Raw genomic sequence first — 72,089 nt, 5'->3', positions numbered from 1 at the left:
TTTATTCCTCTTGGTAACTTGTGGGCAGGAATTTTCCGGATGGCAAATACTATCTTTGCTGTTCTTTTTAATGCCTGGCTCCTTGGCCCTCTTGAGTTGGGAATATCAGTCGGTCACGCCTTGTCTCTGTAATTGTAATTCCACATACTTCACAGAACCTTTTTATAAAGGCATATTCCTGTTCATTTGGACCCAAACAGAATTAGTAAATGTTACATTACAGTTATAAATTATAAAATGTTCTGTAAAGCAAGGTTTTAAAAATAAGTGTACCAGGCATATGTTGTCATGAGGATTAAATTGAGATAGAGCTGATTCTAACCATTTTGCTGTTTTTCTCTTTGTCCTAAATATAGGCTATGCTAGGTAATTTTCATACCATTGGCCCTGCCTATTCCGGTTCATTCTTTGCTGTTACTTGTTGTTCATGTGTTAAATACCACATTAACACCTCCCTGTTACTTCCACAAGAGACAGCATAACTTAGCTGATTTTCAATGTACTTCACCTCTTGGGACTTTATGGACATCAGACTCCTCTGTTTAGCATTATTTTGCTTCTGAATTATCCTTTTAAGTGTCTCTGCTCAAGTGTCTCTTAAATTAGAGGCAAGTTGAGATAGTACATGCCCCAGTTATTCTTGTTTTACTCAGAGTTGCTCATTCTCGCATTCATCTAAGAATCATGCCCCTTTGTTTTATGTTTGTTTTGTGCCAACCATTGTGTTGGGTGCTCAGAATACAAAGATGAATAAAACATTATTCCCTGACCTGGAAGAACTTTTAAAGATGGAAAGAGGCATGCAAGCATATCATTATGACATGATTTAAGTGCTCTAGCAGGGCTAGGAGCCCTGAATCAGCCCGGAAGGGTCAGAGAAGGCGACATGTCATTTGGGTCCTGATGGATGGATAAGGATTCAGCTGATGTGTAGGTATGAGGGGGTGGCGGCTGCAGAAATGATTTCTAGACTGAGGAAATGACATGAACAACAGTGTGGAGGCAAGAAAGGACATGGTTGGCTTGGAGAATAGTGAGAAGTAGGGTGTGACTGCAGTGTAGGGTGTGTGTGTGTGTGAGTGTGAGTGATGGGCTCTGGAAGATGAGCTGGGGTGGGGGAAGTTTGGAAAGAGAGGGAGATGTTGTAGGCTGGGTGTGGAATTTCTAACTTGATTTTGTAGCAGTGGGGGACAGTGGAGGTCTTAAATAGAATAGTTAAGTTACATGATAGGGAGACAGTGCACACAGAGATGTATAGATTAGACTTGAGATGGCAGAGATAGGTCAGAGGGAGGCCCTAAAAAAGTTAGCTAATGCAGCAGCCATGGAATCTTCTAGTAGTAAAATCTGACTATGAGGCTCTTGCAGTTAGACTGAGAATTAAGTCAAGGGAAAAGCAATGCAGAGGAGGGGCTGCAGCTGAAAAACATTTCAGAGGTAGAATTGTCACAATGTGACTGATGGGGTGAGAATGAGGAAGGGAAAGTGAGGGTAAAATTAATATCAAATATATGTAATCAAGTAAATGGCTAAGTGTTAATAATTAAGTAAAGCGTAATTCCAGATTATGGACTTTATGAAGGCAGAATAATGCTTGTTTTGATCCTGTGTTACTTGGTACAGCATTTGGCAAATAGTTAATGTTCCACAAATAGTTACTGAATGTTGTAAATAGATATGAAAATGGCTAATAAGGAAAAATGCCTGCTATCCTGAAGGCATATGAAAAATGGACCAAGCTGGTTTGGGGGACAGGGAAAGCTCCTGAGGAAATGCTATTTAGGCTGATCTATAAAGCAGTTGTCATGGTGACTAAAGGCAAAGGAACAGCATGTTAAGAGACCCACAGGCAAGAGGGAAGCTGGTATGGTTCTATAATTGAGAGAAGTCTAACAAGGATCAGTAGGCACTGATGGGACCAGAGTGTTATATTATCTATTGTGCTGCGTAATAGATGACTCTAGAACTTAGTGACTTAAAACAACAGACACCTATTATCTTATAGTTTCTGTGGGTCAGGTATCCAGGAGTGGTTTAGGTGGTGATTCTGACTCAGGGTCTCTCATGTGGTTGCAATAAAAATATTGGCTTGGATGGCAGTCATCTGAAGGGTTGACTGAGGTTGGAGCATTTGCTTGCAAGAAAGCTCTTGCCTATGGCTGTTGGTTGAAATCTTGAGTTCTTCACTGGCTATAAACCAGGGACCTTGATTCTTTACCACGTTGAGTCCACAGGGTTGCTTATAAGATGGCAGTTAATTTTTTCCAGGTAAGTGATTTAAAAGAGAGAGAAAGCCAAAAGATACAATGACTTTTAAGATCTAGCCTCAAAAGTGATATGTCATCACTTCTGTGTGCTGTTGGTCTACACACACCAATACTGATACAATGTGGGTGGACTACATAAGGATGTGAATACCAGGCAGCTAAGGTCATTGGGACCACCTTATAGGCTGGCTACCACAAGTGGTAATGAAACAAAGGCTAGATGGAGTAGGGTTTTTAGGCCATATTATGGATCTTAGACTTTATTTTAAAAACAATGAGAAGACTTAAAGGGATTTCCAGCAGGGTCCAGAAATAGGACTGGAGATTTAGGGGCAAGACTACTCTCTGAAGGGTGTAGCAGAGTGGCAAGGTAGAAGCATGGCCTTATTTCTAAGGCCTGAGTGTGTATTTGTTCATTCAACCAATACTTATTGTAGAGGTTGGATGTGCCAGGATATTTGTCAGGTATGAAAATGCAGAGGTGACAAGACCTACTCATGCCCTGACCTCCTGGGCCTTACAGTCCAAGGGCAAATAGAGGTTAACAAATGGGAGTTGTACTCCAGCACAGTGTATGCTGTAATAAAGCACAGGTTTCTGTGAGAGCATTTAGAAGGGTGCATTACTTATTTGGGAAAGGAAAAGACTCCTGGAGGAGGTGCCATCGAAATAAGGACCTAAAAGATGAGTAGGCAAATGGTCATGTTCATACATGAATGTAGGCCAGGAAATGAGAAAGCAAATGGCTTGTTTGGGGAACCAAACTAGTTCAGTGTGTCTGGAATCTTGATTGAAGGTGGATGTGGGTTTAAGGGTGAGTTGTATGAAGTCAGTGTGGTAACTGGGATCACATCAGAATGAGCTCTTGGTTCTTGTTAAGGAGTTTGGACTTTGGGGGAGAAAGAGGAGTTTTCTAAAGGGCTTTAAGAAGAGAATGGATACTTTAGAATGAATACCTTGGCTGCAACATAGAGAATAGCTTAGAAGCGGCAAATTTGGAAGTTGGGAGAGGAATTTAGAGGTTATGATAATAAAACACATGTGAATTGATGGTGGCTCAGGTTGGGGTGAGTGAGAATTGGACTTAAGAGATATTTAAGAGGAAAGTTGCAAAAATCTCTTGATTATTCGGTTGGAAGGTGAGGAAGAGGAAATCTAGGGTAGTATCCAGGATCATGGCTTAACCTTCTGAGTTCTGGATGGGGACTAAGAGAGCCACAAAAGAAGCCAAAAAGATACGATGATCAGAACTTTAGTAGAAGTTCTGGCCTGGGTCTCTCTGATAATTTACTGAGATTCAACTGTTGGGGGAGAGGGAGATCAGTTAAGGTTGGCTTTGTCAAAATCTTCTGAAAGTGATATCTCGGACCCTGCGAAGAGGGAGCTTACAAATGTAGAGTAGCTTCTTCTTACTAGGGAGTTTGGAGGGCAGGAAATAAATAGTTCTTAAGAGTAATAAGGATTTGGTCCAACTCAAGGGCAAATGAATAATGAACTCTTATATACCCCAGAAGATAATGGAGTAAATTCCATGAGATTTTATATGGTAGGAAAGGGAAAGTCAATTCTTATCTGGGATATTTTGCCAAAAACATTCTGTAACAGCAAATTTTCCACAAAAGGAAACTACATCCTTTTTATTGGTATAAAATGCGTATCATTTCCAGGCACTATGAATACATATCAGTTATTAGTACTTTTCTCTTCAAGGTTCTTAGTTCTGAGAGAGTTGAATTAGTGATGAAACCCATTTTACAATACCAGTTTCCCACATTACACTTCTTGGAAGAGTGAATTATCCCCAGGAAGCCACTGTGTGTGTGTGTGTAGATATACATAATAGCAGCTCTAATTGAGACCTCATTGACATTGGGGGTCAAGAGTTAAAATTATGTCAAACACAGAGAGCCAAATAACTTTCCATTTGACTCCCTCTTCTCCTCACTTTATCCTAGATCATTACTACTCCCACCACTCCTTTTATATACCCAAGCTAGTCTGATTCATCTGCTTCTCCTTCCTTCTTTCCTCCTACAGAGACTGCTAAAATTATTTTCTATTGAGTTATATCAGTATTTCTGTAGAACTCAAAGCTCCACCTTTAGGTTCCATTGAGTATAGGCTCAAAGATGAGCTTTTCTTTGGATGATTTTTCTGACTTTTCTTGTTTTCCTTTCTTGCTTGTGTCAGAGAAGTTCTTTGTGGTCCATTCTGTGATTTTATGAACGACGTTTTTGGAGTTCAGTAGCACTTGCTTTGCACCAAGTGAACTGAAGACCCTTTCCAGGAAGCAAAAGTAGTTTTCTTCAACTGTTTGTTGCCCTGTTTTTTGCCTCTCACTTTCTCCCATCACTGCTCTGTAGACTCCATCTTTCACTAATTATTAATGCTTGATGTCCTGCCCTTTTGGAGGAAGCCCTTTATGCTTCTAGAATTATCTGGACTGGTTTTTTTTTTTTTTCCTTCAAAATGTAACTCTGCAGACAGACCCTGTGCTGTACTCTCTTCCAAAATATTTGCGTTTGAGACATTTCATAGAAAAATTAATCCATGAGCAAAAGCGAGTTTGTACAGGTAGATGCATTTGCTGAGAATTATTGAAAGGAATGTCAGCACTGGTTGAGCCAGTCACTCAAGTCAGAGGTTTGTCCCATGGGGCAGCTGCTATATGATGAGGCTCAAACAGGATGAATTAATGTGAAGTTAGTAACTCATTTCTAAACCCTTAAGCTCACTTGCTCAGCCTGTTACCTATGAAACTGGTTTTTTGAGCTATCTTAAACAAATGCACGGACAAAAATAATTCTTTAAACAGCATTTAGTCATAATCACCACTGACCTTAAATATCTTTTAAGGTGTCTCTGTATGATCAAGTTTTTTTCTCATTTTACTGTTGAAGAAAGTAAAAAATAGGGGGTTAAGTGACCAGATCTAGTTACTATGTTACACTGAGTAAGAGATGAGATAGTTGGAGAAACCAGTTTTTTTTTTTTATGGTTTTTTTTTTGTAAAGATTTTATTTATTTATCCGACAGAGAGAGATCACAGGTAGGCAGAGAGGCAGGCAGAGAGAGAGAGAGGGAAGCAGGCTCCCTGCTGAGCAGAAAGCCCAATGCGGGACTTGATCCCAGGACCCTGAGACCATAACCTGAGCTGAAGGCAGCGGCTTAACCCACTGAGCCACCCAGGCGCCCGGAGAAACCAGTTTTTAAAAATTGTAGCTTAATATTGGATCCCCTTAAAACATCCTAAATTAAAATTTTTCTTTTCCTTCAACAGCAAATGTTTATTGAGTACTTATTTGCAAGGTACTATGCCATTTGTTAAAGACAAAAGACGTAGATTCTATCTGCAAGGATCTTGAAGCTGTGGAGATCCTGGGGATAATGATGTACTCAGAAAGAAATAAAATGAGTCAGTGTATGTTAAAGATGGTTCTAATGTGCAAATACTATGATCAAGCATGTCAGGGTGATTAGGAAAAGGATTCTAAAAAAGGTGGAGATAAGAAATGAGAAAAGATCCTCGTGTACCATCCTCCAGACTGGTAGAGAGAAGTGCATGCTGGTAGGAGGGTTCTGGAGACTAGGTGACCATTTTGGTTGAAGAAGGGATTTACATAGGGTAATCGTGGGAGCTTCTCATCTAGAGGTTAGTAGGCCTGACTGCAGAGTCTTTAGTAACAAACGGAGGCAAACTTTCCTCTGGAAGTTACTAACAAGCTCCTGAAGATTTTGGACAACAGAATGATAGCTTTTCAAAATATATTTATGGAGTGACAATTATATGTCAGACACTATTCTAGTATAGGATGCAATATCAAGTAAGACAGAGTCAGTCGGCAGTGTCACCAAGCTTGCAGTTTAGTGGAAACAGATAAGTAGAGAGGCATCTACAAAATGGTATGATAATTCCGCAATGAGACAAGTATAGGTAGACCTGGAAACACATAGAGGAAGGAGCCCTAACCCAGGATTAAAGGATTAGGAAAGGCTTCCTGGAGGAATGTATTGTTGAACTGAGTTTTTCAAAACACATGTTTTACTTTCTCTGAAAAAATAATATGCTCATATTTTAAATATCAAACTATTGTCAGGACAATGAAGGAGTTGTCCACCTGGCAGTAATGAGCTGGAGATACCTGTCCCTCAGCCCCTTCTGCTGTTGAAGTGATGTCAGAGAAAGCCAGGTAAAAGAGAGTCTTATAGCATCATACCAAATACCAAATTTTAATTAAAAAAAAATCACTCATTAAAAACCAGGAATACCTCCTACTGAATGAGAAAAGACAATCAAAAGATGCCAAAACTGAGATGAAAAAAATACTAGAATCATCTGCCAAAGATTTTAAGGCTGCTGTCATAAAAATCCTTCAGAGTAATTATGAACATGCATGAAATAAATAAAAAAAAACCCTTCTCAACAAAGAAATAGAAGATATAAAGAAGAACGAAATAGAAATAATGCAACTAAAAGATACAGTTACTGAAATGAAAAGCTCAGTTGATGGTCTCAAAAGAAGAATGGTGAAGTCAGAGGAAAGAATCAGTGAACTGGAAAATAGATCAATAGAAATTACCTTATTTAAACAACAGACATTGAACAATGTAAACAGAGCATCAGAGACCTGAGGGACTATAACAAAAGATGTAACACAGTGTCATTAGAGCCCTGGAAGAAAAGGAGAAAAAGAGCAAGATTTTAGAACTATCTGAAGAGATAATGGCTGAAAACTTTCTAAATAATAGCAAAAACCAAACCAAAACAAATTCAGAACTTACAGATTCAAGAAGCTGAGTTAACCCTAAACAGAATATACCAGAAGACACACTAACATACATCACAGTCATACTTGTGAAGGACTAAAGACAGAGAAAAAACTTGAAGGCGGTGAGAGGGAAATGACACCTGACCTGTGGGGGAAGAACAATTTGAATGATAACAGTTATTCATCAGAAACTGTGCAGACAGGGGTGCCTGGGTGGCTCAATGGGTTAAAGCCTCTGCCTTCCGCTCAGGTCATGATCCCAGGATCCTGGGATCGAGCCCCATATCAGGCTCTCTGCTTAGCAGGGAGCCTGCTTTCTGCTCTCTCTCTCTCTGCCTGCCTCTCTGCCTACTTGTGATCTCTGTCTGTCAAATAAATAAATAAATAACTTAAAAAAGAGAAGAAACTGTGCAAACAAAAGAAACAAATACAATATCTATCTTAAGTGCTGTAAGAAAAGAACTGTCAGCCCAGAATCCTATATCCAACAAAAATATCCTCCAGGAATGAAGTGGAAATTAAAACAATTTTGGATGAAGGAAAACTAAGAGAACTTGTTGTCAGTAGACCTAACCTAAAGAATAGCTTAGGAAGTTTTAATTATCCTTTCTTTTTCCTTTCTGCCAGAGAAATTATTTAAAAAAAAAATCTTAAAACATCAGGGAGGAAGGAAGAATATGGTAAGCAAAAATACAGGTAAATACAATGACTTTCCTTCTGTTTTGGAGTTTTGTAATATATTTGATGGTTGAAACAAAAATTATAACACTTCTGACAAGATTCTCAGTGTACATAGAGGAGTTATTTAAGATAATTATAATAAAAAGAAGAGGACAAAAGGCTAAAACAGTGGTAAGTTTTCTACACCTTATTCAAACTGGTAAAAGGACTAGTAGACTATATTGTATATATATTATGTAATATATTGGAGCAACCACTAATAAGGTCTGTACACAGAGATATACTCAAAAATACTGTAAGTCAGAATGGAATTGTAAAATATGTTCAAGCAATTCACAGGAAGGCAGGAAAAAGTAAAAAAAAAGAAAAATAAAACAAAAAAATGACATAATAAATATAAGCCCTAACATATCAATAATTATATTGAAATAAGCTGTCCAAATGCATCAATTAAATGACAGCTATTCATAGAGTGAATTGAACAACTTGATCAAACTACATGCTGCCTATGGGAGACTCACTGAAATTTAACAGTATAGCTATATTAAAAATAAAAGGATGTAACAAGAGATAATATGTTAACATTAATTGAAAGTAAGCAGGAGTGGCTATATTAATATCAGATAAAGTAGATATCAAAGCAAAAAAAGATTGCTAGAGAAAGAGAGGGATATTATGTAATTTAAAAGGGCCAACCACCAAAAAAATCCTGTAATCTTAAATATGTATGCACCAAACAACAGAACTGTAAAATATGTGAAATAAAACCTGCTAGAACTAGAAGGAGAAATAGACAAATCTATAATATAGTTGGAGACTTTAACATCTCTCTCTTTATAATAGAAAAACTAGACAGAAAATCAGCTAAGATATAGAAGAACTCATTAGTACCATCAATCAAATGGACCCAATTGATACTTATATAACACTACTCCCCCAAACAGCGAAATACATATTCTTTTCAAGTGCCCATGGAACATATACTATGATAGATCGTATCCATGGCCATAAAAGAAAACTCAACAAATTTGAGACTGGAAATCATACAAAATGTGTCCTCCAACCTCAATGTAATGAAAGTAGAGATAAATGACAAAAAGATAAGCATGGGAAATAAGCAACATACTTCTGAATAATCTGTAGGTCAAAGAGGAAGTTTCAAGGGAAAAAAATATTTAAAAAAGTAAATTGAAGAAGTGAATGGGGAGGAGGAAATCAGAGGGGGAGACAAACCATGAGAGACTGTGGACTCTGAGAAACAAACTGAGGGTTTTGGAAGGGAGGAGGTTGGGGGGTTGGGCGAGCCCTGTGGTGGGTATTATGGAGGGCATGTATTGCATGGAGTGTGGGCATGGTGCATAAACAATGAATTTTGGAACACTTAAAAAAAATAAAATTTAAAACAAACAAAAAGTAAACTGAATAAAATGAACTGAATAAAAATATTTAACTGAATAAGAATGGAAATGATGGGCGCCTGGATGGCTCAGATGGTTAAGCATCTGCCTTCTGCTCGGGTCGTGAGCCTGGAGCCGTGGGATGGAGTCCCGCATCGGGCTCCCTGCTCTTTGGGGAGCCTGCTTCTCCCTCTGCCTCTCTCTCTCTGTTTCTTGTGAATAAATAAATAAAATCTAAAAAAAAAAAAAAGGAAATGAAACATCAAAGTTTCTGAAAGATAGCTAAAGCAGTAATAAGAGGGGAATTTGTATCATTAAATGCTTATGTTAGAAAAGTAGAATAGGTTCACGGGTGTCTGGCTGGTTTGGTTGGAGGAGCATGAGACTCCTGGTCTCAGGGTCATGAGTTTGAGCCCCATGTGGGGTCTAGAGATTACTTAGATGAATAAAACTTTAAAAACAAAACAAAAAAAAGTAAAGTAGAATAGATTCGATTATCCAAGCTTCCACCTCAAGAATCTCCATGTTCCCCCACAAAAGAGCAAAATAAACTCAAAAGCAAGCAAAAAGAAGGAAAAAAAAAAGAGCAGAAATAATAAATGAAATTGAAAACAAAAAATGGAGAAAACCAATTCAATAGAGAGCTTAGTTCTTTGAAAAGATCCATAAAATTGATAAATCTCTAGAAAAACTGATTAAGAAATAGAGAAGAAACAAATTACCAGTAACAAGGATGAAACAGGATATCACTATAGACCCTGCACAAGAAAGGATAATAAAGGGAAACTATGAACAACTCTACATATAGATTTGACAGCTTATATGAGATTAGCAAGTTCCTCAAAAAACACAAACTGTCATCCAATATTAAAGAGTTATAATGGCCTATAACTATTCAAGAAATTGAATTTGTAATGGGAAATTAAAACGAAAATCAAAACTCTTCAAACAGAAATTTTCAGACCAAAATGGTTTCAATGGAGAATATTACCAGGTGTTTAAATATGAATTAACATCATTTCTGTATCATCTTTTCCAGAAAGTAGGAGAGGAGAAAGTATTTCCTAATTCATTTTATAAAGCTAGAATTACTCTGATTCTAAAACTGGACAAAGGTAGTACCAAAAAAGAAAACTACAGACCAATGTCCCTTATGAATATTGATGCAGAAATCCTTAACAATATATTGGCAAATAGAGTTCAGCACAAATAATTATGCACCATTTCCAAGTAGAGCCTATTTCAGGGATGCAAAGCTGGTTCAATATTAAAAAATCAATCATTGTAATCTGCCATATTAACAAGATAAAGAAGAAAAATCATATAGTCCTATCAATTGATGTAGAAGAAACATCTGACAAAATTCAACATTAATTCAGGGTAAAAATTCTCAGAAGAATAGTAGTAGAGGGTAACTTTCTCCAGTTCTTACAGAACATCTATAAAAAACCTGTAGCTAACATTATACTTAGTGGCGAAAGACTGAATATTTTCTGTCAAAGATCAGAAATAAGACAAGGATAACTGCTTTCACTACTCTTACTCGACATAGTGATAGAAGTTCTAACCAGTGCAATAAGGCAAGAAAAAATAGCATGCAGATCAGAAAAGAAGAAATGAAGCTGTCCTTATTTGCAGGTGACATGATTTTCTATGAAGAAAAGGAATGTATAAAAAAAAAAAAACCCACAAATAACCCCAGAACTTATGGGTTCAGCAGGGTAGCAGATATAAGATCAATATACAAAAACCCATTGTATTTCCATATACTAGCAATGAACATATCAACACTAAAACTAAAAATACTGTACTATTTTAAATCATCTAAAAAATAAAATGCTTAAGGTGCAAATGTAACAAAACACGTAATAGGACTTGTGTGCTAAATAAAACTACAAAATGCTAATGAGTCAAATTAAAGATTAATGGCATGAAGCAACATACTTTCTTTATGGATTAGAAGATTCGACAAAGTAAAGATGTCAGTTCTTCCTAAATTGATGAGCAGGTTTAAAGTACTCGCTATAAAAATCCCACCAAGATGTTTTTGTAGATATAGACAAAATTATTCCAAAATTTATATGGAAAGGCAAAAGAACTGGGGAGATAAGACAATTTTGACAATGACAAAAAGCTGAAGGATTCAGTCTATGTGATTTCAAGACTTATTAATAATAGTAATCAATATTGTGTATTATTAGTGGAGGAATAGACACATAAATCAATGGAACAGAATAGAGAAGCCAGAAATAGATGTACATAAATATGTTGAACTTACTTTTGGCAAAGGGGGAAAATCAATTCAGTGGAGGGAAGATAGCCTTTTCAACAAATAGTGCTGGAGTGATTGGTCATTTGTAGGTAAAAAATAAAACTTAATCTAAGTCTCCTACCTTATGTGAAGATGAACTCAAAATGGATCATGGAATTAAATATGAAATATAAAACCATAAAGCTTTCAGGAAAAAAAAGAAAATCTTTAGGATTTAGGGCTAGGTAAACAGTTCTTAGACTTGGCACTAAAAGCATTACCCATAAAAGGAAAATTTGATAAATTAGAATTAATCAAAATGAGAACATTTTAACATCCTTAAAAGAGCCGATAGATAGAATGAATAGGTAAGCTACAGACTGAGAGAAAATATTTGGAAACCATATATCTGAAAAAAGACTAGTATCTAGAATATATAAAGAACTTCCAAAAATCAGTGGTTAAAAAAAAATCCAATGAGGGAAAAAAAGCCCATGAAGATCCATTTCACTAAAAAAGGACATATAGGTGGAAAATAAACCCATGAAGAAATATTTAACATCAGTGGCCATTAGGGAAATGCAAATTATAACCACAATGAAGTATCACTTATACCCATCAAGAGGGGCTAAAATAAAATGACATCACCAAATGCTGGTGAGGATGTGGGGAAACTGGATCATTCATTTACCGCTAGTGGAAATGTGAAATGTCACACTCAGTCTGAAAAATACTTTGGTGGTTTCTTAAAAACAAAGAAACAAACAAACAAACAATCAAAACCCAAAAACTAAGCATGCAACAACCGTATGATCCAGCAATTGTACTCTTGAATATTTACCTCAAAGAAATGAAAACTTAAGTTCACATAAAAAACATACATGAATGTTTATAGCAGCTGTATTCATAATAGGAAAAAAAGCGTTAAATAACCCATGTGATTTTAATGACTCATGGTTGAAAAATGGGTCAATAGATGAACAGGTACATCCACTCCATGTAATACTATTTAGCAATCAAGGAATGAACTATTGATACCTGCAACAACATCGATGATTCTCCAGAGAATTATGTTGTGTGAAAAAAAACCCAGTTTTTCAAAAGGTAACAAACTATATAATATCTTTTATATAGAATTCTTAAAATGACAAAATTATAAAAAAGGAGAACAGATCAGTGGTTTCCAGGGATTAAGTAGGGGCCAGGGGTGGGAGAGAAGTGAGCATGACTATCATGGGGCAATATGAGAAATCCTTGCGGTGATGGAACTCTTCTGTATCTTGATGGTATCAGTATTAGTGTCTTGGTTCTGATACTATACTATAGTTTTGCATGATGTTACCATTAGGTAACACTGGGTAAAGGGGTTATCTTTACTTGGTTTTCTCTGCATTGGGTTATTTTTGGTAATCTCTGTATTATGTCTTAAACTGTATGTGAATCACAATTACCTTAAAGTTAAAAGTTTAATTTAAAAAATTAAACTGTTTTGAGTTCGCCAAGAGAAGAGAGTAGAGAAGGGCATTCTAGAGGATGGATAAATGGAACTGCAAGTAGGTCAGCAAAACTGGATGGAGTGTAGGACATGTGCTGGGGTGGGGGGTGAAATAAGGCTGGAGTGGTCAGGCCAGGCCAAATTATAAAGTTAGAAAGAATTCTTTGTCTAAAGAATTTGAAATTTTTAAAATATATGAAGAGCCTTTGAAGAATTTTAAGTAGGAGAGTGACACAATCATATTTCTGTTTTCAATGATAATTGGAAGATGATAGGAAGTCAGACAGACTAGGGGAGATGTGGGATTAAAGGCTTGGAGGTATAGATGAAGTATAAGAATAGAGAAAGAGAATAAAGAGTAAAAAAAGATGGAAAGATACAATTTGGAAAAGGATATGAGGCTTTTGGTTTAAAAGGTGGAATAGTTTTGGAAATAGCAAAGAATTGGATTTGGAATAGCAGTAGATTGCTGAAATAGAGTGGAGGTCAAGGAACTGTGATGTCAGGTTGTGTAGGAGGACATCAGATTCACCTAGATCTTTGAATGACAACAGGACCAGAGAAGAAGGGAAGGTAATGAGATGATCCAGGTACTTAAATCAGCAAGAAATACAAGTAGTAACTAGAAAGTCAATAATAACAATGGCAAGGGAAGGAGTGGGAGCTACAGACAGATGATATAACTCTCAATGATATAACCCTCAATGGAAGTGTGTTTTTACAAAGGTGGAGGGGTAATAGTCTGAAGGCAGCAGTGTAGAGCAAGAAAAATGTGATGATTATCCCCATCTGAACAACCCAGGATTGGAAGTGGAAACAAACAGCTAGAGGGAGTGTTTGGGGGAAAGGTGGAAACTAAGGTGGTTGATGAAGAATGAGGATCCTGCAGAGTATCATGAGAAGGGCTGATGGATTTGTCAATAATGGGAGGATGAAAGGTGGATTTGGGGTGAATAGAGAACTGAACTGGGGAAGGAGATCAAACGAAAGGACAAATGACCGGAGGAGTTTACACTTTGGGTCCTGGCAAAGGATGACAGTTAGTGACAGGCATGGCTGAATTAACTGGTCTCCAGATGCTGCCTGGATTTCTGCCATCAAATGGCTTTTTAGACTGGCAGAGGCATTAGGCCCTGGTGATGTCTCAGACAGGATGACATTTGGTGTTTGTGTCCCAGTCAGTGGTTTGTAGCCTTCAGAAAGCAGTTTCTGCTGTAGTAAAGCCTAGTCCAATGATGGGAAGTGCAATTAGGCCAGCATGAGACTGAAAAGAATTACCAGCATTGGTCAAGCTCTGGCTTTAGTAGGAAAGGTTGCTGTGGTTAGGCTTATCCCTAACATTTGAGGGACCTGGAACAAAAGGACAAATGGAGATCCCTGACCTGTGGTTTATCCTGTTGTCTTCTTAGCCCTGGTTTGGTCTGCCCCAGGAGTCATTCTGGGGATTCCCCAGCCCATGCATCCAAGTTTCGTCCACTAAATCCTGACAGCTGTCTTGTGGCTGCCATTCAGGCCCAGAGGCGAGGACACTGTTGGCCTGGTTTTTGCTCAGGAGGTTTGTGCTGGGAAATCATCCAGGCTGTCTGAGTACCCAGAACCTCAGAATTTTGTAGTTAATGGATGGTATAGTCTTCCAAATGTTAGCATATGTTGTACAATAATTGCTTTTTTAAAAAACATGATATGTTTATATCATGGCTATGTTTGTCAGTTGGTAAGCATAGACATACAATGTATTATAAATAGCATAATTTTTGCCAAGTGATGGGGTTACCATTATTTATTTAACTAGTGTTAAGATTATTTCTACTTTTTTCACTATTACAGTGTTGGAATTTACCCATTCATTTCATATATGCTTATTGAACACCTACTGCTTTAAACTATAATGAACTTTGTATCCTTTTAGCAACAGAAATTTTGGCTCTTATCTGTTACAGCAGCTCATACTTCCCTAATTAATGTTTTTTGTTTTTTAGGCAGATAATCATATCATCTGGTAAGAGTATTTTAGTTTTATAAGAAACTGCCAAACTGTCTTCTAAAGTGGCTGTACCATTTTGAATTTCCACCGATTACAAATGAGAGTACCTGTTGCTCCACACCTTTACCAGCATTTGGAGTTGTCAACGTTTTTTGGATTTTGGCCAGTCTAATAGGTATGTGGTGGTATCTCGTTGTTTTCTAGTCCCATTTTGACCCTCTATATTCTAATTGAAAACTGTCTTTGTCTTGAGACTCTAAATACTCTAGAATTATGTATTCCACTTTCCTCCTGTCATATACTGAGATGCAGAATGAGAATAAGGAAACCTTGTAACAGAGGGAAATACAATAAGCAAGTTTAGACTTATGGGGCAGGTGTGTGTGTGTATGTTTGTGTGCATGCTGAATGGGCATTGCACTTCTGTTCATTAATTCAGAAATCCCTCTAACTCTTGGAAGACAATTGGAATAAATAGAGGTTGGTAGAGTAAGAGTCTGTGAGAAAACTTGTCATTAGAGTTGGTGAATTCATAAATTAATGTATCATCTCTTTTATTATTTAATGAATAGGAATTACAAGGGGGGTGAAAGTTAGTTAAATGAGTTTCTTAGGAAGAGTAAAAATAGAGGGACTGAAGAGAAACCAAGGGTATTTGGTAACTCATTATAACATCTTGAAAACTGGGTAGGTAGATTTTGAGACCCTTTTATATGAGAAAATATACATAAAGCAAAAATCAGGTAATATTCAAGAGACTTTAATTTTGGGTTTTTTTTGTGTGTGGTAGCATGATGACCTCCCAAAGATAACCATGCTTTCATCTCTAGAACCTGTGAATATATTATGTTCTACCGCAAGAGACTTCAAAGATGTGATTAAATTAAGGATCTTCAGGTGGGGAGGTTATCCTGGATTGTCTTGTGGGTCTACTGTAATCACAAGAGTCCTTGTAGAAAGAAGGAAAGAGGGATGAGTCAGAAAGAAAATGGGAGGCCAAGAGCAGAGGTCAGAGAGGAGAGATGATATCCTGCTAGCTTTGAAGCTAGAGGAAATCACCATGAGCCAAGGAATGCAGCTCACCTCCACAAGGTGGAAAAGGATATGGATTCTCCCATAAAGCCTCCAGAAGAAATGCAGCCAGGAAAACCCATTGTAGACTTCTGACCTCCAGAGCTATAAGTGAATAAATTGCTGTTATTTTAAACCACTAAGTTTGTGGTAATTTGTTACAGCAGTAATGGGCTGTTTTACCCACAATACTTCTATCACCAAATGCGTGGGTTTTCCATACCAAGCAATTCTCTAATTCTCTGTGGATACCAATTGGGTGTCCTACAATTTAGTTCATTTCTGACACTAAATACCCAGAGTTAGTACAGACCGTACAGGTTTAGGGCTCAGACTCAAATACTGCTCCCCCTTCAGATGCCCTTCTCAAGTCCTAGGTGCATGTACTGCAGACCAACTAGTTATAAATTGGGGGTTTCCATGACCTCCTCCTCAGGTTCAGTCGTTTGATAGAATGGCTCACAGAACTCAGCAGAGTCCTTTACTTACTATTATTATATTTTATAGAGGATATGATAAAGGATACGAATGAACAGCCAGGTGAAGAGGTGCATTGGGCAAAGTCTAGAAGGGTCCGCAGCACAGAGGCTTCTGTCCCATGGAATAAGGCTGCACCACCCTTCCTGCATGTATTTACCAAATCAGAAACTGTCTGAACCCTATTGTTTAGGGGTTTTGAGGAGGCTCCATTACACAGGCATGATTGTTTATATCGGTGCTTCTTGGTGATTAACTCTGTCTTTAGCCGCTCACCCCTGCCTTGAGATGGAAGAATGGGGCTGGAAGCTCCAATGCTCTAATCACCTGGTTGGTTTCTCTGGCAACCAACCTTCATCCTGAAGCTATCTAGTAGCCCACCGGGAGTCACCTCATTAGCATTCATTCAGGTATGGTTACTGGAGGGCTGATTGTGAATAACAAAAGATATTCTTCTTACCTCTATCACTCAGGAAATTCCAAGTGTTTCAGAAACTCCTGTGCCAGGAAGGGAGATGAAGGTATCTATTTCTTATAATCATAGCATCATAAACAGCATAAGGAATCAAGTAAACATCGTCTTAAAGTTTGGTATCTGGCAAAATAAAATAGAAAAATCTATTAGTGTGATCTCTTGGAATCTTGATAAGTATATTTTGTATATTTGCTATTTTTAGTTATTGTATGTTGAAGTAATAGAATGGCTCGTTGTGACTATCAAACTCAAAATAGGGGAGGAGAGGAAAAAATGAAGCAAGATGAAACCAGAGAGAGAGGGAGAGAGAAACCATAAGATTATGACTCTTAATCATAGGAAATAAACTGAGGGTTGATGGAAGGGAGGTAGGTGGGGTGATGGGATAATTGGGTGATAGACATTAAGGCAGGCACGTGATATGATGAGCACTGGGTATTATTTAAAACTGAAGAATCGCTGACCTCTACCTCTGAAACCAATAATGTATTATATGTTAATTGAAAAAAAATAGATTGAATTAATGAATATAGAGAGATACCAAGGCATCATGAATGGGATCAGGTGTCTGAACGGTCCCTAGGTGTTAACAAGTTGGTATTGCTGAGACTAGAGCTCAAGCCTCTTCACTGATGATGACCCTGTGCCTGTTACTGATGTATTGCATTTCAGCTGCAAATCTGTCCTGTGTTGCCGTGCTTGATAGCCCAGATGGATCTTAGAAGCATTTCTTTCTCTGCTTCCTGGCGCCATGTTAAATTTTGTCAGTAGAGGGCAAAAGAGGAACACTGCAGGTAGGGGCTTCTCTTCCAAGGGCAGATGTATTTTTGCTCCTCCTTGTTCCTGTGGTGCTTGGCTGTCCTGCAGGACACCCCATGGAGGTGACCTCCAACAGGTGTCAGTGGTATCAGCTGCAGGCAGCTGCTTTCCCGGTGAGTTTTGTACCACCCTAGTGGGTGCCCTCCAGGTAAGTTTTGTAGGTGCCTCCAGCAGCTTCCCAGGGAATGCCACAGCAGCCTCTGATGGCCGTGTCATTGGCACCCAGTCATGATTCCCTGCCCATCAGCCTTAGCTTAGAGCAGCCCAGCAACTTCTCTGCCACCCAGCAAGCTGCCACCACCACCCTCTAACCAGGTCTGATTTCAAACCTGGGGGATGGGACCCCTTCCAAGTATGTTTCTTCCTTGGGTTCTCTTCACTGAGACCTCAGGTAATCTTTAAAGTTCTCTTTTGGTAGAGGAAGTTAGCTACCATAGTTAATAATTATTTATAATAATTATTTATATTAAGCCATCCCTATTCAGATTTCTGTAGAGTTTCTATCTCCTTTGATATTAGGACACAAAGCCAAGAAAAGAATTTGTGTTCCACATGGGGGCGGGCTAAACTGATGTTTTATCATCTCTTCAGAATCCCTCTCACGATGTTATGTTTCCTTTGGGTATTTTTGTTGTCATTCTAACATGGATTTTGATATTGTTTACAAACATTTCCCCAGTATATACTGTATACTTGCAAACTAGTCAGAATGTCTAAAAGCAGTGCACAGTGAGCCACAACACACACACACACACACACACACACACACGCTATCACTGTGTTAAGAATTGAGACAATAGACCCAACTCTGACTCTACTAGCACAAGAGTACCAGAAAACGTGAAAGAGAAATTGCTCTGAACTTTTTTTCTTAGAGGGTCGATTAGGCAAAGTTAAGATATTTTCAGCTCAGGCCACCTGGGTGGCTCAGTCGGGTGAGCATCTGACTCCTGGTTTCTGCGTAGGTCCTGATCTCAAGGCTTCTGAGATTGAGCCCCTAGCTGGGCTCTGCAGTCAGTGGGAGTCTGCTTGGATATTCTTTCCCTCTGCCACTTCCCCCACTCCCTCTCTCTCTCTCTCAAATAAATTTTTTTTTTAAATTTATGTATTTATTTATTTATTTGAGAGAGAATGAGAGAGAAAGAACAGACTCCTCACTGAACAGGGAGCCCGACATGGGACTCAATCCCAAGACCCCGAAATCATGACCTGAGCCAAAGGTAGACACTTATCTTACTGAGCCACCCATGTGCCCATTAAATAAATAAATCTTTTTTAAAAAGGGTATTTTCATGAAGCTCAAAATTTCTATGATATTTGATCTAAGTAGTATGAACATTCGAACAGTAAACCGTTAGTGAAACAAAAGGACAGTTTTGAAAGCTAGTCACAGATTCCAGGACTGGAGAGAGACACATGTGACAGTGAGACATAGGAAATAACTATTAAGAATGAAAAATGTTCTGGACTGGAAGCTGTTCTTGTGCCAAATTCACGGAAATCTAGAAAAATCCTCTCATTACCACCATGGCAGGTAGAAGCCATTCCTAGGCAACTACATAGCAGACAGTTTTTTCAGAGTTGGAAGAGTTACATAGAAACACATGGGAATGATGTAAAGCTACAGAAATATGGTTGATGCTTCCCTTTTATTTTAAAGTCTGTGCTGAGCATTTGCAGACCGAAAGACTAAGAATTTTTAAAATCACCAGTCCTACATTATACAACAAGCAGACCAATGTGAATTAGATGAGTTTAGTGTTCAAAAGGTCAGCTGATGATGGAGAGCCAGGAGAGCTATGAAATAAAAAGATTGTTTGCAATAATTATTCTGGGCAATTAAGGTTCTTAGACATAGTGAATCACTTCTAGAACAAAGACAATCCAGCAAATGTAATGAGATGTCACTTCTGAGATTAGGTTTAAAAAGATGTTGACTTGGATCTCTCTCTCTTATCTCTCTTCTGCTCACTCTGATGAAGTCAGCAGCCATGTTGTGTGCTGCTCTGTGGAGAGAGACTTGTGACAAGGAGCAGAGGGCAGCCTCTGACCAACATGCAGTGAGAATCTGAGGTCCTCAGTCTGGGAACTTGTGAAGAACTATATCCTTACCCATGCCTGCAGATGAAACCAGAGTCCACACCTTGATGAGAGCCTTGTGAGGACTTTGAGGTAGTGACATAGCAAAACTGTGCCTAGATTCCTGATCCACAGAAACTGTGAGATAACAAATATTTTTTGCTTCAAGCCACCAAGTTTTGTTATGTGGCAATGGAGAACTGATACAAATATATAACAGTGTAGTTTCCTATGTCTCCATAGTCTCCTATGGCTGCTATAACAAATTACCAGAAGTTTGGTGACTTAAAACAACAGAAATTTATTCTCTCACAATTCTGGAGGCTAGAAGTCCGAAATCTTTATCACTAGGCAGAAATCAGGGTGTTGGCAGGGCTACACTTCCTCTGGAGCCTCTAGGGAAAAATCCTATCCTTGCCTCTTCCAGCTTCCGGTGGCTGCTGACATTCCTTGGCATGTGATCCTATTGCTCCAGTCTTAAGGCCAGCACCTTCAAATCTCTCTCAGCTTCATTTTCACATTGGCTTTACTTGAGTGTGCACATGTGTGTGTGTGTGTGTGTGTGTGTGTGTGTGTAGAGTCTCTCTGACTCCCTCTCATAGGGATACTTGTGTTTGCATTTAGGGCCCACTCAAATAACCCAGGTAATCTCCCCATCTCAGGCTCCTTAACTTCATCACATCTTCAAAGATGCTTGTTCCATATAAGGTAACATCTCTAGGTTCCAAGTTTTCAGATGTGAATATCTTTTCAGAGAGCCATTTTTCAGCCTACTACAAATAGCTGATGTTTAAAAACCCTTATTATGCACCAGATACCATGGTAAACACTTTACCTGTATTTTTATTTACATGCACTTCATTACTGTGTACTATTACTCCTCAGTTACACACAACGAAACTGAGTCTCAGAGAGTTTGAGTGTCTTGACTCAGGTCACACAGCTGATAAGTGGTGAAGCCAGTGTGAACCCAAGAAGTCTGACCTCAGAGCTTCTACATGTAACTGCTCAGCTGGATTGTCTCCCCACAGATTCATACACTTAACCTAACTAATTAGAAGACGGTGTATCTGTTTCACTGTGTATAATATATGCAATGAGCTCCTAGTAACAGTGTGCCTTTTGATATCTTTATAATTTCCAAGTTAAGATAAAAACCTTTTAGTTATTTTTAAGAAGAGACATTTGAACTGGGAAGAATTTCTGTAACATTTAGAATCAATATCCTATTGCCTAGAGCAGACAGACCACGTAAATAGCCTTTCTTACAGAATGGATCCTGGATAGGCTCTGTTCCTCTTTGGGTGTGCCACATTTACATAAACCCGGTCTCTGGTGTGGGAGTCTAGAGAACTGGAAGAGCCAAGCTGGGCTCTTACCTGCAAGGCTCTCCAGGAGAACTGATTGCTTTGAGCACTTAGAGGCACTTCTCCATAATTTGTTCTGGATGGATTTATTTTATCTTTCCTGGGAGAGTGGGTCTAGAGATGAAATCTGAATGAAGGTAGAAAAGAGGTGAGTCTTATATCAATCAAAGTTCGAAATGAGAATGTGTATAATGGATTCCAGATTAAGTTCTGCTCAGCATTTGCTATGCTATTTCTTTAACAGTTTGCTGATTTTCTATGTATGACCTGGTAGTCTAAAAATTCAGCTCACACAGAAACTTCAGCCCTGTGTAGGTTTAAGCTTTAAGTTTATGAATCTCTTCCATATGTTTCTTTAGGGAAACAGATTCCAAGTTTAAGGAAGTAACGGTGTCAGAGGCCTTAGAGCTATTTCCTCAGCTTTTGTTTTTATTGCCACTGCATTAATGATGGCAGGGCCATCCCTGCCCCAATGTGACATGCCTGAGCAGGTGTGCAGATGGCTAAAGGGCTGGGGAGATGGGACTTAGATGGCAGATGGTGATGCCTTGTCAGACTTCCAACTACACTTTGAACATTCTGTCCCTCCTCCGACATGCATCACTTCAGATGGCAACCTCATTTGGAGGTGAATTGTTCTTTGCGTTTTTTTTTTTTTTTTTTCATGTTGGAATTGACCTCATGCCTGGCACTGTGTGAAATGCATTGGCCTAGTTTCTGCCCCAGAGACGACAGAGACTTATTGATATTTAGTGTATGCTTTGTCATATTGATTTTAGAAAATAAAGCCTGAAGAGATCTTCTGATTTTATCAAGATTACCCAGTCACTGGCACTGTTGTATTTACCTTAAAGCAGTATCTCTCCAAGGACAGATGCTTCATGTATAAAGGAATTCCTCAGTCAGATTAGTTAGGATGATTTGTGGAAGAAAACATTTTGAGGGCAGATGAGGTGAGAAAATATTGATTTTCATCCCTCCCCTACTTTTATAGTCAACACTCACACCTTATCTCTGCAACCCCTCTCTGAATTTAGCTCTGGTTTCTGGAATGTGAATAGCTTCCTACCTTGAGCTGGCTCTCTTCTTTGCCCGAGGGCTTTCTTTAGCACTCCGGGAACTTCTGGGCTCCCAGCAGGTACAACCTGGAAGTATGGGACTGTTCATACCTTCAGGACAACTCTTAACCATTGAGAGGCTGGAGTTAATAGGTAAATGCCTAAGTCTGCCCACTCTCTGTGGAATGTTCTAAAGCCACATCATAGTTTCCCAGAGAGTTTCCAGCAGAATTGAGCTCCAGTTGCTCACGGCAGTAACTTGTTCACTAACATAAGTGATAAGGATTTTCTCATTTCCCTATCTCAGTTTTCCCTGTCTCATTTGTGTTTTCTTTTTTTGCCTCTTATGTAAACTGCCTGTACCTGAGTTCTTGTCTGAGAGTCTGTTTTTGGAAGAACCCCTTCTTTGAGTAGTCCTAATGCATAGGTTTGAGAAGTCCTGGAGTAGAGGAATTAACTTAATCCTGTTCCCTAAACTTATAATTTCATGTTTTTTTTTTTGTTGTTGTTGTTTTAACTATGAAGTTTTAAGTATCTCATGTTCTTTACAGTAGAATTCCCGAATGACTCTGGTTCTTGGAGTATCTGAGAGAGGTATTTCGTAAGAGTGTCCCATGAAGGAGCCCATGGATTTGCCTTTTACAGCACATTTTTGTCTTTAGGTGGATACCCTTATCAAAAACCTCAAGGTCACAGCTCTGGAAGGGACCTTAGAGTCTAATTGCCTCATTCTGTCACTGGAGAAACTAAGACCTACAGTGGTACACTGTCAGCTAGTTCAGCCATCTGAGATTTTGTAAGGAGTGTGTAGAGAAAGAGGTTTAGGAAACTGTGGCTCACAGGTAAAACTCAGCCTACTACCTTTTTTTGTATATCAGGCAAGCTAAGAATAGTTACTACATTTTTAAATGGTTGAAAAAAATTTTTAGAGAACATTTTATGATGTGAAAATTAATATGGAATTCTGATTTCAGTGCCCACAAATAAAGCTTTATTGGGACACAGTCACACCCATTTATGTATTGTCCGCAGCTGCTTTTATGCTACAATGACAGAGTTGAGTAGTTGTGACAGAGGCTGTATGATCTGCAAGCCTGAGATATTTACTTTTGGGTCCTTTACAGGGAAAGTTTTCCTATCCTTGCTTTAGATTCACAAGACAAGATGAAGGGAAGTGCATAGCCAATATATATATTAGCATCAGTCCGTAGAGTGTAGCAGATAAGTCATTGAGTTGGGAGTAGTGTATGGCAGTTCTATTCCTTGCAGCACTGCTAACAAGCTTCACTGGATTTTGGATAAATGACATTATGTCTTTAAATATCAATTTCCTCATTTATAAAATGGAGGGACTGGACTGAAGCCCTTTAAAACTCCCTTAAGATTGAACTGTGTTTTCTTAGATTCTGTATTTGTCTGTGTGGCATCCATTAATCACAGGTGTGCAAAAATCATGTTACAAACTCCCCAACCGATCCCAAGTCCACACCTCCAACCACCTCCTTTATTATCTAATTTTCATATCCCAGGCCAATATTTTCCTGCTCTAGTCAGTCAGGGCCAGACAACTAGAGGACCACTCCTTATAGTCCAGAGGCTGCCAGCATTACTCAAAGTAGCCATTCCTAAGCTACTTTCCCTTTCCCGCCTTGCCTTTTCCGTGGAAAATACAACCAAGGTTCTAGGTCGTGTGTCCCCCCCCCCCCACTTCCTGCTTCTGCCTCCTGATCCACTCTGGTGCTTCCCCAGGTGTCCCTGTGTAGTGTGCCTTTCTCTCACTTCCAGGGGAACCATGAGTATCAATAAACTCTTTCAGTGGCCTTGACTTCATTCTCTTGTCACTTAGTCACCTTTATAAATTAAGACTTGGGTGCACATCGCTTAAGCACAAATAATTTATAAATCTGTGCAATTATCTCAGAGTTCAGTGCATATAATTCAAGAATGTGATTTGTTCCTGATGTTCAATCCAAGCCAAATCCCCTTGATTGCAGATATTTCTGTCACTCCTCATCTGTGAGAAAGCAAACACAGGCTTCATCCTTGCCACACAGGGAGCCTTTGACTATTTCTAAAGTTCATATGACTTGTTAGTAAGTCTTGTGGTTTGCCTCCTCATAAATCAAGAGCTGAGAGTCAGGAAAACTTTCTCATCCCATCATTACGGTTTTTCAGTTGTATCTCACTCTCACACTGCTCTGAGTCCCTGGAACCTCTGTGTGTTCTACTTAACCCAGTGTGAGTTGTGCTGTGTTAATTTTTCTCTAGATATTACCTTTAATTCTGTCTGTTATGACCATATTCTTTTCAGAAAACTGTCTTTTGGTACTTCCCCACACTGTTGGCATCATCTTCCTTTTAAGAATTTTCTCTCGGGGCGCCTGGGTGGCTCAGTGGATTAAGCCTCTGCCTTCGGCTCAGGTCATGATCCCAAGGTTCTGGGATCAAGCCCCGCATCGGGCTCTCTGCTCAGCAGGGAGCCTGCTTCCCTTCCTCTCTCTCTGCCTGCCTCTCTGCCTACCTGTGATCTCTGTCAAATAAATAAATAAAATCTTAAAAAAAAAAATTCTCTCCATGTGCCCCTTGTCAAGGTCAGTTATGACTTACAGGGCATGGGCATAGCACTGATGAGACCAGGTTTGATACAGTAGGAGGGATGGGGACTGTGGTAAGCAAATGGCCATATAAGTCTACTGACTTAACTGTTATTTCTCAGTTTTGAGTAGTTATTGTCACATGAGAATCCTGTCTAGTGATGACAAACTTGTGTTGACAAAGCTTTTAATTCTTTTTAAAAGATTTTATTTATTTATTTGATAGAGAAAGAGAAGGAGAGCACAGAGGGAGAGTGAGAGAGAGAAGCAGACTTTGGGCTCAATCCCAGGACCCTGAGATCACGACCTGAGGCAGATGCTCAACTGACTGAGCCACCCAGGTGTCCCAAAACTTTTGATTTTTTAAAAGAATCCTACAATCTAGACTTTAGATGGCATCTCCAGGATTTTAAATTTTTTTTTTTTTTTTTAAATTTATTTATTTGTTAGAGAGAGAGCGAGCGAGCACAGGCAGACAGAGTGGTAGGCAGAGGCAGAGGGAGAAGCAGGCTCCCTGCGGAGCAAGGAGCCCGATGTGGAACTCGATCCCAGGACGCTGGGATCATGACCTGAGCCGAAGGCAGCTGCTTAACCAACTGAGCCACCCAGGCGTCCCCATCTCCAGGATTTTAAATATTTACAACAAAGGTGAATTTTTAAACACCATAAGAGAAACAAAAATGCAACTGTGAATTAAGCCTATGAGCCATTACTTTGTTATGTCTGATCTATGATAAATGGAAAAATTCCTCCAGACTCATTCTTGCTTGTACCCCAAGTCATTCCTTGGCTCTAGAGCTTACGGCTGTCGAACTCTTTGACTTTTGTTAACATGTAGTTGTCCCATATGCTCTCTTCTCAGGATCTAGCTTCTTGCTATTCCAAAGGTAAATTAGCCAATCTAATGAACTTATTCATTCTATTGGCAATTTTTCCTGGGGTCTTTCCTTCCTTCTCTGCTTAGATGTTTATTTTATGAACAAAGTTATAGGGATAAGATGCTTAGCAGTTCTTGTTTAAAGTTGGGGATTTAAACATGAGAAAGGATCACAAGTCCCTGGCAGGTCAGAGGGGGATATTTACATACAATGGCAAGTGGCACCTTGTGCTATCTCCCAAATCATAAGTGGTAGCAAGCTGCCAGCCTCTAGGACCATGTCTGAAAACCTTTTGGACGTGTGTCATTGTACTCATTGGTTGTCATTGTTGTCAGTGTCAGGTAAGGACTGCCTTACAGAGGACCATTAACAAACTTAATTCTCCCTTTCTAAAGTTGAGAGTGTTTTTTGGTGTTGACAGGTAGCTGTGTTTTTAAAATTTTTTTTCTATACACCAGGTAATTGGTTCCATTTGGCATCTTCGATGTTGCCAAAGCAGAGTTCAGCATACTTAATGAGATTCCCCTGAGCTTTTGAAACATTTAAATGAAACATTTAGATTCCACAAGAGGAGGCAGCTGGTGAGTCTTGGTCAAGGCAGAGAGCATATTTTTGGGTTTAGAAGTCAAAAACAGATTTTGGTCTTCTCTGCCCATTGGCCTGGAAGGCACCCACACTGAACCTGTCTTTCATTCAGTGACACAAATGAAATGTCTCCTGCTCCCATCTTCTTTGACTTTAGCAGCACTTACAAGAACCCAGTGAAGAGACTTAGATAACTAGTTGACCAGCTCTCCCCAGGCCACCCCAGCTCCCTCTCAGAAATAATAAGCTTCTGCGCCAGGATTGCACACACATCCAGCAGCCCAGCGTGAATCATTCTTCCCCGCCCCATCAGTAAAGATTGAATCAGAGAGTTGAAAAAACCAAACCAATGGTTTGGTTCCATTCGTTTCCTCTGGGAAGCAGGGTGGAGATGAAGATTAGGACAAACTATTGGAGATGCTTATTTGCAGAATTAATATATAGTCGCTTAGACAAGTGATGTCTTGACCACAGTGAATATAGCTTTGTCATTAATGAGAGGAAAATGGACTGTTTTCATTTCATTTTGGGGCAATTTTTTTGAGGCTAGCACCACCATGTGGATAAAGTAGATAAAGCTTGCATAACAGGCCAGCCTTATGCCTCTAAAAATTTGATTTTGGTATCTTGCCTGTTCTTTGCCTTTCTTCATTTCTTTGTTTCTTTCTTGAAGTGTAGTACATACAATGTTGTATTAGTTTCAGGTGCACAAGAATGATTCAACATTTATATTACGAAGTGATCACTATGCTAAATCTACCTACCAGCTCTTGCCCATTTCTTACATCTTTTCTGAGTCTTCATAGAGTAGAATAGTTATAAAAATATTTTTTTTGTAGCTGTGTCCTACTCTGCTGGGTTTTTAAGGATCTTGTGGTTCTACAAAATGACTTAACTACAGCCAGGAAGATGACAGTGGAAGATCCATAGAGTGGCTCTGTATTGGGCAGAGGTAAATTAGAGACCTCATTTTCGATTAGCTACTGGGCTTTCAAGTGGAAGTTTCTGATTTGGACTCTGAGAAACACCAGAGCCATTCCTGAAGCAATTTTCTGCTCTGTGTTGCTTAAGAGATACAGGCTGAATCAGAGGAAAGGAAGAGAAATAAAATCTGGTTGTAGGATGTAAAAGAATTTTACCAAACCACAAGGTTTGCTTCCTGTGGGGTGGGAAAGTGAGGTGGAGTTTTTTCCCACTTTTGGAAAGAAGAGAGTCATGTAGAGATTCTCCATTGACTGTGGCTTTGAGTCTTAACAACATCGTGGAGGAGTGGTTGGCAAAGATAAGAGACAGAAGTTTAGTTCCATAGTGTTTACTTCCATGCTTCCTTTCCTGTGTAGCTGGCATCAAGATCCCTGGTGAGGGGCAAGTCTTGCTTCTCCTTGAGGTACTGGTTGGTTCTTCATTTCTAAATTGACTAGGGTGTTAGGAGTAGGCTGTCATAGGTGGAGGTTGGGAGAGCTGTTGCTTATAAAGATTTAGCACTGTTTAGCACCTAATAGATCACTTTTCTAGCCTTATTCTTTCTTTTGCATTGTCCCCTGACCTCGAAAGGAGAAAATATTACCAGCACTTAGAAGATGAAGCTGTGGTTGTAGAAATTGGAGGAGTCAAAAACAAATCAGGGTGTGCTAACATTTCCTCTCTTTGATGAGCTACTAAAGTGATAGGAAAATGTATAGAACAGTCCTTGCCACCTACCACTTACTGTTGCCTTTATACATCCCTTTATACCCTCTTCCCATAATCAGCCTGGCTCCTACAGCTCTGGATATTTATGTGTCTGGGATTTCAGATTAGAAGAGCTTCTTGTGGTTGAATATGGGCTGATGATGTCAATCTGGAAGGAGTTTCTAGGGTTGAGTTGTGGAAATCTCCTTTGTAGAAGGCCTTTTATCAAACTTAAGTGCCACAGGAAAGTAGGTGGGCTAGCTGATCTGTGAAACGCAGATTTTGGATTAGATTAGAATTAGAGCAGAGATAAAAGAAAAAAGAAAAGTAGAGAAAAACAATGAAACCAAAAGTTAGTTCTTCAAAAAGGTCGACAAAATTGACAAACCTTTAGCTAAATAACCAAAAAAAAAAAAAAAAAAAAAAAGAACTAAATAACTAAAATCAGAAATGAAAGAGCGGGCATTACCACTGATGCTACAGAAATAAAAATTATAAGAGAGTACTATGAACAGTTGTATGGCAACAAATTGGTAGCCTAGATGAAATGGACAAATCCTAGAAACACAAAAATCTGCCAAATCCAGATCGTGAAGAAGAAACCTATGTAAGCAGACTGAATCAGTAATTAAGAATCTCCAAACAAAGAAAAGCCCTTGACTTGATGGCTCCACTAGTTAGTTTAACACACATGTAAGGAAGCACTAATGTTATTCTTTATCAAATTTTTCCAAAAAATTAAAGAGGAGGGAATGCTGTCTAATTCATGTTATGAGGCCAATATTTCCCAGATGATAAAGCCAGACAAAGATAATACAAGAAAAGAAAGCTATAGATCAAGTTCCTTTATGAACATTGACGTAAAAATTCTCAAGAAAATATTGGAAAATCTGGGGTGCCTGGGCGGCTCAGTCCTTCAGCATCTGCCTTCAGCTTAAATCATAGTCCCAGGGTCCTGGGATCGAGCCCCACATCGGGCTCCCTACTCACTGGGAAGCTTTCTTCTCCCTCTCCTACTCCCCCTGCTTGTGTTCCCTCCTCTCTTACTGTGTCTCTCTCTGTCAAATAAAGAAATAAAATCTTAAAAAAAAAAAAGAAAAGAAAATACTGGCAAATCAAATTTAGCAGCATAGTAAAAGAATTATGCACCATGACCAAATGGAACTTCCTGGAATGCAAACGTGATTCAACATATGAAAATTGACCAACATAATACAATACATTAAGAGAATGAAGGAAGAGCCACATAGTCATCTCGACTGATACAGAAAAAAACATTTGACAAAATTCAGCATCCTGTCATAGTGCAACATTCAAAAAACTAGGAATAGAAGGAAACTACAAAATTGAAAGCCATGTATGAAAAACCTACAACAAACATCATACTGTGAGGTAAAAGAATGAAGGTTTTTCTCTGAAAATCAGAAATGAGACAAGAATGTGGCTTTTACCATTTCCGTTCAATATAGTACTGAAAATTTTAGCCAGAGCAATTTGACATGAAAAGAAATAAAATATATCAAATGGGAAAGGAAGAAGTAAAATTATCTCTGTTCACAGATTATATGATCTTATATATAGAAAACTCTAAAGATAACACACACACACACTCCTTTTAGAACTAATAAATTTAGCAAAATAACAGGATACAAAATCAACACACAATAATCAGTTGCATTTCTAGACATTAAAAGGGACAGTTTGGAAGGAAAGTTAAGAAGCCATTTACAATAGCTTCAAAATGCTTCAAATCAGTTTAACAAAGGAGGTGAAAGACTTACACAATGAAAACTACAGAACATTGCTGAAAGAAATTAAAGGAGATGTAAATCAGTGGGAAGGTATCTGGTATTCATGAATCGAAAGACTTAATTTTATTAAGATTCCAGTGTTACCCAAAGGGAGCTACAACTTCAATGCAATCCCTACCAAAATCCCAATGATTTTTTTTTTCCCCAGAAATACAAAAACCCATCCTAAAATTCATATGAATTCTCAAGGAACAATGGCTAGGCTGAAACAATCTTGAAAAAGAACAAAGTTGAAGTTCTCAGACTTCTTGATGTAAACCTTACTGCAAAGCTATGGTAATCAAAACGGTGTGGTACTGGCATATGGACCAATGGATCTAATGGAGAGCCCAGAAATAAATCCTTGCACATACACTCAAATAATTTTCAACAAAGGTATCGAGACCATTCAATGGGAAAATTTCAGTCTTTTCAACAAATGGTGCTGAGAAAACTGGATATCCACATGCAAAAGAATGAAGTTAGACCTTTACTTAACATGATGTACAAAAATTAACTCAAAATGGATGAAAGACCTAAACGTAAGAGTTAAAACTATAAAACTTTTAGAAGAAAATATAGTAGAAAACTTTCACAACATTGGATTTGCAATGATTTCTTAGATATGCAAATATACCAAATGCATAGGAAACATAAAAACCAAATTGGACTTCATGAAAATTAAAAAAAAATTGTACATCAAAGACACTATTAACAGTATTAACAAACACTATTAACAAAGACACTATTAATAGAATTAATAGAATAGAAAAAATATTTGTTATGTTTGTCCGTCCAATATCTATTAAAGAACTAATATCCAGAATATAGAGAATTCGTAAAACTCAACAGAAAATTGAAGTCTGATTCAAAAATGGGCAAAAGACTTGAATAGGTGTTTTCCCAAAGAAGATTCATAAATGGCCAATAAGCACATGCAAAGATGCTCAACATAGCTAATTTTTAGGGAAATGCATATTGAAATAAAACAAAAAAAATTGCAATGATTAGGATGGCTAGTATATAAAAATACAGAAAATGAGAGTTGGGAAGGATGTGAAGAAATTGGAACCCTTGTACACTCTTGGTGGGAATCTAAAATGGTACAATGGCTGTGGAAAACATTATGGCATTTCCTTAAAATTAAAAATAGAATTACTATATGATCCAGCAATTTCACTTCTGGGTGTATATCCAAAAGAATTGAAAGCAGGGTCTTGAAAAGATTTGTACACCCATGTTCATAGCAGCATTATTCACCATAGCTAAAATGTGGACGTGAACCAAGTATCCATTGACAGACAGATTAGCAAAATGTGGTGTATGCATACAAAAGAATATTTTTAGCCTTACAAAGGAAGGTATTTTGACAAATGGTATAATACAGATGAACTTTGAGAGCATTATGCTAAATGAAATAAGCCAGTCACAAAAAGACATGATTCCAGTTATATGAGGTAACCTAAATGTTTTATTTTTGATAACTGAGTTTCTGTCATTCTCTGAGTTCTGCCATCTAATACTAGTTATCTGTATAAATTGAGGCAAATCACTTAACTTCTCCAGGACTCAATTGTCTTGGTTGCTTTTTCTAGCCCTCAAACTACAAATTTTGGAAGCTGAAGAATTAAAAAGGCACATTACTTTTTACTGATTGGATCTTTGGTTAGAAAAGGCTCTAACCAACACATGTTCTTGCTACAGAGAATATAGTAAAATTTTGTTTAAGTTTGGGAAGATTAATATGAACTAGTGAGAAACTGAGTTTCAGGATGTATTTTATTTTATTTATTTTCTTAAGAAATTAAAAAAAAAAATCTCTACACCCAGTATGGGGCTCAAACTTAGCAGCCCCAAGATCAATAGTCAAATGCTTTATCAGCTGAGTCAGCCAGGTGCCTCTCAGGACATATTTTAAATAAATGCAGTCTCAAAAACAATTTGATTTTGGAGGGGAGATCATAGGGTAGCTGGATTGAGGCCATGTTTCAATTAATAGATAAGAATGAGCAAGTCAGGGGCACCTTCAGCTCAGGTCATGATCCCAGGGTCCTGGGATCACGCCCTGTATCTGGCTGTCTGCTCAGTGGGGAGCCTGCTTCCTCCTCTCTCTCTGCCTGCCTCTCTGCCTACTTGTGATCTTTATCTGTCAAATAAATAAATAAAATCTTTAAAAAATAAAAAAGAATGAGCAAGTCAAAACTTCAGCTAGTACACATCTGAATGAACATAGATTCTAATTTAAGGATACCCAAGGTAATATGGGTTATTATTCTGCCTTGAAATTCATGTTTTCGTGAGTCTTTGTGATGTCTGTAAAAGTGAAAAAGTCAACCTACTTGATTATTTTCTTAAAAATAGAATGAAAAGGAATTTTTTAAATTTCTAAAAAATATTTCTTTATTCTGGTAGAGGACAGCATTTTGTATATGTATCCACAGAATTCTAAAAAAATTTTAGTATATTGCTAGAACTCCTATAGAAGCTTACAAACATTATGTGCTTTGGATGAAAGAAGATAGGAAAAAAATATACAACTTTGGTTCATTTGCATTTTATATATATACATACATACCACATTTTCTTGATCCATTCATTTGTCAATGAATATTTAGGTTGTTTCTGTATCTTGGCTATTGTAAATAATGCTGCAGTGATCATTGGGAGTTCAGATATCTATTTCAAATGGTGATTTTATTTCCTTGGCTATATACCCAGAAGTAGGATTGCTGGATCATATGGTAGTTCCAATTTTTGTTTGTTTGTTTGTTTTTAGAGAATCTCCATACTGTTTTCCATGGTGGCTATATCAGTTTATATTCCCATCAATAGTGTAGAAATGTTCCATTTTCTCTACATTCTGACCATTATTAATCTTTTAATTTTTTGATAAAGCCATCTAGTAAGTATGAGGTGATAACTTACTGTGGTTTTGATTTTCATTTCCCTGATTATAATTGATGCTGAGCGTCTTTTTATATACCTGTTGGTCATTTGTATGTCTTCTTTGGAGGAGAGTCTATTCAGGTCCTTTACCATTTTTAAATTGGGTTATTTGTACTTTTTGTTATTGAGTTGTAAGTATTCCTTATATATTTTGGATATTAACCTCTTGTCAGATATACTGTTTATAAAAATTTTCCTATTCTGAATGTTGCCTTTTCAATTTTTAAAAATATATTTTATTTTTTGAAGATTATTTATTTATTTTGAGAGAAAGAGACAGAGATAGCAAGAGAGCATGAGCAAGGAGGAGAGGGAGAAACAGGCTACCCGCTGAGGACCCTGGGATTATGACCTGAGCTGAAGGTAGACGCTTAACCAACTGAGCCACCCAGCCATCTCTAACGGTTGCCTCTTGAAAAGATAAAGTTGACAAACCTTTAGCTAGACTAAGAAAAGAAAAGACTCAAATATTAACAGAAAAGAAAGAGAGGACATTACAACTGACACCATAGAAACACAAAAGATGTTAAGAAACTACTATAAACAATTACATGCCAATAAATTGGATAATAGAAAAAATGGATAAATTCCTAGAAATACACAATATACTAAGACTAAGTCATGAAGAAATAGAAAATCTGAACAGACTAATAAGGAAGGAAGTTGAATCAATAATCAAAACTCTCCCAACAAAGAAATGAGCAGGACCTGATGACTTCACTGGTGAATTCTACCAGGCATTTAAAGAAGAATTTATACCAGTCCATCTTCCAAAAAATTGAAGAGGGGTGAACACTACAACTCATTTTATAAGACCAGCATTACTGTGATACAAAAGCCAGACAAGGACACTATAAAAAACAAAACAAAACAAAATTAGAGGCCAAATCCCTGGTGAACATAGATGCAAAAATCTTTGACAAAATACTAGCGGACCAAATTCAACAAGACTTTAAAAGGATCATACACTATGATCAACTGGGATTTACCCAGGGTTTCAGGTTTGTTTCAATGTATGAAAATCAGTAAATGTGAGACACCACATTAGCAAAATGAAAGATAAAAACCATATTATCATCTCAATAAATGCAGAAAAAGCATTGACAAAATTCAACATTCATTCATGATTAAAAAAACTCTCAGCTAAGTGGGTACAGAAGGAATATATGTCAATATAATAAAGGCCATGTATGACAAACCCACAGCTAACATTATACACAGTGGTGATGAGCCGAAAGCTTTTCTAAGATTATGAACAAGACAAACATGCCCACTTTTACTACTTTTATTCACCATAGTACTGAAAGTCTTTGCCAGAACAATTAGGCAGGAAAAAGAAATGAAGGAATCCAAATCAGAAAGGCTTAAGTAACATTTTCTGTGTTTGCAGAGGATATGATCTTTTTTTTTTTTTTTAAAGATTTTATTTATTTATTTGACAGAGAGAGATCACAAGTAGGCAGAGAGGCAGGCAGAGAGAGTGAGAGTGAAGCAGGCTCCCTGCTGAGCAGAGAGCCCGATGCGGGGCTCGATCCCAGGACCCTGAGATCATGACCTGAGCCGAAGGCAGCGGCTTAAACCACTGAGCCACCCAGGTGCCCCGAGGATATGATCTTAAAGAGAGAAAACTCTAAAGACTCCATCGAAAAACATGTCAAAACTATTAAATTCAGTAAAATAGCAGTATACAAAGTCAATATACAAAAATCAGTTGTGTTTTTATGCACTAACAATGAATTATTGAGAAAAGAAATTAAGATAATGATCCAATTTGTAATAGCATCAAAAAATAAAATACTTTGGAATAAATTTAACCAAGGCGGTGAAAGATCTATATACTGACAACTATAAAACACCAGTGAAAGAAACTGAAAAAGACACAAATAAATGGAAATATATCCTGTGTTTATGGTTTGGAATAATTAATATTCAAAACAGTCTACAGATTCAGTGCATTTGCTATCAAAATTCCAGTGGCATTTTTCACAGAAACAGAAAAAGCAATCCTCAAATTTGCTTGGAACCTCATAGGATACCAAATAGCTCAAACAAACTTGATTAGGAACAACAAAGCTGAAGGCATCACACTTCCTGATTTCAAGCTATATTATTATAAGCTATATTACTGCAGCTTTGGCTGTAGTGGTCAGAACTGCATGGTATTGACATAAAAGCAGACATACAGATCAGTGGAGTAGAAAGAGAACCCAGAATTGATCCCGTACATATATGGGCAACTGATTTTCAGCAAAGATCCCAAGACTGCACAATGGAGAAAGGATAATCTCTTCAAAACATGGTGTTGGAAAACGATATCTATGGGAAAAACAATGAAATTGGATCCCTATTTTATACTATATATTAAAAAACCCCAACAACTCAAAATGGATAAACTAAAAAGACTCAACTCTAAGACCTGAAACCATAAAACTTCTAGAAGAATACATAGGGAAAGAACTCCTTGACATTGGGCTCTTTGGAGAGAACTAAGAGGAAAGAAGAGATGGAGAAGTTTCTTCCATAATCCAGACACCACCAGGAGCCATCCGCTGGCACTAGCTAAGATTGCCTTTCCTGCCATCTTCCATAGTCCATGTAGTACTGTTTTTTTGTTCTTTTCCGAGGATTTCTGCAAATCTTTTCTACATACTTTTCCATTCTGTAACTTATGGCTATTTCTTTTTTTAAATAAAGATTTTATTTGTTTATTAGAGACAGCGTGCAGAGAGGGAGAAGCAGACTCCCTGCTGAATAGAGAGCCTGATGCAGGGCTTGAACCCTCATGACCCAAGCCGAAGGCAGATACTTAACCGAGTGAGCCACCCAAGTGGCCCTTTATGGCTGTTTCTAAAGCTCTGATCCAGCATTGACTCAAACTTGAGTCAAACATAATTGCTTTTCTCTCCAAATCACTTGTAAGAGTCCACAAAAGGCAACTTGCAGAGGCAAATATCTACAACGATGTGTGGTAAATTTTAATCATGACTGAAGTAAGCATGTGGGAGCATACATTGCAGGGCCAGTTAGGAAATCATCTAAAATTGGATATTAGCTTTTCTGGTTTCCTGAAAGTTTCATGCCCATTTCCATGAACTTGGAGTTTTGGGTATCTTCATGTTATTCAGCTTTCTCTCCTTCTTCTTCCAGATGTGACAAAAATTCCTTGTATTTTATTATTATAAAGAGCATTTCAGCTCTAGCACTTATCACTCCCCCACAAGTCACACTTTGCATAACTGAAGATCTATTAAAGTGCTCTGCTAAAAAAAGGTTCATGTATTTCAAGTGTTATCCTTTCTTTTCTCCACTTCTTTATTAATTTTTATAGGAGCATGGGGAGAAATATGGAGGCTTATTTCCCCAGAGTTAAGAATTATGACTTTACCTTAGAAGACAGAAGGGTACAGTTGGTTTTGTTTTTAAATAACAATTGCAACAGAATCTCCATTATGTTAGTGTCCCCCTCTAAAGAGTTGGGAAATGCTAGTTTATTAGAAGGGCCACTGAAGGAAGACACAAGAGGCTAGGTTCTTATCCTGGTTCTGTCATTAACTAGTTGTGTGATTTAGGGGAGAGTACCCCACTGGGCCTGAAAGAGCAGTCTCTAAATTCCCTGCCAATTCTATGAATCTCTGAGTTGTCTGAGAGTCTCCCTGGTGTCTAATTCTTCTGTAATTGCAACCATGGTTGGGATTTCCCCCCTGACAGGTGGGTGAACATCCCACCACTCTGGACCCTGCCCCACCCCTGGCTAGCTGTCTGGGTCAATGTTTGCTGTCAGAAACAATTGAATTTTTATAGGTTAACCTTGGAACCAGATGCAGGGAAAGGTTCTGATTTTTTCAACTCCGAACTTTAGTTGTTATATTTGCTCTCAGAACTGGCTTCCTTTTTTGTATACCTGGCATAATGTCTACCTTGGAAAATTGTGTTTAATAATGCAAGTGAAACACGTAGTAAAGTGCCTGACATATAATATGCCCTAAGTAAATGGAATTAATTATTTTTAAAGATTTTTATCTATTTATTTAGAGAGAGAAAGAGAGCATACAAAGGAGTGGGAGGAGCAGAGGGAGAGAGAGAGAGAATTTCAGGCAGACGCCACACTGAGCTCACGACCCTGAGATTATGATCTAAACCAAAATCAGGAGTCGGTTGCTCAACTGATTGAGCCACCCAGGTGCCCCAGTAAGTGGAACTGATGATCATTAACATCATATCTGTTACAAAGGGGCCGGGCGAGTGTCTTGGCACTTTCTGGGTTTGCTGATACATCTTAGTGTGTACTCTGGTTACTATACAGATTGACTCCCAAACTTTGGTTTTGCTAAGTGGTAAATATAATCTGAGTGGGAGAGCTGAATGGCTCTCAGCACCTTTTTTTTTTTTTTTTAAGGTTGTTTGAAGGAAGAGGAAGGCAGATTGAAGAGTTGGGAAGGGGAAGATTTTGAAAAGGGAAAATAAGCATGACCAAAGGGGAATTTGATTCAGTTTCTGAAGAGTGGTGAGCAACAGGCATCCTTTACCTCTGTCTCCATGAATTTTTTTTTTAAATGAAGTATAATTAACATACAATGTTATAGTTGTTTCAGATGTCCAGTATACTGATTCAACATTTCTGTACATTACTCAGTGCTCATTACAAGTGTGCCCTTAATGTCCTTTATTTCACCCATCCATGAATCTAAAATTTGTGTTTTTATAACACTCCTAGAAGTAGCACTGTGGAGTGAGATCTACTTTGGGGATTTATCGAAGTGTGGAATCCTGCTTCATGGATCTTCATGAATCTGCCTCTTCACAGGCAGAAATTATGTAAGGAAATCCCTTCACTCAAGACAAACATTCTGAAGATTTTAGGCAGATTACAATTGTAGGTAGTGCTTCAGCTCTTGGGATCGGGTAGTATATCTGTGCTGCTGATGTTCAAACATGGCTGGCTATGGCCTATGAACCTGTGAAAAATGGGACAGATTTGCCTTATCCTGGATCTTCCTCTGTCTGGTCTCATCCATACTTTCCCTTTGCAAAAAGAGGACTTTTGAGATCCTGCATACCGTGGAACAGTGCCCTCTGCTGTTCCTGGGGGAACTGTGCAGGTGCGGTGAAATCGTGAGGAAATAGCTCTCTGTTGCAGAGCCAAAGCAAGCCACTCTGTTTTCCGCAAGGATTTGGACAGCTGTTGCACCTAGAGCCAGTCTTTGCTGTAAATACTCAGCAGGAGAAGGAACAGCAGCTTTCCTCCCCTGTACTTGTTTCTAGGCAGGCCCCCGACCCCACATTACATATGAATGCCCCCTTCCCATTTTCACTTCAAACACGGAAGAGTTTCTATTAGTTTTGCTCTTTAATAGAAAGAAAACAGTGATTTTAGCCATTGAACCTTGCCTTCGAAAGAACCTGCTTTCCAGTATTATAAAATAAATAAGTCGATACCACTTTAAGAAAGCATAGTTGATTGCTCTGATGAAATAAAGGCATATACCATATAAACTAGCAGTTCATGGTAAAAAGTTTATAACAGTAGGGGATCAACATATTTTTCTTTATTTTTTCTTCCTCCTTCCCTTTTCTCCTCCTCCCTTCCTCCCTTCCCTCCTCCCTCCTTTCTAATAAAGTTGTCGAAAATACCACAGAATCTCCTACAGTAAAGATATTACATGATGAAAACTGTTTTGCTGAATTTCTCTACCTTCTGAGAACAATTCTTTTTTTTTGGCTGACCTCTGAGCAGACATTTGTGCTGTGAATCCTCTCAGCTACTATCTTCTGGGTATAATGGCAAACAGCAGTCAACATTTACTTTTACTTAAACAACAAACAGGGAAATTCTGTGGACTTCAAGCTGGCGTTAGGGGTTTATGCCCTCTATAGTAACTTTTGAGCTGTTTTCTCAGCATTATTCCACTTGGCTACAGCAAAGAAAATTCAGTGAACAATGAAATCTATATGAAAAAAAAGTTTAAAAAATTTTTGTTAAGATAAATGACTCTGAAACCACAATGTGGGAGTGTACTGGTCTTTTTTTTTTTCTTCATGATTCTGAGTTTCAAATTCATGAATTTAGAAGGTATGGATTTCTTGCTTTATCATGTGGTAGGACACTGGTAAATGGGAGCTGGCCCAACCTTATCTTTCCCTTCTGCCAAGAATGAAATCCAGGTTAACGTGGTATAGGTCATCCAGCGGGAAGAAACTGCTAGCTTCCACTGGATCCCAAAATTCCATTGCCATTCACTGTAGGAATAAGTGGTGCATGCAGTGTAGGTCTTTATTGACATGGTGGAAGGTAACTCCATTTACGGTGGTAGGTAAATAACTCAGAGTTGTTTGTACTGTCAGATTACAAGTGTTTTGTATTTTACTGTAATAATTGCCAGGAGAAAGGTTTTTTTGTTTTGTTTTGTTTTCTGAAGCCTGGGATTAAGAAGTAATTTATGATTCTAGGTAACTTGTCAAGAAAGAGAGTTGCTCAATTTTAAAACATCCATCTAGGGTAGAAGATGCTTTAGGTCTTTTGGTAGAGAATGGCTTTGCTGACACATGGTTTATTTAGTGCTTGGCCTGTCATTCTTCCTCTCAGGCTAGCATAATCCTTGGATCTGATGGTACCTTCTATTGGGCATAGGCATGGGGAATTAATTCCTCCTTTTTTTTTTTTTTTTTCTATTGTGGGACTCATCATGTATGCACGTGACTTACCTTTTTGTTCTTTTTACCTTCTTTATCTTTATATCCCCAACACTATACAGCAGTAGGGATTTAATTTTTCTTCGTTTTCTCTTTTCTCTTACTTTCCCTCTGCTCTCAAATCTTGAGCAGTATGAACCCATCATTTTGAGAACAATTATTTTGGAATGTAGATGTATAGAGATGTTGCCCAAACAGACCAGTTAAGACCAAGTTAGAACACCTCTTTGTCTCTTTTCTTCTTATCTGCCTCCCTAGGAGAATGGATGTATGATTCATGGATTCATGCTTGACCAATCAGAGTACTCCCATTTCTTTGGCTGCAAGGAGTGTCGGGCAGGGGTAGGCACTTGGCCCCAGCTAAGGCAGTTTCTCTGAAGTTTTCTCCTGGAACTGTTGAAAAGACTGATTTTGCCAAGGCTGCTAATCTTGTACTATGGGACTTAGGCTTTTGGCAGTGTCTTGCCACTAAAAGGAGAATGCCAATTCAAAGAGAGAGTGGTGAAACCCCTTTAATCTTGCTTTGAGACTTCTGGATCCAGCCATGCTGGGAACCTCAGATTTTTAGTTGCACTAGGCAATATACCAACCCCCGCTTTTTTTTTTTTTCTATGAATTTATAAATTAGTTTAAGTTCAGGTCATTTGTAACCAAATAATTCTAATGTAAGTAGTGAGCAATCTTTTGCATTGCAGGCAGGAATCCAGTCTTTCAGATTTTAAAGATTTTTCTAGAAAAAATGGTCAACTCTAACTTTGCTTAGCATCTATGACATTATTCTAAAAATGGTCTAGTTTGTTTACTATCTGGTACATTTAGCTTTTCTGTAGTCCTAGAAATCTATTGACAGAGCTTTTTCCCGGGCAAGGTCAGTCTTGGAAAGACAACATGGAAAGAGAAGGTAATCAAGTAGACAGACCTCAAGGGAAAACTGAAGGAAACCTTTTCTCTCCACGAATCCCGCCGTCTCTTAGGCTACAGACTCAGACACCACTTGCCTTTTTTTGCTCAAGGATATTTCTTGGGGATCAGTGAGGTAACATGTCCTCTGTCTCAAGTGTGAGAGATGGAAAGAGGAAGCATCTTAGTTTCCACAGGATGTCCCTGCTCAGTATCTTGGGCAGTATGTTGATAAGGAGATCTGGATTTATAAAATTTATATGGAAAAACAAGTAGCCCAGCAGTCTGATGAAAAATAGGGTGGTGAAAAAGACATATTGAAAAATCCTGAAAAGAAAAAGTTAAGAAAATGTTAACCAGAGGTTAGAAAACCAGGAACAAAATAAAACATTCCTAAAGGCATGCATTGCTCCTTCTTGCTATTCAAATTGTTGTCTTTATTACCAACAACGTCTTGTAAAGGCAGCTCCTTCCCATATGCTGGCTTGCCTGTTACTCTTTCTTCCATTACCATGTTTTATTTTCTTTGAACATTTATCACTATCTGAAATTATTTTGTTCTTTTATCTTTTCTTTTCCTTTTGTTTCTGTTTCGCCATCCTGTTTTCCAAAGCATTGCCAACAGTTTGTAACCATCAGCAGGGTATGTGTTTCTGTCAGTCCATATTTTTTCCCATACTTGATAGCATCAGATTTTTAAAATTTTGCCAAATGGGTGTAAAGTAATGGTCTTAATTTGCATTTCTTTGGTGAACAATGATGCTGAACATCTGTTCACAGGTCTTATGTGTTTCCTCTTGCCCACTTATCTATTAGGTTGTTTGGATTAGTCTTACTGATTTGTAGAAGTTCTTTATATGTTCTTGATTTCAATCCTTTTCCACTGTGTGTACTGTGAATATCTTCTCTCTACTTTAAAACTTTTACTTGCTCTAAGGTGTTGAAGAACAAAAGTTATTAATTTTAATAAGGTCTATTTTATCAATCTTTGATTAGAATCAATGCTTTTTGGTCTTATTTAAAGAACAATTCCCTACAACAAGGCCTAAAAGATGCTCCTATTTTCTACTAACACTTTATGATAGTTTAGAATATGTCCACACATTCTTTGGTATCATGCCCTTCAAGAGACTCTTCTTCCTCAGCATGTGGCCGGGACTTAATGACTTGGTTTCTAAAGAATAGAGTATCATGGAAGTTTGTGGCTTCCTGGATTACATACTAAAGGCATTGCAGTTTGCTCCTTACTCTTAGGAGGAAGCCAGCTGTCATGCTGTGAGGATACACAAGCAGCCCTGTGGAGAGCTCCATCTGAGGAAGAGCTGAGACCTCTTGCCAACAAGCTGCAAGGTTGCCAGATGTATGAGTAAGCTACGGAGGAACTAGATCCCCCAGCCTAGCCAAGCCTTCCACTGACTTTAACTTTGGCCAACATCTTAATTGCAACCTGATAATAGACCATGGACTAAAACCACCCAGCTAAGTGGCTCAGATTCCTAATCTACAGAAACTGTCATATAAATGTTTGTTGCTTGAAGCCACCAAGTTTTGGGACCATTTTTTGTGTGGCAGTAGATAACTGATGCCAAATTTTAAAGGTTTTTTTTTTTTTTTTTTTTTTTTTGGACATTTAGTCCTTAATATATCTGGCCTCGCTTTTTAAATATTCTGTATAGTAGTGATCCAATCTCATTTTTTCCTCATCTGGATAACTACTTTTTTCCCCTTACCATGTTTATTGAACAATTTTCCTTTCCTCTCTGGCATATAATCACTGTCATACATCACATATTGAAGTTCTCTATATGCACTGTTCCTATTTCATTGATTGATTTTCCTATTCCTGTGACAGTATCACTCTATTGTAATTACTGCAGCTTCATAATAAGTCCTGATATCTGGGAACACATATTCCCCACTCCTTGCTCTTTTTAAGAATTATCCAGGTTGTTTTTGACTCTGTTCTTCTATATAGAGTGTATTTTAGAATAACTGCATTTAATGTAATGAAAACCTTCAGGGCAGTTTGATTGGAACTGAACTAAGTCCTATTTGAAGAGAATTGACATATTTATGATATTATGGCTTTCTATCCATGATCCTGGTATTTCTTTTCTTTCATTCATGTTACTTTTAATGTTTCCTAATTTCTATAAATTCCTCTGTGGTGGTCCTGATTTCTTTTTTAACTGATGAATTATTTTGGCCTTGTGGTTTTACTCTGATTTGCACAAGGGAATCTCTACTTTTTCCTTTCCTGTATTACCCTAATCCAGCTGTGCTGGGCTGCTGCCTGCTGCAGAACAAATTCACTACCTACCTCCTCCTACCAGTGAAAAACAGCCCCTTCCCCACCAGTTTCCTGAAGTTTTTCTCTAGAATTGATCTTGGTGACAGGAGGCAGGGTTCATTATAGTACAGCATCTTGGTCAGAATTAAAATGAGAAACCCTTTACAAACCTCTTCCTAGTATTCTCCTTGAAGCTAAATACAGTATTCATGAAAAAGTTCTGGGATGATATTCCCACAGAAATCTTAGGAATAATCCAGCTTTCTTATTTCTTGAGTCAGTACCCAATATACCAGTGCCCCATAGGATACTGGAACAGAGCAAGAGGAGAGACCTTTTTAGTTTGATATGATGAGCTAGACTTTTAGGATGTTGTCAGGTTCTCTTCGGGATACCAACTCTTTCAAGGCAGACAGTTCCTATTCTGGGAGCCCACATGGGCGGTTCCATGTAAGGCACTGGTGTCAGATTACAGGCTAAGGCAGCCTGGGAGTTCTAAGGAAATTCTGCTAGCTGTTCTGAGAACATTGTATTTCAGGATATCCAAATATGTAACACTTCTCTTATCTGGTATGAGGGGGTATCCCCCATAAGCAAGTTTTCCAGACAACTGGAGGTGACATTTAAGCACCAGTAATTTTGTTAGCCATTTTGATGGAACTCTTTCTAAATCATATTTCGTACCACTTTGAATATATGTCTCTCTGTGCCTTCTTAAACACATTATATTGAACATAATCTGACCTTTTTTGGAAATTCAAGGGCTTCATCGAATGCCAGTTTATTTTGCTATCACACTGATTCCCTCAGGACTAATATCTACTTGATTGTTTGAATCTTGAGCTCTTACTCAGTTTAACAAGTATTTTTGACAAGTATTATGGGCTGGGTACTGTTGGGTATGATTCTCTTTCACAATCATTTTTTCTCTTATTTACTATCAGGCTGGGGTATATGTGCATTTACAAGTTTTCTACTATTTCTAATGTAACATGTTGACTTTTTAACAATATCGGGGGGAGGAACATCTGACATAATAGTGTGAAACCCCATGCATCATCCTATAAACCACAAAAGGATCTTCCCATTCATAATCTACTGATGTTTTTGGAGAACCAGATCCATCAAGCTAATTCAGATTGTTAAAGGGAAAAGGGAGTATCAGTTTGCCATATTTCTCTTAGGCGACAAAATTCCTGTTTCTGATTACTACTAGGCTATTCATTTCTGAAACTGGGAAGTTGAGATTAGGAATTGCCTTTGGACAAGGAAGTCATACATTAGAACTGAGAAACATAGTCATCAATGACACTAGTTTTTTGACTTCACTCTGGGAGTATGTGTGTATACAAAGGTCTCCTTGTCTAGAGTTTATTATTTTTATTTTTATTTTTATTATTTCCAGGATGGCTAAATGGAACTCCCAGTTTTCCAGGAAGTTTACTCAAACATATTTACCTACCTTTTGCAGAACCATATTCCCTTCTTTTGTAGAGAATGATCCTGGGAGAATAAAGGACATGGATAAATAAGCAATATCTGGGAGCTATCATCCCTATCAAATAATATTCAGTGAGCTATTAGTTAATGTTATATTTAGATAATGTCTTAACAATTTTTTATATGCATAAACAGATGGAATTTTTAAGACAACTACATATATATGTGTGTGTGTGTGTTTGTGTGTGTGTAATTTTGTATCACTTTTTTATTATTGGTAGGAATAAATGGAGGCATAAAAAGGTAAGATGTGTCATACAGCTAGTAAGTGGCAGGACCAGGCTTGGAACCTGGGTCCTCCAAATCTGCATTCAGGGCTCTTTCAACTCTGCTTTTACCTCCTTCTTAATCAGTAACCCTTAAAAAAGTTTATAAGCTATAAAAACCGTATAAATATATTCTAAAAGAAGTTTTCAGAGCTATAAAAATGTAAAGATGAGGATATATCCTGGATTTCTGTGGCATCTCTCTTCCAAAATATTTTCTCAGTTATTTCATTTTCCTTTTAGCTTCCTTGTGAGATAAAAAATGAAGAGGAATTACAGTCACATTTTCAAATTGTGAAAATGATGTTCACGGAATTAGAATTAGAAAGAAACCTCTTGGGTTACAAATTTGTAACTTGAGCAGCATGTCAACTGGTCGGTTGCTCAGGCGGACTCTGTAAAGATTGCTCAAACATCATAGGTCATCAAACCATCACGGAACTTTGGTAATCTTGATGAAGACAACAACTCTGCTTTTTCTCCAATAGTTGGTGAGAAGGGATGCTTTGATGAGTCATTGGGGGCTAGACAGTAGGATATATCAGGGAGCATGGTAAGCTTGGTTCTAGAGAGGTGGGGTCCAGTTAATTTCTGGAGTGTTGTTTTTGTTTGTTGTATAATATGCAAGGTTGGGACTAGAATGACTTGTATAATATACAAGGTTGGAACCAGAGTGACCCATGACTTCCCAGTGGGAACCATGGTCACTGTGAATGTGGTCTAATATATATCCAAACATCTGGGTGACCCCAGGGACAATGGTTCATTGTGGATATTTGCTTTTTACGGAGAGATGACTTTTTGTTTTCTGACATTATGAAGACCATATATCCAATGATAAAATTTCTGGTGAATGTCAATTCTGGCTCTAAATATAACTTACAAAATTAAAGTCTAACAAATGTTTTATCTTTTTGCCCTACATACTTGCTGCCACAAGATGCCAAGCAGGCCAAGAGGCCTGATGCTCTACATCCAACTCTGTGTCCTTTAGATCTCTGCATATATGCTAATGGCACCATGGTGTTAAATATGAACAGATACTGAAGCTGAATCATAAAGAAGTAATGACTTCTCATGTTTTTTTTTTTAAATTATTTATTTGACAGACAGAGATCACAAGTAGGCAGAGAGGCAGGCAGAGAGAAAGGGGGAAGCAGGCTCCCCGCTGAGCAGAGAGCCTGATGTGGGGCTTGATCCCAGGGCCCTGAGATCACGATCTGAGCCGAAGGCAGAGGCTTAACCACTGAGCCACCCAGGTGCCCCAACTTCTCATGTTTTATCTCATGGGTTAGATTAGCTGGTGATGGATGCCCTGGTGCTCTGTGTAGTGAGAGATTTGGGACCATGTTGGGATCACCAGAAAAGAGCACTGTGATTCTGCGAGATGGGAGAAGTGGTATATGTGTCCTGTGTTGGCTTCCTCTCCATACAGCATACCCTCAGTTAATGTTCCTTCTTGCTTCCACTCGGAACTCTGTGAGGTCTTAGGCTAGTTTCTTTGAGAATACATTATTTGGATAGCGCTAAGAGAGGGAAGATCATTGTTCATAGCATCTTCTTTGTTTGTGTGTTTAGGGTTGGAATGCTTTAGAATTATGTCTATACTATTCTTGGATTCTTAGAAAATGCACATGGGAAAACTGGTATGTGTTTGGTGGCTGAGAGTGTTTTGTAAACTCCCTTGAAGGCATTGACACTGAGAGAAGCTGAAGGTGGAGTGAAATGCTTACCTTATGATTTTGGCTGTTAGACTCTTTTCTTACAAAATTCATGCTCAAGACTTTTGATCTAGGGGAAAAAGAACCAAGATAGGGACTGAATAAAGTACATACAAATATTCATACTACATCATTGTTATTTAAAAATAGTTTTATATTCTAAAGCTATACTGTCCACTATTGTAGCCAGTGACTATATGTAACTGTTTACATTTAATGACAATAAAAAAATCAATTCCTCAGTCGCAATAGTCATCTTTCAAGTACTCAGTAGGTGACTAGTGGCTACTGGATAGCACAGAAAGTTCCACTGGGCAGCCCCATTCTAAAATCTTGGCTTAGCAATGAAGCCACACTTTATGTTCAGGAAGGATCTCAGGAGACTTGAAGGTGTTCTTTAGGGGCAGGGACCTCCAAGTCCTGGTATTCTAGCCTCCAGGCCACAGTGTGGACTGAGTTTACTTAGAGGCTATGTGCAGTTTAGGTCTTTTTTTCTTGATCCCAAGATTCTAAAATATTTAGTAAATGGAAATACTTCCCAACTGATTTAAGATTTAAATTCTAGAGAGGGTCAGGAAATGAAAGTGAGGTTTTTGGCTTTAGTTTCTCACTATTTAGACTCTTTTGACAAAATCAAGGATTAATTTTTTTGGAGGGGGCTTTTCTCTCTTATTTCTAATTTTTAATGTTCATAGTTTCATATGGTATATAATTTGGTTTCTTACTATGATAGTCCTAGTTTGTATCTACAGATTAGTTTCATGTCTATTCCATATGGTTGAGTTTCTATATATTTTTGGGAAGTAAAGGTGATATTAATTTTAAGATCTTTTTGAAAAAATTAAAGGAATGCCTTTCTTTATCAAGGTACCAGACCAGTAACCCTTTTTACAGCATGTGTTCCTGCCTTTAATATAAACCCAAATAACTGGTAATGTGATAAAATTATGAAGGAAGATGTGTTTCTGCAGTCTTTTAAGAAAGATGGGAGGACCTGCATTTTGATATGGGTGTGGTTTGTGGGGGTCAACCAGTTCGCTAAGAGAGGGGAAGGTTATATGGTGTTGGGGCTCACTCAATTCCGAATAGGATTTGGTCAGAGAAAAGTTTGCTCTGATCCAGGCTGAGATGGAGTTACCACTAAAACCAGGATGTTCCTTTGCCAAAGCTCACACTTCTCTTTCAAGGAACCGAGTCTCTAGTTCTTCTTCTATTTTCCTCAGCGTTTCCTGGTACTTCTTCAAAGGGAAATAAAAGAAACCACAGTTACTAGCCAGAAGCTTTATGCTCTTTCTTTCTTTTTTTTTTTTTTTAAAGATTTTATTTATTTATTTTTTATTTATTTGAGAGAGAGAGAGAGAGAATGAGAGAGAAAGAGAGCATGAGAGGGAAGAGGTCAGAGGGAGAAGCAGACTCCCCGCCAAGCAGGGAGCCTGATATGGGACTTGATCCCGGGACTCCAGGACCATGACCTGAGCTGAAGGCAGTCGCTCAACCAACTGAGGCGCCCCCTTTATGCTCTTTCTAATCATATTAAGCATGTTTTCACTACATTGTCATGTGAATGGTTGGTATTCCCACTGCCATTGTGTCTCCTTTCCCAGTACCCTAGCCTTCCACTACTCCAGATTTCTCACTGCACTTCACCACTGGGCAGGTGCCTGCGGTTATCAGGATTATAAATAGGAAAAAGTGCTCATTATTAATTTTTTTTTAATTTTTTATTTATTTTCAGCGTAACAGTATTCATTGTTTTTTCACCACACCCAGTGCTCCATGCAATCTGTGCCCTCCCTAATACCCACCACCTGGTTCCCCCACCCTCCCACCCCGCCCCTTCAAAACCCTCAGGTTGTTTTTCAGAGTCCATAGTCTCTCATGGTTCACCTCCCCTTCCAATTTCCCTCAACTCCCTTCTCCTCTCCATCTACCCTTGTCCTCTATATTATTTGTTATGCTCCACCAATAAGTGAAACCATATGATACTTGACTTTCTCTGTTTGACTTATTTCACTCAGCATAATCTCTTCCAGTCCTGTCCATGTTGCTACAAAAGTTGGGTATTCGTCCTTTCTGATGGAGGCATAATACTCCATAGTGTATATGGACCACATCTTCCTTATCCATTCATCCGTTGAAGGGCATCTTGGTTCTTTCCACAGTTTGGCGACCGTGGCCATTGCTGCTATAAACATTGGGGTACAGATGGCCCTTCTTTTCACTACATCTGTATCTTTGGGGTAAATACCCAGCAGTGCAATTGCAGGGTCATAGGGAAGATCTATTTTTAATTTCCTGAGGAATCTCCACACTGTTCTCCAAAGTGGCTGCACCAGTTTGCATTCCCACCAACAGTGTAAGAGGGTTCCCCTTTCTCCACATCCTCTCCAACACACGTTGTTTCCTGTCTTGCTAATTTTGGCCATTCTAACTGGTGTAAGGTGGTATCTCAATGTGGTTTTGATTTGAATCTCCCTGATGGCTAGTGATGATGAACATTTTTTCATGTGTCTGGTAGCCATTTGTATGTCTTCCTTGGAGAAGTGTCTGTTCATATCTTCTGCCCATTTTTTAATATGATTATCTGTTTTGTGTGTGTTGAGTTTGAGGAGTTCTTTATAGATCCTGGATATCAACCTTTTATCTGTACTGTCATTTGCAAATATCTTCTCCCATTCCGTGGGTTGCCTCTTTGTTTTGATGACTGTTTCTTTTGCTGTGCAGAAGCTTTTTATCTTGATGAAGTCCCAGAAGTTCATCTTTGCCTTTGTTTCCTTCGCCTTTGGAGACATATCTTGAAAGAAGTTGCTGTGGCTGATATCAAAGAGGTTACTCCCTATGTTCTCCTCGAGGATTCTGATGGATTCCTGTCTCACGTTGAGGTCTTTTATCCATTTCGAGTTTATCTTTGTGTACGGTGTAAGAGAATGGTCAAGTTTCATTCTTCTACATATAGCTGTCCAGTTTTCCCAGCACCATTTATTGAAGAGACTGTCTTTTTTCCACTGGATATTTTTTCCTGTTTTGTCAAAGATTATTTGACCATAGAGTTGAGGGTCCATATCTGGGCTCTCTACTCTGTTCCACTGGTCCATGTGTCTGTTTTTATGCCAGTACCATGCTGTCTTGGTGATCACAGCTTTGTAGTAAAGCTTGAAATCAGGTAACGTGATGCCACCAGTTTTATTTTTGTTTTTCAACATTTCCTTAGCAATTCGGGGTCTCTTCTGATTCCATACAAATTTTAGTATTATTTGCTCCAGCTCTTTGAAAAATACTGGTGGAATTTTGATTGGAATGGCATTAAAAGTATAGATTGCTCTGGGCAGTATAGACATTTTAACGATGTTTATTCTTCCCATCCAAGAGCATGGAATGGTCTTCCATCTTTTTGTGTCTTCTTCAATTTCTTTTAGGAGTGTTCTGTAGTTCCTCGAGTACAGATCTTTAACCTCTTTGGTTAGGTTTATTCCGAGGTATCTTATGGTTTTTGGTGCTATAGTAAATGGAATCGATTCTCTAATTTGCCTTTCTGTATTTTCATTGTTAGTGTATAAGAAAGCCACTGATTTCTGGACATTGACTTTGTATCCTGCTACATTACTGAATTGCTGTATGAGTTCTAGTAGTTTGGAGGTGGAGTCTTTCGGGTTTTCCATATAAAGAATCATGTCATCTGCGAAGAGAGAGAGTTTGACTTCTTCCTTGCCAATCTGGATACCTTTTATTTCTCTTTGTTGTCTGATTGCTGTTGCTAAGACTTCTAATACTATGTTGAACAAGAGTGGTGAGAGTGGGCATCCTTGTCGTGTTCCTGATCTCAATGGGAAGGCTGCAAGCTTTTTCCCATTGAGGATGATATTTGCTGTGGGTTTTTCATAGATAGATTTGATGAAGTTCAGGAATGTTCCCTCTATCCCTATACTTTGAAGGGTTTTAATCAGGAACGGATGCTGGATTTTGTCAAAAGCTTTTTCTGCATCAATGGAGAGGATCATGTGGTTCTTCTCTCTTCTCTTATTGATTTGTTCTATCACATTGATTGATTTGCGAATGTTGAACCATCCTTGTAACCCAGGGATGAATCCTACCTGGTCATGGTGGATAATCTTTTTAATGTGCTGTTGGATCCTGTTTGCTAGGATCTTGTTGAGAATCTTAGCATCCATATTCATCAGTGATATCGGTCTGAAATTTTCCTTTTTGGTAGGGTCTTTGCCTGGTTTGGGGATCAGGGTAATGCTGGCTTCATAAAAAGAGTCTGGAAGTTTTCCTTCTGCTTCAATTTTTTGAAACAGCTTCAGGAGAATAGGTATTATTTCTTCTTTGAAAGTTTGATAGAGTTCCCCAGGGAATCCGTCAGGTCCTGGGCTCTTGTTTTTTGGGAGGTTTTTGATCACTGCTTCAATCTCGTTACTAGATATCGGTCTATTCAGGTTGTCAATTTCTTCCTGGTTCAATTTTGGGAGTTTATAGTTTTCCAGGAATGCATCCATTTCATCTAGGTTGCTTAGCTTATTGGCATATAACTGTTGATAATAGCTTCTGATGATTGTTTCTACTTCCTTGGTGTTAGTTGTGATCTCTCCCTTTTCATTCTTAATTTTATTAATTTGGGCTTTCTCTCTTTTCTTTTGGATTAGTGTGGCCAATGGTTTATCGATCTTATTGATTCTTTCAAAAAACCAGCTTCTAGTTTCGTTGATACGTTCTACTGTATCTCTGGTTTCTACCTCGTTGATCTCTGCTCTAATCTTGATTATTTCCCTTCTTACGTGTGGAGTTGGTTTGATTTGTTGTTGATTCTCCAGTTCTTTAAGGTGTAGAGACAGCTGGTGTATTCTGGATTTTTCAATTTTTTTGAGGGAGGCTTGGATGGCTATGAATTTCCCCCTTAGGACCGCCTTTGCTGTATCCCATAGGTTTTGGAGTGAAGTGTCTTCGTTCTCATTGGTTTCCATAAATTGTTTAAGTTCTTCTTTGATCTCCTGGTTGATCCAAGCATTCTTAAGCAAGGTGGTCTTTAGCTTCCAGGTATTTGAGTTCCTTCTGAACTTTTCCTTGTGATTGAGCTCCAGTTTCAAAGCATTGTGATCTGAGAATATGCAGGGAATCATCTCAGTCTTTTGGTATCGGTTGAGCCCTGATTTGTGACCCAGTATGTGGTCTATTCTGGAGAAGGTTCCATGTGCACTTGAGAAGAATGAGTATTCTGTTGTTTTAGGGTGGAATGTTCTGTATATATCTATGAGGTCCATCTGGTCCAATGTATCATTCAATGCTCTTATTTCTTTATTGATTTTCTGCTTCGATGATCTGTCTATTTCTGAGAGAGGTGTGTTAAGATCTCCTACTATTAATGTATTCATATCAATATGACTCTTTATCTTGATTAATAGTTTTCTTATGTAATTGGCTGCTCCCATATTGGGGGCATAGATATTTACAATTGTTAGATCATCTTGGTGGATAGTCCCTTTAAGAATGATGTAGTGTCCTTCTGTATCCCTGACTACCGTCTTTAGTTTAAAATCTAATTTATCTGATATGAGAATCGCTACCCCGGCCTTCTTTTGAGGCCCATTGGCATGAAAGATGCTTCTCCATCCCTTCACTTTCAGTCTGGGTGTATCTTTAGGTTCAAAATGGGTCTCTTGTAGACAACATATGGATGGGTCCTGTCGTTTTATCCAATCTGCAACCCTGTGTCGTTTTATGGGTGCATTTAGGCCATTCACATTGAGAGTGATTATTGAGAGATACGTTTTTATTGACATTGTGTTATCTTTGAAGTCTTTCTTTCTGTCGATTGTCTCTATATTTCTGTTCAATGCTATTCTTAGGATTTTTCCTCTTTTATAGAACCCCCCTTAATATTTCCTGCAGTGTCGGCTTGGTGGTTGCATAGTCTTTCAAGCCTTGCCGGTCTTGGAAACTCTTTATCTCTCCATCCATTTTGAATGTCAGTCTTGCTGGATAAAGTATTCTTGGCTGCATGTTCTTCTCATTTAGTGCCCTGAATATATCTTGCCAGCCCTTTCTGGCTTGCCAGGTCTCTGTGGACAGGTCTGACGTTATTCTGATGGGCTTTCCTCTGTATGTAAGGAGCTTCTTTGTCCTAGCGGCTTTCAAGAGATTGTATCTACAATTATGATTCCTCAATTTTACTATGAGGTGCCTGGATGTTTTTTTTGAATTTATAATCTTGGGGGGGGACCTTTCTACTTCTAGTACATGAACACTTGTTCCATTCGCAAGATTGGGAAAATTTTCATGAAAAACTTGTTCCACTATATCTTCTAGACTTCTTTCTTTCTCCTCCCCTTCAGGGATTCCAATAATTCTGACGTTGGAACGTTTCATGGCATCATTTATTTCCCTGATTCTGTTTTCGTGGCTTCTAAGCTGTTTGTTCCAGGCTTCCTCCTGATCCTTTCTCTCTATTTGTTTGTCCTCCAGATCACTAATTCTATCTTCTGTCTCAGTTACCCTAGCTTTTAGAGAATTTAGATTAGATTGGAACTCATTGAGAGCGTTGTGAACCTCATCCCTGGTGGCCTTCAGCTCTGCCCTAACATTATGAACCTCCTCTCTGGTCGCTTTCAATTCTGCCCTAATCAATTCTGTTTGGTCATCCATGGCTTTCTCCAACCTAGCTATTGCCTGGATAATTGTTAGCCTGAATTCTCTTTCTGACATATTGTCTATGTTGATAGCCGTTAGCTCTGTTGCAGAAGGCCCATCCTCTGTATTTTTCTTCTGTTGGGGATTCCTCCTCCTAGTCATTTTGGTGAGAGATGACTGGACAGATGTAGCTGGATGTATTGACCGTGGTGCAGTCAAGGTGCACCCTGGAACGCTTCTGAGCACTCAGGATTCCCCACCCAAATGAGAGAAAAAAGAAAAGAAAAAGAAAAAAGAGGGAGAGAGAGAGACAGGAAAAAAAGGGAAGATAAAAGTGAAGGTTCAGCCCAAATGGGCCCCAGGGTAAGGTTTATGACGTATACAAACAAAAACAGACAAACAAAAAGACTGATAAAAGTATATGACGAGAGAAAATATATATATATATAAGCAAAAAAAAGGAGGAGCCTCGTCAAGAAGAACCCCAAGTATAAGATTTATATACTATCCGGACAAACATAAATACACAGAGACACTGGCAGAAGAAAAAGATGGGAGCATGGTTATAGATTCTCGGTGTGGGCGAGGAAGGTTATTTTGATTCTTCCTGGATGTATCTTGATATCTTTGTTAAAGGACTCAACTTTCCTAAGAAAAAGGGGGATTAAAAATTGGTTCACCTATAGGGGTAGCATTGCTTGGAGAAAGGGGGTTACCTTGAAGTTTAACTCTATATGAATATTAGAAAATAAAAATAAAAAAGGAATAAACTGGACTAAACTAAATTAAAAATTTTTTTAAAAATTAAGAAAATAGAAAAGCAAAAGAAAAACACATGTGTATGTATCAAAAAATTCAGGTTAGAAGTTTATCATGGAATTTGATGTACTGGACATCTCACTGTGATGGTAAATAGGTTAAAAAATTATCTATATAAAAAAAGAAAAAAAATGAACCAGAATAGTGGGAAAGAATTAAAAATAAAAGTTGTATCTATGAAGTAGTGGTGGTTGTTCTCTTGTAGTCTTTTTTTTTTTTTTTTTTTCCTGATTTGTTTTCTGGGGGAGGGGGCTGCCACGTGGGTTTTCAGTCAATGATGTTCCCTGAGTTAAGTCCTCCCGACCCCCTCAAGGGGGTGGGCTCTGAGAAAAACGTTTTTTTTTCAGGTTTTTGTTCTCTGGAGGTTTTTATGTTTGTTCACTTCTTTTCTCTCGCCTTGACAGCTTTTGATGGTTTTTGGAGGTTTAGAGGAAAGAAAACTGCACCCCAACCTCCCTCTCAGAGAGAAGCCTCAGTCTGCTCCCCTGCAGGTGCTGCAGCCCCTGGGCCGCTGGCAGAGCAGGTTCTGAGTCACGGTCCCTGGGGACGCAGGATCTCCTGCTTGTACGCAAAACCAAGGCAGCTGTGGCTGTCTGGGCAGCTCCAGACCGCCAGAGAGGTTCCAAGCCGCAATCGCACACTGAGATTTTCCCGCTGGCTGGGGCTAAGAGCTCAGGTCTTGCGCGCACCTCTCCCAGGGGATGGTTTGGGGCGCAGCGCCTCCAGCTCTATCGGCTCTATCGCCGCGTGGGTCTATCGCCGCGTGGGTCCCAGAACACCAGGCTGGGCGTGCACCTCTCTCAGGGGAGGTTGAGGCACGCGCGCATCTCCAGTAAGGTGCGCGTTCTGCCATCTGGTGTGGCTCCCAGCCCCTCATGGGAGCCGGACTCCACCCGTTCTCGGGCGCACTGGCGGCTCCGGGACAAAGACCAGGTTTCTCCGCCGCACTCTCTGGGTCAGCGCCAGGGGAGGCTGCCCTGGGTCTGGGGACTTAAGCCCCTATCCCTATCCGCCCCGATTCCCACAATTTCCCCGCTCGAGTCTTTGCTCTTTTGAGAGCTTTCAACAAGACTCCAAGTTAATGCTGGTCCCCAGATGCCGGGCACTCTCGTATTGGGGTATTATTTTCCAGTCGGTCGCCTCTGGTGGCTCCCTCCCCCTTTTGTTTATCTTCCGATATCAGTCCGACGTTCTCACTCCACTTTACCTGCCCACTGGCGTCTTCTGGCCCCCGTAGAGATCCAGACGTGTATAATTCTGATCTCAGGCTGATTTCATGGGTGATCGGAGTTCTTTGGTAGGTAATCAGCTCACTTTAGGGTGCAGGTTGAAAAGGCGCCTCCTCCTACTTCCCCGCCATCTTGTCTCCCCCGCTCATTATTAATTTAAGAGCACAGAACTTATGAGACTAGGGCACTAATAGAATGATTCTGGTGGTAGTCATCCTCCCTAAAAGCCTTTGTAATGCCACCTTGAAGAATTAATGTTGTTGCAGTGTTCTTTAAAAAGCCTGATTTCATTTCATCCTGTACCCTAACAAGCCCATTGCTATCCCTTTACTGAGAAACTGTACCTTTATGCAGAGGGCCTGATCCTCACAGAGCTGAGCCACAAATGCATAGTCTTCCATTACCTGGGAAGCCAAAATTCAGTCTTAAATTTTGTTCAGTAAATTGCTATAAGAACAGTAGTGTACTTGGTGCCTCGTAGGTTCTAGGCCCTAAATGTGCTTTTCTAGTTGTTCTAAATATGTATTTCTGTACATATAAACTCATATCTTTTTTAAAGGATAAACAAGCTATACTTTATGGTCCCAAGGATAATTATTTGGGGATAGTTGGAAGAAAAATAGATACTAATTTATTGATACAGATTATGGAAGGTATCCTATAAAAATTAGTTAAAGAGAAGGTGATCTGGGAGACTTTATTCACACAGTCTAGTACATTCCTTCAAACTGTGTGACCAAGGGTCAAGATTTCCTTCCTTTGGGAGAAGTAGCATTGAAGTTATTGTCATTACCTTGGCTAGCTCTTTCTCTTGGTCTGCACAGGAAGCTTCCAGCTGTTGTAACTTGGCCTACAGAAAGCGAAGGAGACTGGTAACTCAGCCGGGCAAAAGTGGGGTTCCATTCTGAAATGGGATCTTCAAGGTTATCTTACAGGTGGTTCAAGTGCCTCAGGACCAATTTCAGATGTCTTTTTAATGGAGGGGATTCAAACTTAAGGTGAGATGACTCTTGAGTTTGTACTTAAATGGTAAATATTAGCCAAATGGAGTACTGGAAGACATATTTCCCATGCAGAGATTACAGCAAGGACCAAGACTGTGAAATAGCACAAATTTGGCATATTCGAAGAAGTTATGTGGTGGGAACCTAGGGGAGATTGGTTTAGAATGAAGTGAGGTGGGAAAGGTAGCCACATATGAGATTACATAGGGGTTTATAGCTTCTAGAGAGTTTGATTCTTTATTCTAATTGCAGTGAGAAGCCGGAAGAGAGCTTGAAGTTGTAAAGACACAATTTGGTTTGTTTTCTTTCTAAAGAAAAGTTCTTTCTGTGTGTGGAACGTGTATTGTTTAGGGGTAAGTGTAAAAGCAAGAGGATCAGTTAGGAGGCTACTTTAGCATCCAGGTGAGGGTTCAGAGTGTTTTTCAAAAGGGTGGTAGTTATAGTACTAGTAGATAGAGAGGAGTAGATGCATTTGGGATATATCGTATAAGCAGAGGGGACATATTACAGTCTTTCCTCCTTTCCCTTTTCAGTTCTGTTGTTCCCACTCTCATCTAGCTACCATTATTTCATGTTTGGACTCTTCTCACAGTTCCTTTCCCCTTCAGACAATTACATCTAGGACCAAATGACCAAATGTGCTAAGGACTGTATTTTACTTATTTTATTGTATTTCAAACAGAAAATTTTTGTTTACTTTTTTTCAAATTTTTATTTAAATTCTAGTTAGTTAACATGCAGTACAATACTATTGGTTTCAGGAGTAGAATTTAGTGATTCATCACTTACATACAAGACCCAGTGATCATCATAACAAGTGTCCTCCTTAATGCCCATCAACCATCTAGCCCCGTCCCCACCTACTTCCCTTTCATCAGCCCTCAGTTTGTTCTCTGTTCTTAAGAGTCTCTTATGGTTTGTTTCCGTCTCTCTTTTTTCCCCCTCCCGTATGTTTCTTTGTTTTGTTTCTTAAATTCAACATACGAATGAAATCGTATGGTATTTGTTTTTCTCTGACTTTCACTTGGTAAGGGCTATATTTTAAAGATTTATTTATTTATTTCAGAGAGAGAAACAGAGAGTGAGTGAGCATAGAGGGAGGGACAGAGAGAGAGAGAGAGAATCCTCAAGCAGATTATGTGTTCAGCCTGGAGTCTGACACGGGGCTTGATCCCAGGACCCTGAGATCATGACCTGAGCTGAAACCAAGGGTCAGATGCTGAGCCACCCAGGCAACCCTAAGGGCTGTATTTTAAAGATAGTGTCCTGAGTCACAAGTTGTTGAAGTAGGCATCCTATTAGACTACTGAACTGATCACTGGCATGCAGGAGGAACGGAAGCAACAGAGATGATGTATATATATTTCGTAGAATTAGAGATGCCACCTGAGAATTCTACAAAATAGGTGGGCAGAAGGGAGTAACTCAAAGGGTTGATAATAGTCTGGAACGCTTTAGGGCTGGTCTGAGAACTGCCAGGAAAATAATGGCCGTTATTGTGCTGGGAACTTTCTATCTAGAGTCTGTTGGAATCAGCTCACCTGACATGGCCAGTATAGCCAGACTTAAAAGTATCACCACTAGATTCTGGCAGGCTTACATTAGAAAAACACGTTTTGAGCAGAAGAAGGAAGAACATTAATCTCCTGATTGTTGCAGAGTTATGGCAAGGGTAGTCAAGGAACTTTGTAGACTTAGTTCCAATTTATTCCCGAGATACACACAGAGTCCTGATTTCTTTCTTCCCAAGTAAGTTTCCTGGATGGGCATGCCCAAGCAAGCTTACTTGGTGGCTTTGGACTTCCTCTTTTTTTTTTTTTTTTAATTGCTATCAACACTGATTTGTCCAACAGAACATAGGGCAGTAGTGCCCTCTTCTTTCATTTTCTATTTTCAGTGTGTCCATATCTTTGGAGGCTTCATGCACATAGTGTAGGCTTAAGTATGGGCTTAAATGTGGGTTTAAGAAGCAAGAAAGATTGAGAAATAGGGACAGTCTATTTAAAAGCCCATTGTATATTATACTGTTAGGTAGTGAAACATAATTTTTATCTTTATACTGAAGAATTCTCTCTTTATTTGTTCTTAAATATATAAAAATAACTATCAGTTTAAGAAAAAAGAAACAAGGGGCACCTGGCTGGCTCATTCAAAAGAACATGCAACTCTTGATCTCAGGGTCGTGAGTTTGAGTCCCATGTTGGATATAGAGATTACTAAATAATAATAATAATGATAATAGTAATAATAATATTTAAAAAAGAAGAGAAAGAGAGATTAGGTAAGGCAAGGACAAAGAGATAATCCTACAGAAATGATCAAGTAAGAATTTTATCTGCTCTTTGAATAAAAAAGTCTAAATCTTGTATCTTTGATCATATGGGTTGTGGTTGTGCTCATGTTCTTAGCTCTGGAACACAACTAAGGAAATGCTAAGCACTCTATGATGCACTTAGCAGAGGTCACTCTGTACTTGAAGGACCAACTGACTGAATCCTTTTCTGGATGGGAGTCAATGACAGGATGTGTAAATTACCTAGCACACAGTAGATTTACAAATCCAAACTCTGCCTGTGAATTCATACATGTGCTTCACTTCAGCCAGACTTTTAAATAATCACCTTAAAATTGTGACCCTTTAATGTTTTAGAATTCCAAAAAGAATATTTTGTATACTGAGGTTTGGAGGGACTGATTAAATTGCCCACCTTCGCATATCCTCTGTAAGTACCTCTGGGGCCAGGATTTAAATGAGGGACTTCAGCTGCCTCTAATATTAATATGTATTTGTGCATTTGTGTTCTGCTCTTTTTGATGGAGAGAGAACAAAAATATATGGCTTCAGACTGAAATTACTTACTAAGGGCAGAGGAGAATTCAGCACTTAGCAGCCAAGGCTTAAGACTGTCATGGCTGAAACTACAAAGAATTTGTCCTACCTTTGACAGTTGTTTCCACTTGAAGGCTTGTTTCCTGGTCATGGAGCCCAAACCCATTCGAGATTGCTTTTTTGTTTACCTTTGACTCTTCTGGGGATCCCTTTGTTTTGCCTTGTTCACACTTGGTTGCCTTATGTGATTTTCTTGTAAGCTGTGGGTTCAATTAGAAAAAAATAGATTTCAAGTAAAAAATATATCAAATTAAAAAATATGGAAGACAAAGATATTCTCTGTGGGGCCAATAACTTGGCCTTGATTAAAGCTGCCAGGAAATGGTCTCTTGGTGGATACTTGGTATATTTGGGAACATCTTTGTTCTACCTCCATCTTCTCATTAGTTTTGACCACCAAATAGAGTTTGCTCAAAGCAGGAGTACTTCCCTGAACCCCCTAGTCCAGGCTGGATTACTCAGGGCTCCAGGCATGGGTCAGAAAGTAGGGTAATCATAAAGAAGCCCACTGTATTTTGACTGGGAGTTGAGGTAGAGGGAATACCTGGACAAAGAAGAGGTAACTTTTTGGCATTAAGTATTTTAAAAGTCTCTAGTGAAAGTAAAATTGACCTCTCACCATAAGGGTCCCAGTCAATCCCTTCAACAGAGTGTCCATTGGAATCCATTTCTTGTGATAGAATGAGGAAGCCATGGGATCACAGACTACCTGGAATACCCTATGCACTCCTTTCACTGGACACTTGCAGGCCAAAGCCATGGCACTTAGTTCATGAGGTTCAGCCTCAGGAGAACAGAGCAGGAGTAGTAGCCATCCCCAGCACAGGTCTCTCTGACATGTGGGATTCTGCATGATCTTTTCCCCTCCCTTGCCTCTTTGATGAACTAGGGGTCACCCAGGAACACGAGAGCTGCACCCCACCTTTCTTTGAAGTTCTGCTATACTGTGGACCAGAGTCTCATTCTTCCTATCCTGTTGAGAAAAAGAAGCAGAGTATAAGTGTGCATCTGCGCACCATCATCTGTTTTTATTCAGTTGATTGTTCTCCATTTCATCACAGAGATGTTTTCCTGAAGTAACTGTACCTTCCTGCATAATGGCAGGTGAAGGACCTGTGGTTTGATCTCAGTATGGATACACCAACTTACCAGGGATTGAGATGTCCACATGCAGGCCTTCCTAATATTAAATATTACCAGAGAAACCCTACCCTCCACACATCCCCTTCCCATGGAAGAACACAATCTGCCATGACTTTGGAGTTGACTATTCTTTGCATGTAAAAAGGGGAGACTATTTTATCTGACAGTGCTGAGGAATCAAACCTATCAAATTGCTCTTCCCTGCTTTTTGCTTACAAGTCTGGCTGTTTCTTCTTCCAGCTCCTGCAAGGCTTTTTCCCTCTCTACTGCGGTGCAGTTCTCCTTTTCCCACTCCTCATCTTCAGCCAAGTCTCTGGTCTGGGTGATCTCACTTTCCAGCCTGGATAACATAAGCACACACTATGAGGAATGGCAGCCTTCGAACTGGGAAAACACATGTCAGTTTTAAGGGTACTTCAATGATAATAAATACAAAACTCAAGTTGGAAATCCTTTCTTTCCTGGAACCTTAGGATCAGAATCACTTTAAAGATAAGCAAGATTCCCGTGATTTCCACATCAAACACCCCAGTGTTCTTTCAGCTCAGATAAGCATCACTCATTCTTTTAGGATTCTTTTTGAAAATTGCTGTATTTCAGGGTTTGAGACATAGACAAACACCAAAGAATGAAGAAGAGACTCTTTTCATATATAAGATACAGGTCCCCAGAGTAAGCTGGAAAATTCAATTGTGTTTCATTTCCTCCACCCAGTTCTTTGGGTTAGGAACATCCCTCATGAAGCCCCAACACTTACCTCTGAATCTCGTTTTCTTTCTCGTGGATTTTGAGAAGAAGTTCCTGATTTGCTTCATCTATTCTCTGCATATCCCTTTCAAGGTCCATGTTCAAACTGTTAATGTTCCTCTTTGACTGGACCAATCTTAAGATTTCCACTTTCTCTGACCTATAAACTCAGTCCCCCAAATGAACAAGGGCCAGTTATCTTAAGATCAATAACCTTTGGACCAAAGAGGATATCTAGAAGACATGTAACTCATTAGCCTGGCTATTTCTGGTAGTGTACTTTTCCTTTTTTATATTTAGGAAATTGCATTTCTTAATTATGCTCTACAATTTGTTTCAATAATTCTTAACTCAGTCAGCAAGGGAGGTTTTACCCAGCCTTTCTCAGCCAAAGTGCTCAGCATTATAGTGCACCTCCACTTTGGTTCCAGGAGAAGTTTTGCTTCCTTAAATAGCCTTTTGCATTGGAGAGAGCGGTTTTTCAAATTGTTCACGATGCTATACACTTTTATCAAGTACTTCTATTTGGGTAGCAGGTACATAATTTATGCTTGGACCCTGCTTTATGCAGAGCCACAAGAAGTTTCCACCACCAGTTAGGGCTTGGTCTTTTCCCACCTCCCCCATCTGAAAACTTCTCCACTGCCTGCTGTAAAGCTTGAGAATCTACTATGGGAGTCACTCCACTGAGCACACAGAAGTAATCCAGGCATTCACTTTTACGAATGCAGACATCTTTTTTGAAGTAAATTTGAATGAAATAATAGTAACTTAATGCTAGTATAGTCTAGAAAGTTACCTGGCACATGGGAACCTCTCAATAAATTTTTCATTTTCTTTCGTGGCGCTTAAGTAATTGGTTTCTCTCTAAAATAATTAACTAGAAATAAGATAGTGAGGCAGAGAGACTTTTGTTTTGAGTAGGCATGAGGGATGATTTTGGCATAGAAAAGTCCTACCTTGGAAGGGCTGGTTTGGATGGGGGATTTGCAATGGCTATCACTTCAGGAGGGCAATGGGGTGCTTGGGGCGGAGAGCAGTGAAGGATGGATGGATAGGAGCTGATGGAAAGAGGGAGACTAGAAGATGAAGAAAGGAATCAACAGCAGTCATGCTTCATACCTTGGTCCTTGGATGTGGCTTTGCATAATAACTACTTACTCATAATCTAGCTGAGTGTTCTTGTGTTCTTCCATTGTAGATTCCCTAAAATACCAGCAGAGATGTATCTAATAAATCAGGTGAAATAGGTCCGTTTATAAAACACAGTAACTGGCTGAGAGTCCCAAAAGATAGGAATAAAATTAAGTTAACTGATTTCCTCCCTCCCACTTCTACATTTTGGACATAACAAAACTTAGCCTTCTGAGTCTTCTGCTCGTGATATGATTATGCTTCAGTAAGGATATGGTGAAGATAGAGGGATAATGCTGGAAAATTCAATATATATCCTGCTAGTACTGAGATGATTCACCAACACAAAATCCTTTGGAAATATATACATGGCAATAAGAATCAATAGCGGTCATCAATTGTTCTTAAATCTCTTTTTTTCCTCTATGCCCATCTGCTTTTCTTAACACCCCATGGGCATGGATACATGTGCATAACTGCCCTGAAAAATAATCTCTTTGCTTTCTCGCCTGGCTTCTGCTAGGATCTCCAGATATTAAGATCTCTAGTATTAAATAGGACTCAGAAAAAATAAGCAGTAGTAAATAATGTGGCTTATTCTGGTACTTAGTTGCCTCCTTTTCTCCAATAAACTCTACCTCCCTTCTAATATATGGTCTTCTTGATTCTGCCCTAGTCTGTTAGCTTCTGAAGAGTTTAATCTTTCCCCACTAGAACCATCCAATAGAATCTCAGAACCTTCCATTGGGTCATGAGTCTGCTATTGACATAGGATGGGTGGGGCAGTATGTCACAGTAGGGTGGGTAGCAATGGTTTCTCATCATTTGTGCCAAGTTCAGAGCCTAGATGGATACATGTTTCATGACTGAGTCTTTCCTTTGGTGGCGGTAGTTTCAATGGATCTGATTTCTAGGCAGTTTGAAGGGATAGCCTCTGTCTGTATTCCTCTGGCAGACTGAGCATTTTCCTTGTCCAAATGTGACTCATGTGGGAGCTCTGGGTCCTAACACCAGCATCCCAATCCCATAAAGTAGCCAACTCACTACTCACTCATTCAACAAACACTGAAACTTTGAAGGAGCACCTGTTTTTTGCCAGGCACTCTTCTAAGTACTAGGGAGACAGAGTGAACAAAGTAGCCTGAAGCACCTGCCTTTATGGAGTTTACATTCTAGGTTATGTATGTGGAGAGATGGGACAAGCAACAAAATAAATGAGTAAATTTATCTTATCTGGTAGGTACATTTTGGCCAGATTCTGCACAATTTGTAACTTTTTGTGTGTGTGCTAGTCACGGAAACCTGGAAGTTTCAGATCTTGACTTAATAAGGACTGCATTGAGTTGATTTGTGGGCCAGAGTGACTTCTTAACATACTGTAGTTTCTAACAAACTATTTGTAAAATTAATGGCCTCTGATGACCCCCATTACCATCTCCCTTCTTCCTGAAAGAAGGCATTTCATTGCTTTATGAAGCTGTACACAGAAGAGTAATTAAGTAACAATTCAGGCCAATGGCCTCTCCTAGGAATTAATGGTAGGGAGAGTTCATTAACCCCAGCTGGTTATAGCTTCTCCAGGAAATGCCCTGGACCAAGGTTATTGTAGCGATTAATGTATTGGATAGAGACTTTAACTGGGATAAAAATAAAGCTCTATCTATCTCCTTCCTGGGGAGGTTTTCTCCTTGAGGGGCTACCAAAGGCAAGCCCGTAGGAGCAGCAGAACCTCAAGCTTGGGGCCTTGTGTGGGATGAAGACAACAGATTGCCATTAGTGAGACCTGTCCTGCTAAATCAAAGTAAAAACAGGGCCTTGGGGGCAAATTAAGGTCCTTGATATAAGCTTTCCTGCTATTTGGGAGGTGGCTTTTGATTAACACCCAGTACAGCTGTTTCCACCTTGTTAACTTTTCCATGCCATACCTGCCCTGTGCAGAAGAGTGGTGGAGAGATGCAGATTTTGCTGCAGTCTTGCCAGGGATGGAGTGGCCTTTATGTGGAAGTCTGCTATGTAGACACCCTCTTTCCACAGGCTAGACATTTGGACTCTTTTTCCTGGGGCTTCACCTTTCTGCTGCGAGGACCCTGGTCAGATACAAGAGTCCCTGATAACCTGCCTGGGCTCTGGTCCTTTCTGCTGCCTCACAGGGATGGAGACATATTTCTTCTGCTCACTTCAGTTGTCCTTACTTTACTTTGGCAAAGTCTTCTGTGGTATTTTTATAAATGAGCCTGATTTTGAGGCTCATAGCCAGGCAAGGCTCTAGAACCTCATTTTAGATCAGTTTTCAAATACAGAATCAAGTATACTATTTTCCTTATGTCCTTACTTATTTTTAGTGACTATTTCTGTACAATCTTTAGGCTCATAAAATCTTTGAATTTCCTTTCAGAAGACTTCTCAGAATAGCTTTCTCAAAAGCAGAAACTTGAACTAAATTGAAATGTGAAGCAAAATGAGAGAGAGAGAGAGAGAGAGAATGTACTAGTAGTTAATGTTGTCATTATTTAATATCCAGTAAACTGTGGTAGTTTAAACTGATAAAAAGTCATGTATTTTCTTTTGAAACTAAATCTTTCTAAATTTATTGCATGATTGCTATTACAACAGCAATAAAGAACTAGAAATGAAAGTTCATCAAGGATCTCACTTCAGCAAAAGCCTTGTATTTTTTCCAAGTTTTTCTTCTTTTTTTTTTTTTTTGCCTGTTAACAAACTGTCTTTTATAGTTATCATAGAATAGATAATTTTGCCTTTTCACGAACTTCTCTCAGGTTGCTACATACTTTCTATAATTATATTTTTAATTGCTACATAAAATTCTGTTGAGTTGATAATATTCATAATCTGCTTCATCATACCTTTCTTACCATACTATTTATATTTTTGCATACCTATCTTCTCTTGAATGCCAGGAGGGTACCTATATTGACTTTTTAGGGCCGTCATGACAGGTACTACCACAGACTGGGTGGCTTAAACAACAGAAATTTATTTTCTCACAATTCTGGAGGCTGTGAATCCTGAACAAAGTGCTGGCAAGGGTGTTTCTCCTGAGGCCTCTTTTCTTGGCTTAGATGGTTCTGTTCTCTCTCTGTCCTCACATGGTCATCCCTCTGTGTGTGTCTGTGTCCTAATCTCCTCTTATAAGGACGCCAGTCGTATAGGATTAGGGCCCAACCTAATGACCTCATTTAAAGTTAATTGCCACTTTAAAGACCCTGTCTCCAAATAAAGTCACATTCTGAGGTATTAGGTATTTAGATTTCAACATATGAATATGGGGGGGGCACAAATCAATCTATGTGAAGTACTGAACAGATGCTTTAACTGGGACCAAATTTATGAATGTTCAGGTTGTTCTCCCTTCCCCTAAATAACAACACTTGAAAGAACACATATGTATAGTCATTGTCCTTTTCAGGTATAACCAGAATATCGAAGTATAGATACACTTATATTTTTACCAGTTTTGAATGTCTGTTCATTAATGTATCAGTCAATGACTTTTTATTTTACAGATGAGGAAAATAAAGGCAGGAGAGATTAAATGTCTTGTTGGAATTAAAAAAGATTTTAAGAAATCTGCCAAACCTGAGGCCACGCCTCTCAACATTTTCTGGTTCATTCTTCTGTAAGCCTAGGAAAATATAATAGGAAGAGGATATTTCCTCAATTGTACACAGGGCTGGTATTAGGGACTAGCAGGTGTTCAGGGTGTCTCACCTGTTAGTGACATGATTTTTGTTTTCATTGAGGTATTTCAGAGGTAACCATGCTTGATCTCTGCTTTAATAACTCTTTGCTTTACTTTGAATTTGCTTCTGTAGTTCGCAGTTAGGAAGTGATCACTAAATGGAGGATTCCTAAAAGGGATAACTAGAGCCTCTGCAACCTAACTTGTAGAAATGTTACACTGAAATCTAGTGTAATTTTATACTCCCTTCTCGTTTCTTCTGTGTTCTGTTTGCCATGTACTGGGAACACCTTTAAACTTGCTGATTGGTCCCCTTTGATCATTATAGAGAAGTCTTTCGTACATTGAGGTGTAAGGATATCTTTAACTTAACAGAAGTAATATTATGCTGAAATATTTATACTATGAATGTCTTATATTTAGCTTAACTTTGGCTATATAGTTCTTCATTCTTCATTTATTTAGCAGATATTTTTCTGAGTACCTAGGTAGATAACAGGGTGTCCCAAAGAGGACTCGAGTACTCAGTTGTGTGAGGCACTACAGTGTGATAAATGTTATAGTGGAGACAGCTAAAAATTGCTTTGGGATTCTGATGGGGAGCATCTCATGTTATGAGTTAGGGAAGCTTCAAAGGAAAGGTGCCTTTTGGATTGAGTCCTGTAGGAAGGGAGTAACTTTATAGAGAATCGGAAAAGATCCTCTAAGAGGAGGCAACAACAGGTTTAAAAAGGCACAGTATGCTCAGTGAGTGATGAAAATTCACTATAGTCTCTGTCTGAAGTAGCACATTCCAGTGTGTGGTACATGAATTATTAGTCGTGTAACTGATAGTTTTATGTGGGTGGAAAATGGAGATAACATTTTTGATTTTAAAAATAAATTTTAAGTAGTGATAGTTAAATATTTAGTAAAGCTACAAGTAGTACACTAAAACTTGATTTAGAAACATTGCTTTAAATGAGAATAGATTTATTGGGTAAAAACTACTTGGTTTAAAGAAAAATATTAAGTAGACAGTTGTTCTGCAGGAAGATGAATGTAGCAAACATTGTGAAGGTAGAATGTGAGTGACTAAAGTTTGGGAATGAGTGCTCTAAGAGTGTATGTGGCATTGCGGGAAAGGGATAGCAAGGTCAGCTGAGGAGCCCTGCATAGTTGCTCAGGATGTTGGGCTTCATCTGGAGGCACCTCCAGAGACATTAGAGACTCTTAGGTAAAAGAGTGACATGGTCATTGTATTTGAGAAAGATAATTCTGGAGCAGTGAAGGATGGATGGGAGGAAGAAGGCTCCAGTGCTTTCCATACTGTACATTACGATCAGACATCTCAGGGGAGATATTTTACTCTGTTTCTATTTGGAATGGAAACTCAGGTTTTTATCATGCATTTTTTCCCCACTGGAAATTGTATATTGGAGTTTTTTCCCCTTTATATTATTTTCTGCTGGCTTATAAAGGCGATATTAAATCTTCTTGGCGAACAGAGTCTTATCACACCTGTAATGAGAGGGTTTTTGTCCATAACTCCTCACTTTAACTTATAGCCATTGCTTTGAATATCTGCAGTCTGTAGATGGTTTGGCCTCTCCTTGTTCATTCAGATTGTTTTCACTGGGGCTAATTCTTCTTCCCATAAATGGAAATGTGATGATCCTGTGAATTTTCTGGTTGCTTTCAGTCACAAAATGATGTTCCAGTTCAGTAATCAAAGGATCAGTAACAAGTCATAATAAAAACTCTGCCCTTGGTGTGGAGTGGAAGTTTCTGCCCTCTGGCAGCTGAAGCCTACTGTGGGCAGAAAGACTGCACTGGGAATGGGCTTGTTGACTTAATCTCTTTCCACAGGGAGCATATCTACCTCTCCTTTCCACCATGCTGGCTACAATTCAGACCAGGTAAAAGAGGAAAGGAGACTTTAAAGTCCTTACTTGACTAATTCTATTAGGCACCGGCACCCTGTCCCATGGGGCCTACTTGAAGTTTAGACCTGATGCTTTCTCTTGTGGATGTTCTTAAGAAGTTGTTGGAGGTTGCCTAACCACTCTCATGACATAATTGGAAACTCTAGCTCTTACCTGGACAATTGCATGCATGTCTAATTGAGTCATTCATTTACATCTTCCTCAGCCACTCAGACTTTTGTTGTCCTGACAGCTTCTCTTTGCTGATCACTTGCTCTCCTGGGTGGCTGGGACTGGCTATATAATTTGTAGAACATAGTGAACTGAGTTCACTCTGTGTAGAACTCTGAGAATATAGGGCCATATCTCAAAAATTAAGAATTTTAAGCCAGTGACAGAACACGTCCATGAAGCTGGCCTTGCAGGTGGCTCTCATGAATGAGACCTAAGACAATTTGGTGCAGGCAGACATACTCACATATTCTTTGTCTAAATAGGCTCTGGAACACAGGGCAACTCCCACTTGTTTAGTCTGCTATCAAAGCAGTTAGCTAACCTGTATCATGCCCTTAGATTTTCTAGATGACTGTCTGACAGTGCTCTCCAGTATTCCCTGTGTATTTGAGGACACCTAGGAAGATCTCCTAATGGGCTCCTGAAAACCCTTTTCTTGTATTCATTTCCTATCATTGATAAAGTAAATCCCCACAAACTTTGTGGCTTACCACAATACAAATTTATTGTTGTGCAGTCCTAGAGGCAGAAGTCTGACATGGCTCTCAGTGGGTAAAATCAAGGTGTTGGCAAGGCTACTTTCCCCTGGAGGCTCTAGGGAAGAATCTCTTTTCTTGCCTTTTCCAGCTTCTGAAGGCCACCTGCATTCCTAGGCTCATGGCCCCTTCTTTCTTCTGGAAAGCCAGAGGTGTAGAATCGTGAAATCTCTCTGATTTTCTGACCTTTGCTTCTGTGATCACATTGTCTGCTCTCACTCTGACCTTCTTGCCTCCCTCTTACAAGGTCCTTGATTAATAATTTCTGGTCCAGGATAATATCACCATTTCAAGATCCTTAAACACATCTGCAAAGACAAGTTGTTATGTGAAGTAACATACCCACAGAGGATGGGACATGGGTGTGTTTGGGGCGGGGTGTCATCATTCAGCCTACCTCACTTATCTTGAGGCAAAGAGAGAAGCAGCCCTCCCATCCTTCCCTTTGAATTCACATCTCACTAGGCTAGGGGGAGTTCTATACCCCATTGTGGTTATAGACACAGCACAGCGCAGTGCTATGAAGGAATCTTTCCTCCAATCTTGGCTCTACATTAGTTCTAAAAGTAGGTGAAGAGATTAAGAATCATCTAAGAAGTTCTCCAGGTAAACTATTTATACTCCAGTCCTTACCTCAGGGTCTGTTTCAAGTTCGTTTTTTTGTATTACACTTTCCTGATTTTACTGTTAAAATATTCCAGTTCCAAGTAGTATATCAACACTGGCCCTTACAGAAAGTGTTAGAATAGCATTTAAGTAGGAAAACAATAATGCAGCATCCCATTTTTTGAGTTAAATGATTCATTTCCCCTTGATGAAAAGTTAATTTAGAAAGTTCTGGAAAGTGATTATTTCTTCTGTGCCCTGCTTTGAGTCCTAATACCTTGTAGTTTCCACACTTACATGATTTAGAATAAAATCTCAAATGTTATTTCAAGAACAAGTTTTTTTTTTCCTTCCTTTTCAAAATGGGATAGTCGAGTAGATAGCTGTGTGTGACCTATTTGACTTTTTCCTCCAGAGCCTGACAGCTCCAAGATTCAGTTCTGTGCCAGTCTGCAGAACCACTCCCCTCACTGATCTTAGGAATCTAACTCATGTAGAATCTAGCCAGTCCCCATTCCTGTTTTCTCTGACTCTCTACTCCAGCTTGGTATCTGAGCTAGTACCTCATTCCCAAGACCAGTGTCCTATTTTATTCCTTAGTTTCAGGGTCTGGAATTCTGTCACAAGCCTACCTGGGAACACAGTACTGATTTCATCCTGCAAGTAGACTATTTTTGTTGGAACCTGATGCACGGATCTCTGACCCTAAATTCTTCCTCAAAGCTGGGCCCATCCAATGTTTCCACAGTTCTCCAAGGTTCTGCCTGCCCTAGTGCTCAGGTCTCTATAGTCTGCCTGCTTACTGGATTGTGCCGCTATTACCATCGGTTGGGTTTCCTTGGTTCAAATCACCTGCCTTGTCCCCCTCCTTTGTCTCTATACCAGCTCTCTAGATCTTTTTTTTTTTTCTTAAAAAAATTTTTTTTATTTGACAGAGAGAGGGATCACAAGTAGACAGAGAGGCAGGCAGAGAGAGAGAGGAGGAAGCAGGCTCCCTGCTGAGCAGAGAGCCCGATGCGGGGCTCGATCCCAGGACCCTGAGATCATGACCTGAGCCGAAGGCAGAGGCTTAACCCACTGAGCCACCCAGGCACCCCACCAGCTCTCTAGATCTTAATGCTTTTTGTACAACCATCCTCTGCTTTGCTGCCAAATCAGAATCTTAATAGCTGTCCTTTCCAGAAGTTGTGTTTTACTCCTGTTTGAGCAGCTTCTCCTCCTGTGGAATATGCTACTGTGGATGGAATGCTTGTTGTAATAATATTAATGTATAAGTTGGGTTTTTTTTTATGAAAGTGAAAAATGAGATTTTATAATGAGGATATAGTTTGAAAATTCTATGTATGGGATATAGTTTGGTGACAAACACATAAAGCATTTTTGGGAGCTGTTTCACAGATAACAGTGTTCTCAAAGAGTGAGTTATGCTACAGTTCAGGAGAGGGGGTGCTCATCTTTAAATTTGATCTTTTTCTTCTGGTACTCATTGATTTTTGTTTGGGTCCTTGTCATTTTAATAGACCTTTTTCCTATACAAATGTAAATAAACAAAAATAAAGTGAATGTTTTCTTAAGCTGATTTTAGTTTTTAACAAAACATCTCTGAGAGGTCAAATTCAAGATAATTTCAGAATTCTAAACAGGTTTTATAATCTCTATTGGCAAGAGATCTGTATTTGCAGAATCCATAAAGCTTTTAAGGTATAGTTGATATTGAAACAATAATGACCCTGGAACAGGATATTTCCTGGAGATTAATGACCAGCTGGGAGGGGTTGATGGCCTGAGGTGTAGTTGAGGGCCATTAACCTCAGACAGTCATTAAAGCCCAGGAAATGTCCTATGTCTAGGTCGTTATTGTTATTATAAATTGAAAATGGAAAAAAGAAACAGGCATACAGATGATCTGAAGGGCGCCTCCATTTCCAATGGTTTGAACAGGGAGCGTTCTAGGAGAATTTATTCCCCTGTCCATTAGCCAACCAATCTCTCTGAATCCTCTGTCACATTGCCCTTCAAGTGATGGGTCTTTGTGCCGGAAACCCCTGAATTCTCTAGACACCTGAGTAGAGAAAACAGTTCCCTTGTTGTAGCTACCTTTGCTCAGAGTGACTGGATTAAACAAATAGTCATGGTGAATAGCTTTGCTCCTGGTCTTAATTGTACCCTGCATTGCCTTCTACTGCTTACCATGGGATCAGCTGTTTTCTTCTCTATTTAGCTGTAGTAAACTTCCCACAGTTAAATTTTAAGCCCTTGAATATGTTGTCTGTGCTTATTTCCCAGGTTGTTGAGAGCTGAAAGTGCATGTTATTTGCTTTGCAGTTGTGCTGTCTTTAGTCAAGCTACATAAGGCATCCCAGTCCAATTCCTTATTAAATTTCCAAAGAGTACTATAATTCAAAGATATCTTCAATTCCCAACCAAGAAGCGATGCTTAGTTTTGAATGCAGTAAGTTTCAGCTTTTATAATAATCCTATGGTGGCAAATTCACCTTCCTTTTTTTTTTCCAAACAAAATATTCAAAATGAAGAAGTTACTGCTTTAGGGTTTTCACTTAGGTTTCATAACAAATAGTTGGATATGAAATATTCAGCTGAAATATTCTGAAACAACTTGCCAAATTTATTTTATTCGTTGGCTGTAAGAAATTTCATGTAAGATTTACCACCCCCTCCCCCCCCCCAAAAATCAGAGCAGTATGACCTGAAGATCATCAGGCTACCATTTCATTTATTTGGTAGTCACAAGGTTTGAGTCGTGTTGGATCAGCTCAAATTCACTGATGACTGTAAAAAAATGAAGAAAATAAATAAAGAAAAACTCAAAATATTTCCCTTGATAACACTGGTCAGGAATATCAGCTTTATAGAAGAATAGCATTTCACTGGCTAGTGCTAGGCTGCCAATATTGTTATGAATTTTATAAATATACAGCCCATTCTCAAAAGGCTCTTTTTCTCCCTGTAGTGGTACCTGAAATTCCTATTGCTTATGACTTTGGTCTAAGATATTGAAAGTCCCAGTTAAAATACAAATGCTAAGTTTTCAACCATTGATATTTACTTTAAGTCGTTAAATCTTCCAGACCACAAGTAGCCTGGGGATTCAACAGAATCAAAATGGTTTACCATTTTGATTCTGTTGAATCCCCAGGCTATATCTATATATCTATATCTATATATAATTTATTATTATAAATAATAAAGGGAAGTATCATTAAAGTATTCTTTTTTCAAATCCCTGTCCATGTAATCTATGAAATTCCTTTTCTTGGCAGGATCTTCAGAGTAATTCACATTCTCTTTGATGTTCCTGAAAGTCTTCCTGTTCCACCATTCCTTCTCATTTTAACAGGTTTTTATAAAACGTGTTTTTTTGTGCTAGTCTATACTCTGTTGCTTTCTAAAATCTCTTTATGCTGACATTTCTGGTGAGGTGGGCTGACTTTCATGAAGGCTGCAGGATTTGTTGTTGCCTTATGGTGGCACAACCCA

General features: G+C 38.8%; 1 protein-coding gene across 1 annotated transcript; it reads right to left on the bottom strand.

Annotated features, from left to right (window-relative positions):
• Positions 1-40,372: 40,372 nt before the first annotated feature.
• TMCO5A (transmembrane and coiled-coil domains 5A) lies at positions 40,373-62,364 on the bottom strand (the record flags this gene model as incomplete). Its single annotated transcript, XM_080809412.1, has 12 exons — positions 62,250-62,364; positions 61,639-61,683; positions 60,488-60,637; positions 59,947-60,070; positions 59,510-59,560; positions 58,716-58,787; positions 55,487-55,543; positions 55,038-55,097; positions 47,195-47,259; positions 46,034-46,091; positions 43,997-44,037; positions 40,373-40,571 (listed from the first exon to the last, which is right to left on the bottom strand). Exons 1-12 carry the CDS (start codon positions 62,354-62,356, stop codon positions 40,373-40,375), a joined length of 1,029 nt encoding a protein of 342 aa, XP_080665538.1. The 5' UTR covers positions 62,357-62,364.
• Between the last annotated feature and the right edge of the window lie 9,725 nt (positions 62,365-72,089).

The sequence above is a fragment of the Martes martes genome (assembly GCF_963455335.1).
Source record: "Martes martes genome assembly, chromosome: 7".
Classification (NCBI taxonomy): Eukaryota; Metazoa; Chordata; class Mammalia; order Carnivora; family Mustelidae; genus Martes; species Martes martes.
Note: the sequence above shows the minus strand (reverse complement) of the source record. Positions and strands in the feature narration are given on the sequence as shown.